The sequence below is a fragment of the Panthera onca genome, chromosome F2 (assembly GCF_046562875.1).
Source record: "Panthera onca isolate mPanOnc1 chromosome F2, mPanOnc1 haplotype 2, whole genome shotgun sequence".
NCBI lineage: Eukaryota > Metazoa > Chordata > Mammalia > Carnivora > Felidae > Panthera > Panthera onca.
In genome coordinates this window covers 23,156,111-23,228,199 of record NC_138356.1, presented here as the reverse complement: position 1 = coordinate 23,228,199, position 72,089 = coordinate 23,156,111, and the positions used below count along the sequence as shown (strand labels likewise).

Sequence of the window (72,089 nt, the reverse complement as noted above, 5' to 3'; positions counted from 1 at the left end):
CCTCAACAAGATATTAGCCAACCGGATCCAACAATACATTAAAAAAATTATTCACCACGACCAAGTGGGATTTATGCCTTGGATGTCGGGCTGGTTCAATAGCCACAAAACAATGAACCTGATTCATCACATCAATAAAAGAAAGGACAAGAACCATATGATCCTCTCAATAGATGCAGAGAAAGCATTTGACAAAATACAACATCCATTTTTGATAAAAACCCTCAAGAAAGTAGGGATAGAAGGATCATACCTTGGGATCATAAAAGCCATATACAAAAGACCTAATGCTAATATCATCCTCAATGTGGAAAAACTGAGAGCTTTGCCCCTAAGGTCAGGAACAAGATGGGATGTCCACTCTTGCCACTGTTATTCAACATAGTATTGGAAGTCTTAGCCTCTGCAATCAGACAACACCAAGAAATAAAAGACATCCAAATTGGCCAGGAGGAGGTCAAACTTTCACTCTTCGCAGATGACAAAATATTCTGTGTGGAAAACCCTAAAGATTCTACCAAAAAACTGCTAGAATTGATTCATGAATTCAACAAAGTGGCAGGATATAAAATCAATACACAGAAATCGGTTGCATTTCTGTACACCAATGATGCGACAGAAAGAGAAATCAAGGAATTGATCCCATTTACAATTGCACAAAAAAACCATAAAATACCTAGGAATAAATCTAACCAAAGAGGTGAAAAATCTATACACTGAAAACTATAGAAAGCTTATGAAAGAAATTGAGGAAGACACAAAAAAAATGGAAAAAGATTCCATGCACCTGGATAGGAAGAAAAATATTGTTAAAATAGCAATACTACCCAAAGCAATCTACATATTCAATGCAATCGCTATCAAAGTAACACCAGCATTCTTCACAGAGCTAGAACAAACAATCCTAAAATTTGTATGTAACCAGAAAAGACCCCGAATAGCCAAAACAATCTTGAAAAAGAAAACCAAAGCAAGAGTCATCACAATCCCAGACTTCAAGCTATACTACAAAGCTGTAATCATCAAGACAGTATGGTACAGGCAAAAAAACAGACACTCAGATCAATGGAACAGAATAGAGAACCCAGAAATGGACCCACCAACATATGGCCAACTAATCTTTGACAAAGCAGGAAAGAACATCCAATGGAATAAAGACAGTCTCTTCAGCAAGTGGTGCCAGAAAAACTAGACAGCGACATGCAGAAGAATTAACCTGGACCACATTCTTACACCATACACAAAAATAAGCTCAAAATGGATGAAAGACCTCAATGAAAGACAGGAAGCCATCAAAATCCTCGAAGAGAAAGCAAGGAAAAACCTCTTTGATCTTGGCCACATCAACTTTTTACTCAACATGTCTCTGGAGGCAAGGAAAACAAAAGCAAAAATGGAACTACTGGAACCTCATCAAAATAAAAAGCTTCTGCACAGAGAAGGAAACAATCAGCAAAAGTAAAAGGCAACCTACAGAATGGGAGAAGATATTTGCAAATGACATATCAGATAAAGAGTTAGTATCCAAAATCCATAAAGAACTTATCAACCCAATACCCAAAAAACAAATAATCCAGTGAAGAAATGGGCAAAAGACATGAATAGACACTTCTCCAAGGAGGACATCTAGATGGCCAACCAACATATGAAAAAATGCTCAACATCACTCATCATCAGGGAAATACAAATCACAACCACAATGAGATACCACCTCACACCTTTCAGAATGGCTAACATTAACAACTCAGACAACCACAGATGTTGGTGAGGATGTGGAGAAAGAGGATCTCTTTGCGTTGTTGGTGGCAATGCAAGCTAGTGCAGCCACTCTGGAAAACAGTATGGAGGTTCTTCAAAAAACTAAAAATAGAACTACCCTATGACCCAGCATGCACTGCTAGGCATTTATCCATGGGATACAGGTGTGCTGCTTTGAAGGGACACATGCACCCCCATGTTTATAGCAGCACTACCAACAACAGCCAAAGTATGCAAAGAGCCCAAATGTCCATCGATGGATGACTGGATAAAGAAGATGTGGTATATATATACAATGGAGTATTACTCAGCAATCAAAAAGAGTGAAATCTTGCCATTTGCAACTACATGGATGGAACTGGAGGGTATTATGCTAAGCAAAATTAGTCAGAGAAAGACAAAAATCATATGACTTCACTCATATGAGGACTTTAAGAGACAAAACAGATGAACATAAGAGAAGGGCAATAAAAATAATATAAAAACAGGGAGGGGGACAAAACAGAAGAGACTCATAAATTTGGAGAACAAAGTGAGGGTTACTGGAGGGGTTGTAGGAGGGGGGATGGGCTACATGGGTAAGGCGCATTAAGGAATCTACTCCTGAAATCATTGTTTCACTATATGCTAACTTATTTGGATATAAATTTTAAGAAATAAAAAATAAAAGTAAAAAAAAGAGTGTTTTGAAGTTGTCTATAAACTATATAGGAACAACTTACTCTGTCCCACTGGTCACTTGGGACATTAGAAGAGAAGAAACAACACCTTTTCAGTGTCAAAGGTCTAAGGCAATCGTGAGGGTTGCTGTTGCTATGAATGCATGATTTGTAAAGCGGAGCCCTCATTTGTGTGTGTGAGTGAGTGCGGGTGTGTAGATAATGTATCTGTGGTGATGATGATGTGTGCTGTGTCTTGAGCTGTGTTTCTTTTTTTTTAATTAAAAATTTTTTTTATTTTATTCTATATTTTTAATTTACATCCAAGTTAGCATATAGTGCAACAATGACTTCAGGAGTAGATTCCTTAGTGCCCCTTACCCATTTAGCCCATCCCCCCTCCCACAACCCCTCCAGTAACCCTCTGTTTGTGCTCCATATTTGAGTCTCTTATATTTTGTCCCCTTCCCTGTTTTTATATTATTTTTGCTTCCCTTCCCTTCTGTTCATCTGTTCTATGTCTTAAAGTCATCATATGAGTGAAGTCTTCTGATATCTGTCTTTCTCTGACTGACTAATTTCGCTTAGCATAATACCCTCCAGTTCCATCCATGTAGTTGCAAATGGCAAGATTTCATTATTTTTGATTGCCGAGTGATACTCCATTGTATGTATTTACCACATCTTCTTTATCCATTCATCCATCAATGGACGTTTGGTTAAACTGTGTTTCTTACTGTAGGGTTGGCTCTTGGCACTCTTGTGTCTCCAGTCACATGGCAACAGGCTGTGGTAAAATGGGCAACAGCAGGAGACCTCCTTCCAAATGCTACCTGCATTTTTATATTAGTGTTTTTCTTTACATTAACTCTTTTTTAATTATATAAATTTATTTTAAAAGGAATTGTATACCTTACCATACAAGGAAAGCTATCTTACTTGGCATAAATAGAGAGGAAATAAAATGAAAACAAAATTATGCAATTAAATTCTAGGTAATAACTGCTGCTTGCCAAAAACTGAGCCTGAAGTTTGCTCTCTATTTTATATATGTATGTATGTATGTATGTATGTATATAAGTAAGTGAGATCCACACCCGATGTGACACTTGAACTCAGAACCCTGAGATCAAGTGTAGGATGCTCTACTGACTGAGCCAGCCAGGCTCTATTTATTAAATAAATAGAACATAATAAATGTTCTCTATTTATTAAAGAGGGAGATTAGTAAGTGTTAGAAAATGTTAAAGATATATTAGTTCCAAACTGATACTTTCTCTTTGACATAATCATGACGGTTAAAAGAAATGTGAGGGGCACCTGGCTGGCTCAGTTAGTTGAGCATGTGACTCTTGACTTTGGTTCAGGTCATGATCCCAGGGTCATGGGATTGAGCCCCATGTTGGGCTTTGCACTGAGCATGGAACCTTCTTTGGATTCTCTCTCTCTCTCTCTCTCTCTCTCTCTCTACCCCCCCCCCCCACTCTGCTGCTCACCCCAACTCAAGCAAGCACTCTCTCTCTCTAAAATAAAATTTTAAAAAAAGAAAGAAACCTGAAAGACTAACTCTTTTGTAGGAAAGCTTTTTATTTTTAAATAAGTTCAAACTTATGTAAAAGGTATAAGAATAGTACAAAAGAACTCCAGTAGATCTTTTATCTGGATTTACCAGTTTTGAACATTGGCCACATTTGCTTTATCATTCTCTCTCTTTCTGTATATATACAAAATATACATTCTGTATATATTAAAGTTCTTTCCTTAACCACTGAGTAGGCTGCAAACACCACACCCTTAATACCCCAGTATGTATTTCCTAAGAATAAGGATAGTCTCATTTATAACCATTGTGTAATGATCATAGTCAGGAAATTTAACATCACTGAAATACTTCTTTCTAACTGTAGGCTACGCTTCAATTTTGTCAGTTGACTCAATAATGTCATTTATAGGTTGTTGTTGTTTTTTTTTTTTCTCCTAGTACAGGAATCAGTGCCGATCATGTGCTGCATTTAGTGGTCATGTCTCTTTGGTCTTTTTTAATCTGCAACTGTTCCTCACCTTTATTTGTATTTCATGACATTGACATTTGGGAAGGACACAGGCTGGTTATAGACTGTTGTCCCCGTTGTCTCATGTTTCCTCTTGATTAGATTCAGGAAAGAATGGCATACTTCTGATTCAGTGTTATGCAATGCCATGTCCAGTTTCCTATGAAATCTTTTGTGTAACAATGAGAGCCACCCACACTAACACTGAGAGAGATTATCTCTGTGGTTCCATTTAGTACCTTTTAGTTTATATTTCTAAAGAAACCCAGACACTGGTGTTAACCTAATCACACTATCTGTAATAAGCCACATGATCCACAGTATTTCATGCTGTTACTGGCACTACCAGATAGTGTATAGATAACTTAGAATTTAAAGAGAAGTTCTTGGGGCAGCTGGGTGGTTCAGTTGGTTAAGCGTCCGGCTTTGGCTCAGGTCATGATCTCATAGCTTGTGGGTTCTAGTCCCGCCATCAGGCTCTGTGATGACAGCTCAGAGCCTGGAGCCCACTTTGGATTCTGTGTCTCCCTCTCTCTCTCACCCTCCCCCACTCACACTCTGTCTGTCTATCTGTCTGTCTCTCTCTCTCTCAAAAAGAAATAAACGTTTAAAAATTAAATAAATAAATGGCAGCTCTTCTGGGGAGCCTGGGTGGCTCAGTTGGTTAAGTGTCCAACTCTTGGTTTTGGCTCAGGTCATGATCTTGTGGTTTTGTGAGTTCAAGCCCTGAGTCAGGCTCTGTGCTGGCAACATGAAGCCAACTTGAAATTCTCTTTCTCTTTTTCTCTCTGCCCCTCTCCAACTTATGCTGTCTCTGTCTCTCTCAAAATAAATAAACTTTTTTTTTTTTTTTAAAGAGAGAAGCTCTTCCTTTATACCTTTCTCTGACAGGGGTTGATAATGTCTTTCATTTGAGAGTCAGGCATGGACAGGAACAGAAGGTAAAGAGAAAGAAGGACTCATGAATTATATGTAGAGTGAGTGATTATAGCAGTAATTCCTGCTCAGTGTGACCTCCATTGTGAACACAAGTGGAAAAGAAATAATGGGAGAGATATGGTCCCTTGTGAGGGCTATTTGGGTCAAAGAAGAAGTCTTCACAAGCAGTTGTAGAAGCAGGTAGCAGATGGTAGCCAACAAGTATGACTCAAGTCTACTGTCCCTTCTGCTATGGGAAGTACCTCTGTAGTGTTGTTGTTGTTGTTGTTTTAAAGTTTATAGACAGAAAACCAACTTGAACTAGAAGACGTAAAAAGAAAAATTTATTGGATCACTTATAGGCTTTAGGAATGGCGGGAACCAGTGGCTGAAATGACATCAATCATCAGAGTATCTCAATTCAGCTTAATTCTACGTTAGCTTCTTACCCCATTTGGATAGAAAAAATGGCCCCAAATAACTTACATGTTACAATCTCAGAAGGAGAGACCCACTTTCCCAGCACATGTATTAGTCCTCCAAAGTGGACTCGAAATGACTTTGTGTGAGTCAACAGTCCACCACTGGGCCCATCATTGTGTTTTGAATGATGGGATACTCTGATTGGCTGCGCTGTTCTCATACCTCCCATTTGTGGGGCAATTAAAGCATGTGGTAAACAATACTACCAAGGGCAGAAGAGGTACGTCCCCCCAGGGAAATACCTTATCCAAGGAAAAAACAGACAGATACTCAGTACGAGGTTATGATGCAGTATAGAGGATGATTTACGGAGCTCTCTGATGTTGTATGAGGAAGAATTACTGCAGTATGGTGGTTAAGAGCTCAGGCTTCGGGTCTGAATCTTTACTGTACTATTCATCAGTTCCACGGCCATAGGCAAGTTCTCTCTGAGCCCTAGTCTCTTCATCTGTAAGATGAAAAACACTCCACTTTAGAAATACTCCAATCTGTAAGATGGGTAAAATTACCATATTATCAGGGGTCTTACACGCAAACAAGAATTCATTTGGCCTAGTTTAAGCAGAGAGAGGTTTATTAGAGATAGTGGATGGCTCAGAGGACCCCCAGAGGATTTAGAGGAATGGTCTCTGGGGTCTCAGGAATAACTTCCAGAACTATGCCGCCTCCCCGGCTTGATCAAAGCCTTGCTGCCTCCGTCTACCATTCTAGTTGCGGCGGTGTGGAAACTGCCACCACTGTCTACCCCAGAAGCAGCCTGCCTCCCCTGGCCACCGGGCTGGCAAAACAGAAACGTCCCTGCCACACCCGTTTCTCTGCACGGCTCGCTGCTGAATCACACTCTCGGGCGTGTGTCTGATCACTAGACCCATGTTTCCATGCCTTCTGGCACGCAACCTGTGCAGGTAAACAGGGATCCTCTCTCAGAAGGGGTCCGTGCTTGGCTTAATGGTCTGCTTTGAAATTCTTAATGACTTGACCTTTGAACTTGTGTTTTTTATGTGAAGTCTGGCGAGACGATGGAGTACGTGCCCTCGACAGCAGCGCGCGCACATGCGCTCAGGCCCACAGGTGTGAGGATGCCCGGTGCCTATGTCCTCACCTCTGAGAGTCCAGGGAACCATGAAGTTCCTCAGTGGTGGCTGGGCCGGGGCCTGGGCCCCGCTGGCTGGTGACGGCAGCGGGGAAGGAAGCAGCGGCTGTGGTGGTGGCGGCTGCTCCCTGGAGAGAGAAGGAGCTCTGCGGAGGGTAGAGCAGGGACCGTAATGGGAAACCAGGTTGTCTGCACATCCTTGCCACCTCCATGCAAACATGCACACAGTGAATCTAATCTAACTTCTGTCCTCGAGCCTGAGAGCCAGGATTGGAACTGCTGGTACTTAGTGAGTTATTGCAAAGTAAATGCAGAAACGCAGACATTGCAATAAATGTATTAGGGAATCGTTAGAATCTCTGGTTTTGACAACTGTACAATACTGCAAAATAAATATCCACAGAGTTAGAAAGAGATGTTTGAATTTAATATTGTCACATTTGGTGGGAAAGAACACAATTTTATATGAAGCTTTGGATGAACCAGTTATCAACAAGGAAGATAGTTTTATGGTTAGTTTCTTTTTTTTATTAAAAAAAATTTTTTTTTAACGTTTATTGTTAGGAGACAGAGCGTGAGCAGGGGAGGGGCAGAGAGAGAGAGAGAGAAAGAGACACAGAATCCGAAGCAGGCTCCAGGCTCTGAGCTGTCAGCACAGAGCCCGACGCGGGGCTCAAACTCACGAACTCATGAGAACATGACCTGAGTCGAAGTTGGATGCTTAACTGACTGAGCCAGGTGCCTTTGTGGTTAATTTGTCTTTGCCATTGAAGATACAGTGATGGAATGGGTAAACGGGTTTTTTTGAATTATGTACAAATTATGAGAACACTTTCAGCTTCCTGTATGACCTCAACAAGTTACAGGAAGTGCCAGAGGAAACATCAAATTGTCATTGTATAAATTTACATTTAAAATTAAATTCAGACCTACACAAAACTGATTTGTATGAGGAGTTAAATCTTTTCAGAAAAGTTATTCTGTAAGAATTATCAACTCTAGATGTACTAAAATTTGTATTTCAAAGCAACTGATGAAAAATGATCCCAATGTTGTCAGAGCCTATAAAGCATTCTTAACAACTCAGAAATAGTTGCAATAGTGGCATCAGAAATCAAAATCAAAATCAAAAATTATGAAAAATTATTTGTGATCTTACATTTGTTAAGGACCGATTGACATCACTTTTGATTATATTGATTTTGATTATATTCATTGAAAATCATGTTGCTAAAAGCATAAATTTTGAGGATCTCATAAGTTAATTTTCAGAAAAACAAGTTAGAAAAGATCAGTCAAGATAGTACATTAATAAAGTATTGTTCCCTATTATCTGATATAAAATCATGACTTTTTTTTGCAATTTAAAAATTTACATTGTTACTAATATATCACTATTACCCCATAGTACATTTTGTAACAGAAACAATGTTTTTTTTAATTGGATTATATTGCAGTACCTTTAACTGTACCTTTCCCTTCTCCTTTTTGAATAAGGGACCCCACTTTTTCAATTGTCACTTGGCCCCACAAATTATATATCTGGCCTTGGTTACATGCTTGTACTTTGGGTATGAGTAAATCTAAGCAATGCAGTTCATGGGGATTCTACCTTGAAAGGAGGGTAGGTTTCATAAAGCAAGAAGTCAGCTGGTCAGGAATGACAGGATATCGGCACCCCACCCACCTCACTGGCTGCCAACCCACTAAGCATATTTATTTTGTCTTCGGGTAGTCCCAGCAAAGTTGGAAAGAATTGGATTCCCTACATTAATCCTGCCCTTCTAAGGAAAGATCAGCAAATTCCAAAGGCCGAGGTGAAGCTCTCCCCTACCTCTGTGAGGGGTGGTTTTCCTAACTACCCGTGACCTGCTGGAACTAACTCCGCTTTCTCAAAGCCTCTGGGTTTCTGCCTGCCCCCCCAGAAGATATTTTCGTTCTTTGGTGCTTTCCAAACGCTGTATAAGGCGCAGAATGGATACACTGCAAATATTTACCTTTCTCAAAAGTATTGATTTAAAAAGATTAGTCATTTAGTCTCCTGCCATTTTTATTTTCACCGAATGACTGTGAGTGATTCTAAAATTCTCCTTCGCAAATATCCTGGAAGGAGAGGAAGGAGAACAAATTGTTCTGAGTTGAGGAATAAATGTGACCCTGTGAGTCGGGAAGCTCTCCTGCAGGACTTGGCAAAGATGCAAGCACTGTCAGTGTTTGGGTCTTGCTCTTTTTATGCCCCCGAGGACAGGAACAGGTGTGTGTGTGTGAATGGCCACTTTCCTCAAATAAATCTCCTCGTATCTCGTCCCTGCCCAAAGACAGACCACCAAACTACCCGGGCAAGAGTTACAAAAAGAATAGACCACCAAGCTGACTCGGCAAGCTACAAAAAGAAGAGTCACCAGTCTCGTAGCCATGGAAATAGACCACTGAAACGCAATTTGTTAGTGTTTCAGAGATGGCTGACACCAATTCCTTCAGTTTAGAGGTGAGAACCCTGTGCCCAAGGGGCTGCCTTGTGGGCTGGAGGTAGAGTTGGGGTCTCCCGAGTCCTCATGTAGAGCTCTTCAGCTCCTCTCCACAGACAAGGCCAAAGACACGGGTGTTCAGGGGCAGCCATCAAGTGGGCGTAGAATGCCTATTAATCCTGTATGTGGTGACTTCTCAGTGTAGAGCTTTCACAGAGGGGAACACAATGAAGAAAAGGTCAAGATCAGAATATGGCTGTTTAGATTTGCAGGTGGAATGTCAGGGTGAGATGGAATGAGACGGAACAGGGATGGGATCAGAAATTTGGTTCAGGTCTACGGCCACACCACCCTGAACACGCCTGATCTTGTCTGATCTTCGAAGCTAAGCAAGGTCGGGCCTGGTTAGTACTTGGATAGGAGAAATTTGGTTTAGGCTGGGATCGGAGAGGTAAGAAAGGGAGTGTGTATGCCATTTCTGTGTAAGAGGAGAAGAAAAAGGATGTCTGACTTAAGGATCCCAAGAAATCTATGTGTCTGTGTGAGTGTATGTTGTATATCATTTGAGAGTGACAGTTGTGGGACCATCTCCCAGCTCTATCACTTACTAGTTGTGTACTAGGCAAATTAGGTCATGTCCTCTCTCTAGGTGTCAGATTCCACATTTTTAAAGTAAGGAGAATTTTAGTAGTTACTTCAATTGGGAATTGCGAACATTAAATTAGATTGTCTATGCAAACCACTTGGAACAGTGCCTGGCTGTGGGTAAGTGACCCGTAAGTGTGTGCTTTTGTCACACCAGACAACATCTATGACCCATACCTTTTAGGCAGTTGATTTTCTGGGATGCTGCCCCCCCACCCCCACCCATATGCTTCTCACCTGCTGTACGTAAAGCTAACACCTTCCATCCAGACTGCATGCCAACACTTTTGTGCCTGGAAAGGGACAAGTTCACCTAACAGGACCACTCCTCTGTGGGGCGGAGCCTGGCCCTCTAATCCCCACCTCACAGGGGTTGACATGGTCAGGTGTCTACCAACCACAGCTTCTATCCCCATCCCTAAATAAAAACATAGTCTCCTTCTCTCAATAAGAACTTTTGTGTCTTGAATTATCTTATGAAATAAGTGAGAACTTAGAACTTACTCCTTGTAGTAGATTTTTCATTAAACAAACAAACAAACAAACAAACAAACCCTTTTGCATAACTAGAACAAGATCACCACACTGACTAAAGATTTTTATTCATCACTTTTATTCATTATAAAAGAAAAAGCAAACTTGCTCCTGTTCCTTCTTTCAAATCACTTTATGGGCCACTTTCTGGGGATTTCCTGGCCTTTGTGTCTTGGCAACTATAGCTATTGGAATGTTTTTACTAAATCAGGCTGTTCTGAGCTGACTGGGTACCCAGAGTCCTGCCCTTCTGAAGCTCTGGAGGGAGGTGGAATATCAGCAGGTCAGGAGATCTGGGGCTCCTGGAGAGGATAGGATAAACTCTATCCCAAGCAGGTCTGAAATAATCAGCAAAGCAAGAAACCCAGAGGGGACAAATGCCCATGTCAGAAAGTGAAAGAGGACTCTGTGGTGGCTGGAGAAGCTCTACACTCTCTGCAGGGGCTGAGGCAGCGAGAGGCCACTGTCTGGCTGTAGGTCATGGTGAACTGCTGCTCTCACAGCCACCTACCTGGACTGAGGCAATGGGGGCTGTCTAGTGAGGACCCTATACTCAAGCAGCCCCCAGACGGTCCATGTCTCTGGTCCTACAGGACTTGTGCCTCCCACTGACCATTGTTCACAGGAGGGTGACATCACTGGGGTGGACTGTGTGTCCTTGGTGGTCTCTGGGCTCAGGGCAAGTTTTTGGTAGGTCTAGAAATGTTCATGGGTAGGGTAATCATGGGAGTGGGGTAATTGTGGTGGCCAGGGCCTGCCTTTATGGTGTGATATGGCTTCCTTTGAAGGCTGACCAGGTCCCAGGCTAAGGAAACTTGACTATTGATTTGTGACATTCTGGATTGATAATTTAGGAATATTGTTGACTGTCTTCTCAGCAGTTTTCTCCCTCACTCACTGACACAGTCATTCTAACACCTGTTGCACATCTACCATGAACCAGACCTGTGCCGAGTGACAGAGGGATGGAGAGGAGGAGACAGAGCCTCTGTCTTCAAGCGGTTGGGTCTATAGGTGAGAAATCTCAAGTAGTTCAGGAAATGTGACAGTTAATTTTATGTGTCAACTTAGCTAGGCCACAGTAGCTAGGTATTTGGGCAAACATTATTCCCAATGTTTCTGTGAAGGTCTTTTTTAGATGAGATTAAGATTTAAGTCAGCAGACTTTGAGTAAAACAAGTTAGCCTCCATTATATGAGTGGATCTCATTCAGTTGGTTGAAGGCCTTAGTAGAAAAAAGGCTGACCTCTCAATAAGACAGAATTCAGCTAGAAGACTATCTTTGGACTCAAACTCAAACATCAACTCTCCTCTGGGTCTCCAGCCTGCTGCTTACCCTAAAGAATTTGGACTTGCCAGTTTCCATAATCATCACATGAACCAATTCCTTAAAATAAATCAATGTCTCTCTCTTGATAGATAGATATTATATATATATGTGTGTATATATATATATATGTACATATATATATGTGTGTATATATATATGTACATATATATATGTGTGTATATATATATGTACATATATATATATGTGTGTGTGTATATATATATGTACATATATATGTACATATATATATACACACACACATATATATATATGTATATATATATATATATATATATATATATACACATATATGTATATATATTCATTCTACTGTTTCTGTTTCTCTGGACAACCCTAATGAATACAGGAATCCAGTCTCCGTTTCTTGATGACTTTTGTAGTTTACTCAACAATCTTTATTTATATTTATTTTTCTGATGGTAAAATGCACACTGTGAAAAACATAAACAATACAAACAAATAGCGCCAAGATGGCCACTGTGAGCATCTTGCTGAAAGCCTTTCTTTTTCCTCTGCATATATTGGCATGTATACCCAACAAAATTGGAATCATGGGTTTTTATCCTGTCCTTTTGTTAAAAAAAATAATAACATTAATTGTAAGCATTTAAAAAATGCCATTAAAATACCTGGAAAGATGTTTAGCGCCTGCCCACTAGTCTGTTTTTGTTGGAAATTTAGGTTGCTTCCTATTTTCTGTTATTATAAATAGTTCTGCTAGGCGAGTTTTTGTACATAAATTTATGTCCACCTCTCTGATTATTTCCTTAGGGAAGATTCCAGGAAGGGGAATTACTGAGAACTCTGGCCTCATAAATGAGGGAATTATGAAAAATGGAAGGGGAAAATGCAATAAATTAAATGAATTGGGTTGCTCTACTCATTTTAGCTGAGAAAATAAGAAACACCTGACCCCCTCCGGGGCTGAACTCATGGTCATCCGCGTTACTTAGGGAAACCAGGAGGCACGGTAGAAAGAGCACTGGATTAGGATTCAGAGCTTGAGTTTGGGGCCCACTTCACTTCTCTTTAGAGCCAGGAGCTCCTGCACAACATGTTCTGACGTGTTCTGCTCCCGGTTCTTCCTGGGAAGTAGAGACACAGCAACTGCCCTGCCTACTTTGCAAGAGATCATGAAGAGCCAGAGGTGGAAAGTGTGTAAATCGCTCCTTCACACACCTGGCCTTTCCTCTTCCTTGAAGAGCTAGGTGGGACACTGCTTCTCCTGTGAAGTCTTTCCAAGGATAAGTCAGAAGCTTCGACTCAAACACTTGCTCCAAGATCTTTGCTCGCATATATGGCGTTGCATTGTAATGGTTTGTTCACACTTCTCTTTCTCCAGCGGTCCCCAAGTCTGAGTCTTATTCCTCCTTTCTCTTCACCAGTGCTTAGTATCGTGCGAGGCCTGCAGGAGATGTCCAATAATGTTGACCAAAGAAACTGGCAAGTACGGAATGAATATGACATCGTCCACAAGCATTTACTAAACACCAAAGGTATGTCTCTGAACTCAAGGCACTCATGTTACAGTAGAATAAATATAAACACATTTAAGGTAGACTTTGCCAAGTGCCCGGTTAGTTGTGTAGATGAAAAGCGCTGCAAGAGCTTGGAGCAGAGCCGGGAACCACTGCTCAGGGCTGTAGAGGTCAGAGAAGCCTTCTCAGACCAGACCAGGGCCTCTGACGAGGGGAGAATAAAAGATGTCATCTCAGAAAGGGGAACTGTGTCCTCGAGGTGGTCCGGTGTCAATCTGTAGTCCGGTACGCAGTAGGCACTCCATGCAAAGTCACCAAGTGAGTGAATGAAGAAGACAGTGCAGCCCCACACATTCTGAGAACAAAGGCTATTTATTTTGTCAGTACAAAAATATCATGTGGTCCAATAAGTATGAATGGATTGTCTAATCACCTCATCAATTTCCAAATACAGCTATAGATGCTGTTGTGCTAGATTCCCTTCATGCCTTGCACAAAATTACAGGCTCATGTACTTACATGTGCTCATCCACCTTGCTCCACACGCCGCCCTGGTTCTTCATGAGACCCGTGTCTGAGGATGGAGTGCTGCTCTGTCAGACCAGTTTCCATGAGCAAGCGACATGCAACTCCATGGTGATCTTCTGCTTCATTCACTGTACTTTCTGAAAGATTAAAAAAAAATTTTTTTTAATGTTTGTTTATTTTTGAGAGACAGAGAGAGACAGAGAACGAGCAGGGGAGGAACAGAGAGAGAGGGAGACACAGAATCTGAAGCAGGCTCCAGGCTCTGAGCTGTCAGCACAGAGCCTGACGTGGGCCTCGAACCCACAAACCGTGAGATCATGACATGAGCTGAAGTCAGTTGCTTAACCAACTGAGCCACTCAGGCGCCCCTCAGACAGATTTCTTCTTAAAAGCCACCCTGCTTTGTTCTGGCTGACAGGACCCAAACTTTCCTCTGTGCAAGTCATATTGCTTGCCGAAGTCCAAGAGTTGATCACCAAATCATCAGTGAATTGCCAAATAATCATGTGGGATCCTATGTTTTGCCTCTCAGCATCTTACTTTAGGAAAGAGATTAAAACTCGTCTTTGGAAATGACAGGTCACAGAGAGACATTTTTCAGTTAATGCTGGTTCAGCTGTGAATAACAGATTCCCACCCACCCCACCCCACCCCCCCAAAAAGTGAAACAAGATAGTAGTTTAATTCCTTCTTGCCCATAAGAAGTTTGGAGCCAGGTAGTCCAGGCTTTGTTTGTTGACTCCATTGTCACCAGCTGCACAGAACCCTTCTTGTGTTACCCTCGCCTTCCCTAGGGCGTGGCCTGCTCCCTCACACCAGAGATGGTGGCTGCACTATCAGACATCTCAGCCACGTTCCAGATAGCTGGGGGAAGAAGGGAAGAGAGAAGATGCAACTCCTCCCTATTACAGAACTTATAGGACTTTCTGGAAACCTCACACGACACTCCTGCTTACCTCTCATTGGCCAGAACTGTGATGGCCACACCAAACTGTAAGGGAACATGAGACCAGTTGTCCTGTAGCTGGGGATCAGTGTGCCCCACTAAAAACCTGGGCTCAGTTCGTTTGAAAGAGGAGAAGAAGATGCATGTTTCAAGGGCAGAAAAAATGCAGTCTGTTTTCTGAATCCTAGGTTCCAATATTTCAGAGATGCTAAATCAGAAGTTCATAGGCCTGAATAGAGCACTGATGTGTCTAGTACCCTACCATCTACGTCTATATATCTATATATCTACAGACATATATGGTATATATGTGTGTGTATATATATATGCTATATATTTATATACTTATAAATATATATTTATACATAAAAATAGGATCCTCATATTTGAATTGACATCTTTTGTTTTGCAAATTCCACAATGTATAAGTGTCATAGTTATATTTTTCACATTCGATTATTTTAACTTTATTTACTGTGAGATACACATGTAGGGAAAATGCTTGCAGCATAAATGTAACTTGCTTTTAACTAGAGCTTTCAAGTGCTTCTACATCATCATTTCACTTGATCTTCTCAACAGCTCTGTGAGGAAGGAAGGAGAGCCTTCAGTATCATCACTCACATTCCATAAGTGAGGAGATATGGTAGATGTCTTTCCCCGGGTTCAAAGCCGATGGTGGGTCCAGAACTTGAACTCACGTCTTTTGCCCTCAGAGCCCATGGTGTTTCACCCACTGCTGCCTCTCTCAGAGACTACAGAAATCTTGCAAAATTTGGCAGAGACAGAAAGAGGTGAGTGTAACTTTCTGGAAAATTATTGGCACGCAAAAACAACCAGAAAGGAATATTTAAACAAAATAACCTGAGCGCAAGGGTGTAAATGCAGCGTGAATTACAACTTGAAATAAACAGTGTCTAGGGAGAGGAATGTGCAAAACTGGCTCTCAAAGATTTAAGATTTTACTATAAATGAAATAAAGAAGGGGGAAGGACACATCTTTGGCAACTCTTTCTCCTTGTCACTATTTTTGGTTCCCTGTCTAAAGAAAGTTTTGAAGATTTCCTTGTAAGGACAAGAGAAAAAAAAATTATGCCGTGACCTCATGACCTTAGAAGAAGCAACCATGAGTGAATATTCTTCTTCTCCAGCAGTTGGAAAGAATTGGTAGCAAACTGTAAAATCTTCCCACCCACACATGGCATAAACTGATGAATTCAGTTCAACAATCTCAAAAAGTAGTCTCTGGGAATCATTAACTTCTACATTTCAGATATGGAATGTCCCCCGGGGACTTGAATAAAGGGTGCACCCTAGGAAAGAGGCAGCCTTTCTTCCTTAAGTAGGCATTGGATCTGAGCCCTTATGAAAGATGTTTGGTGATATATATTTGGTTCTCATAAACTCTTTCATTTATGGAATTTCTTCTGGATGGTGGAAAGAAGCAATAAAGTGAATGTCTTGCTCCCGTGTATTTGGAGATTAGTTATAATCGTGTGAACAACTTGCTGAGCAATAAGGAATAAAGAGTTATTCTTCCCTCACAAAGGAATGTTGAGCCTGCCCAGCTCATTTATTTATTGAACACACACTGAAATAAGATTTGTGAGTTAGATACTAACTCATTTAATACTTCCAACCACCTTCTAAAGGAGGGATTATTTTACTAGTGAGGAAACTGAGGCACACAAATTTTAATTAACTGGCCCAAGGTCAAAGAGCTTGTAAGAGGACCCAGCACTCATGTCCTGGACCACCAGGCAGCTCTCATCTTCCTATGAATGAACCTTCTCATTCTTCCAGGAAGAATGTCTATGTAACAACAGGGTAACTTGGGAGCCCAGGTTATAATAAGAGACGTTTATTAGATTTGGTGCCTTGTGTCGTACATGACTGAAAAGAAAACTCCATTTCTCTCACTACTGCTACTGCTCTTACCACTACAACTACTCCTACTCCTACGTCTAACATGAATATGTGGGGGTTTTCCCCTATGGCCATAGGGCAAACAGGAGGGATGCACGGAGCTTTCATGACCTCTCTGGATGCCTCCCTCTCCTGGCACTTCCGTGTACTCACCAACTCAGAAGCTCCCTGAACCCCTTCAGTTAGGGTTTCTTATTTATGGAAGCTTCATTAGGTAGGCACGATTGATTAGATCATTGACCATTAGTGGTTAACTCCAACTCTGGCCCCCCCCTTCCCCTCCCTGGAGTTGGAATGGGGCCGGGGGGCCGGGGGGGGGGGGGGCACTGAAAGTTCCACCTCTCTAATTAGAAGGTTGCTTCCCCTGGAAACCAGCCCCTATCGTTAGGGACTTTCTAAAAGTCACTTCATTAATATAAACTCAAGTGGGTTGAAAGGGGCTTGAAATGAATAAGAAAAGACAATCTTTTTATCTTATTGAACCAGCGCTGTTTCAGGAACTGGGGACAGAAACCAAATCTTATAACAAAAGGTGCTCCTTTCACCTTTATTGCTCTGGGACCGTTTTTAGGAGCCAGGAATGAAGCCCAAAATATACATTTCTTATTATATCACAGTATCACATGGCAGAGTACTCCGTGCCCTATGGAAGGAAAGAAGGAAGGGAGGGAGGGAGGGAGGGAAAAGGAGAGGGCAGGAGGGTGGCCTGGACAATTTGCAAAGGGATGGTGCTGTGAAGGATGAAGCTATATCTGATCATCAGTTTCCTCATCTCTTTTATGGGATTATCACAGCTAACTTGCCTTAATTATGGCTTATTTATAAATATACATCAAATCAGCTTAATGTATGTCAAAGCACTTTAAAAACAAATTGATATGTACATGAAGTACTTTTGTTATTATTATGATCAAGCCAATCACTTGTTTTTGTTTCCCATTTTTCTTTACTCCACCCTTCATTTGACTTTGTGATGAAAAAAAAAAAAAAAGAAGACTCAAGAAACTAAAATTCTCATGTTCTCCAGAAGTCATTAGAGCTAGCTACTAATCTTTTTCCCTTTGGCTGAACATTCCGAATATTACACCACTTCCCCAAATGCAAAACATTCATTATTATAATGACACCTTCATAAAGGAAACGTTTTCTGAATGGCATTCATCCAAAATCTTAAAGTACACTAATCTCCAATGCTTGAGGATGTTTTATTGGCGTGCAAACATTCAGGCTTTCTGTTTGTCACGAAAACACAGATGATACAGCTTATGATTATCTGTTATCTACAGCAGTAGATACTCCTACTCCTTTCACAAGTTTCCTTACACAAAGCTTCAGTTTTTAGGCCCCTTTCATATTAGTCAGTTCTCAACCACAGAGCAAGGGCTCATCCCCTTGGAGGTGTCTACTGTCTCCTTGTTTCCTCTTCTTGGGAGAGTTTCAGGTGCAGGCATTAGGGCCACATCAGAGGAGGGCTAGGACTGGAGGAAGGACTGTCTGGATCTATGAAAGAATACAGGTTTTCTATGGAGTCTATGTTCAAAGTCAAAATATCACTTTGGGGTTTACCTCTTTTTGTTTGTTTCACGCACATTTCTGTTCCTTTCCCTCAGCGTGGACAATTGAGATTTAATATTTTAAATTCCTCCTCATCCATTCATTCCTCAGTCTATTCTAACCAGAATTCCACCCCCACCACTTCACTAAAGCCTTTCTCAGCTGCCTAAGCCAACGGACAAGTTTCAGGTCCTAAGGGTACAGAGACAAATAACCAGCCGCTGACCTTGAAGACATCTTGTCCACCTCTTGGAAGAGACACAGGTAAACAAACAGTATGTGACACAGTAAAGGCTTTGGCGGGTGTTTTGGGGAGTTCACAGGGCATCTACTGACTCCATCTGCCATGTCTGAGATTGGTGGGCAAGTTCTCTTTACACTTCTTCTTTTGGTTTCTAGAATAATACATCTCGGTTTTCCTTTCTCTGGTCATTCCCTCTCAATCTCTTTTCATGGCTCCATTTCCTCTATTCATCCCTAAATGATTGTTATTCCTCAAGGGTCTGGACCAAGGCTTTTGTTCTTATTCCTTAGGCTTTCCTAGGGCAATCTTATCCATATTTCTGACTTCACGTGTCACAGTAAGTTAGTGGCATCCACATTCCCATTTCCAATTGTACCTCCCTCCTTGGCTCCAAATTTATTTGCCTGTCACTCACCTGGGTATCCTACAGACATCTCAAACCCAAAACGTCCACATCTAAGCACATCATCAAGAACCTTCTTTCTTCTCTTCCTGCTTCCTATTTCAGTGGGTGGTACCACCCACCACCCAGCCCATCAGATTAGAAACCCGGATGTCATCCTTCGCTCGTGCATCTCCCTCACACACTCAGTCGCCAAATCCCACCAATTCTGCCTCCTCACTGCCACCATCGTGGCTCACCTTTGGTTGACCTTCCGTATTGTGGCTAGAGGCATCTTCCAAAACACAAATTTGTTTGTATTACTCCACTGTTTAAATAATTTCGAGGGTTTCTCACTGCTAGCATTGCAGAAAAGGCTCTTAATCACTTGTTCCTGCCCACCGCCCTGAGAAGCCTCAGCAACCTTAGCCACGCTTGCTCCATTCAGTTACAGATTACTCTCCCACCTTTTCCTCCTCACGCATGAATACTCAGCTCAGGCAGTATGCATTTGGGAGTGTCTTCTTGTGCTAGGGTACTGGTGACTGCTTATTTCCAAGGCTGGCCGGCAGATGCCCTTCCTCTCTCAGCAGATGTGCCTGTCTTCCAGTTGGCTCAAAATCTGGCAACTGCCAAAGGCCATGGTCAGGGCTAGGGTTTCGGAGTCAGACAGACTAGGGGTTCAGATCCTGGATGTGCCATTTATTAGCTATAACCTTTCCTCCTGGTAAAATGGGAATAGCAGTGCTCATTAGGTGACTGAGGAGATTCATTGAGAGAATAAATGCAAAGTATGTAGCATAGATCAAGTGTCCAGTAAATGGCAGCTAATAGTATTACTATTCCTACTCCTAAATCTAAGAAATATATCCGACATCTTAAAAATCTCCTAATTTCAGGAGAGGATGATGAAGCGAGGCCCTTTCCTTCTACTGAGGAGCTGAGATGTTAGAAATACAGCTGGGCTTTGTTTATTTTTCCTAAGACCACTTCCAACTGAATAGCCTATCATTCACACAACTGTGGCTGTTCATGTGATGGCCATAAACACACACAGCAAGAAACCCGCCCCCAGCCTGCACCTGCTGGTGTCTCAGGTGGTCACCGCAGCACAGATGAGCCATGCCGTGCATCTACTAAACCTTCTGCAGAATCAGAGTCCTGCCTCACAAAGGTTTCTGAGATCAGCACTTAGGTGTCTCCTTTTACCTGTGCCCGGAAAAACTGGGCTGTCACCTGGCCATGCGTCTTGGAGAAGGGATTTCATTTTGGACCCAATGATGCAATTAGTGAATGTGGACCTGCTTTTGGGATCTCCTACCCGCCCTCCGCCCTGTAACATGTCTCTTGAATACCCTGTTATTAGTAGCCGAGTCATAAAATGGAAAACAACCTTAATCTCTTCCTTTAACAGGAAAGGGGAAAATATTACTGAAATGGAAAAAGGATCAAGGAATAGCGTCAAATTGTTCCCAATGTTTGGGAATTCGGATTGTGGTAAAGGAGAGGATATTTGTATTAGTTTTTACATTTAAAAAGTTAAAACATAAATGAAGACTGTGAGATTTTGAAAGAAATTTCTATCTAGTGTTAAATGAATTAAACTAGGGTGCCATTTGACTGAGGTGACTCTGGATGCTGAGGCGACTGGTTCATGTAAGCAAACCAGAATCTAAGCCTGTAAATGCCTCAAGGTTAGAAAATCAAAATGCTAAGGACAACCAGTCACAAACAGTCCATCAGGCTTTAAACTGTGGCCAGGCAGATAATTGCCTTTCCTTGCTTCTGAAGGTTCTCTATAGGTCTTTCCCATGGCTCCTGCCCACCCAGCGCTCCTAACCACTTCTGGACCTTGATTTGAGTCAACAAATGATCAAATAAACTTAAAAATTTCAATATGCCTCTGTTTTATCTTTTAATACCAGAGACAATATAGGACCGGACCTCCAGCAGTGTTTAGAAAACCGGAGCCATGATAATAGTGTGTGGTTGAATAAGGGATAATATATTTTCAAAGATACTAGACTTATTGTGTTTGGGTTTGAAATGGCCTCAGAACTTTCTCATTTTTATTATGTATTACAACATTGGCATAGAGAAAAACTAGACCCAGGGGCCCCTGAATGATTTTCTTTAAAGATTTTCACACATTTTATATAATGATGGATCAGATTAACAGTTAATTTACTAACAGACCAAACCAACAAAGAAAATAAAAACAAAAGTAGTTACCAGAGGGGATGGCAGCTAGGGGATGAAGGGGCTCAATTCTCTGGTGATGGATGGTAACTAGATTTATGGTTGTGTATACACTTTACAGTGTATACAAACATCGAATTATGTTGTACACCTGAAACTTATATAATGTTATATATCAATTTTACCTCAACAACAACAAAAGGCAGAGAAAGAGAGAGAGAGAGACCAGTTACATTTTAAGTGAACAATTTCCGGTCCCTAAAACAAATGTATGTATAGATTAAATAAACAATTCACTGTTCTACATGCTTTGTGATTAAAGTTTACATTCTAGAAAATTTATATTTAACTTTTAAGACCATCCCGGAAAGAAAAGCCCCTGAAGAACTTGCGAATATCTCAGGAAGCTTCATATTTTTAAGGAAACATAACAATAGTCATGGTCCATATATTTCAAATATAAATAAGCCATTTTTCTCTCCTGATTTCTTTGTTCTTTGTACTATGGAGATTACTAGAATGGAAATGTTCTTCAACTCATCTCTGTATTAATGACTAGTATTTGGTATAACAGAATTTTGACCCCGAGGTACCAAATTGACTCTCACCTATAATTTCTTTCAATTTTAACCAAGACAGAATCAAAGTGGTTATGTCTCTATTTCTTATCACCTTATTTAACCACATTATTTTATTTGAAAGTTACATTTTTCCATAATAAAAATGATTCTTCCTCCCTCTATTTCTTACTTCCTTTTTCCATCCATTCATTAATCTCCCTTCCCTCCCTTCCTCCTTTCCTTTACCAAGTATTATTTGAGCACCTACTTTGTCATATAACAGATTAGGTATTAGAGATGAAAAGATAATTCAAACATAGTCTGTCACAGAAGAGGCAAGTACAGTGGGAGGAAACAGATATGTAAACAGAAAATCATAAAACAGGGTTAGTGCATGACTGAGACATATACAGGGAGCACTGATGAAGGGCACATCTCCAGAAAACATGGAGGTTACAAATCAACCAGGGACTGCCTCCTGGCAAAGGGAAGTCCTACCTGAGAAGGTGAAGGTGGCTGTGCTCAAGGCTTTCCAGTCAGTGAGTCTAGGTTAAATAAAGGAAGGGAAATCTGAAATAGTAGACCAAGGTCAGGGCACAAAAGCAGCTCAGTTGCGTCTGGAGTATAGTGTGAAGCAGGGAAGAGCAAAAGATGTCAGGGACTTTGCCTGGTGCCAGATCATGGGGAAATCTCCGTGCCATATTGAGGATTCTCAATAAGCCTTTGTTGAATAAAGAAAACAATCTTTATGCCCCAAGAGCAGTTTTATTTACATATTGTATATTAATTCATTTTAATGTATGTTTACTGAGTGTCTAGTCCTAATTTGGGCTAAACTCTCAAGAAATTAAAAAAATTCTCATGGCTACATCAAATTCACTCATGCATTTCTATAGCTTTTCATAAATAGGTCAAAAGTAAGGTGGACCTACAAATGAGGCCCCCACAGATTTTTGAATTTTGTGTATTTGGCTTATGTCCTCTGTCAGAGGATGCTATGTTCTGGAGTAGACTAATGACTATTTAGAGAACAATGTAGGGCTAACCTTTATGTGATGGCTTCCCCTCAATCCTTGTATGATTGGATTCAATATTAATACATTTCCTTTATATATATCTACGGTTTATAAAGCATGTTTGCATTTGTTAAATTATCTAGACTTCTATGAGATAACTATGATTATCCCCATTTTACAGATCCAACATTCATTCAACAAATCTTTACCGAAATAAGGCACATACTGTTCTAGCTACTAGATTAAAAATCAAGCACAGATCAAGTTCTCTACTCTCACAGGACTTACATTCTTGCAGGGGCAGACAGCCCGAAAACAGAGACCTAAACCGAAGATAATGGTAATGGCTCATGAAGACAGAGATGGTGGTATGGTCCAGAGGGACTAGTGTTGGGGAAAGGAGAGGCTTCTCTGGGCAGTGACACTTGAGCTGCACCTAGATGAGGATCAGAAGTCAGTCCTGGGAAGGTCCTAGGGAATAGTGTTCCAGACAGAGGGAGCAGCAAGTTGAAAGACTCTAGGGTGAAAATAAACTTTGTATGTTTAAGGGATGCTAAAAAGGCCAGTGTGGCTGGAACCTCATGGAAATAAATGAGATGAGATTGGAAATGTAGACAGGGACCAGATCAAGTAGGGCCTCTTGCGCCACAACAAGGCAGAGTTGGATGTTATTACAGAGGGGAAGCACTGAGGGCTTTGAACAAGCAAGCAATGGCTGGGTGACATTTATGTATGCAATTCTCACACTCCTGCATGGTCCAGCTTCTTTGAGCAAAGGCATTTATACCCAATGTTTGTATAAAGAGACATTCCAGGATAGTAAAGCTTAGAGATGTTTCTCTCTCTCTCTCTGGAGACATCACAGTAATAATGATAAAGCCCATTTCTTTCCCTCCCCAGGGATTTGCTTAAATTCCAAGAGGATGGGAAGCTTACCAGAGGCCCTATATGAGATCAGGTTTTCCTAATTTCAGAGTTTATCTGCTCGGGTACACCCCACTGCATGTGCAGGTGACATCTGGTTCTCATCACATTGGGGACCAAAGCAAGATATTGCTCTAGCTGTTGCTTTTGCTATAATAGATGCTCTTTGTCTCTGACCCAGAGTTATCATGTCTCCTGCAAACCTGTGGCAGACTAACTTGTTAGCTTTCAAGTAGGTTAAAATCTCAGACCCCCTAGTTTCTGACTTATCAGTGACCCAATTCAATTTGCTTCTGAAAAAGATTTCATAATAAGGAAGCTGTGGGTTAGAGTGAGTTGTGACCTCTTGCCCAAGGTGAGGGGGACAAGGCTGTCACTGGGATTTCCAACTCCAGAAGGCTTTTAAGGCCTTTTTTAGTGCTTCTCAGAAGAAACCATCCTGGCCACTCTGAGTGTCCCTTCTGAACTCCCCAAGTGTATTACAATATATTCCTGCTCCTAGATTACTCACACTAGTCTTCTGAAGGAGGTATATATACTCAAAAAGTGATACAAGAAACAGTAATTTTACTTTTTTTTTTTTTTTTTTTTGAGACAGAGAGTGACAGTGTGAGCTGGGGAGAGGGGCAGAGAGAGAGAGAGAGAGAGAGAGAGAGAGAGAGAGAGAGAGAATTAAGCAGCCTTCATGCCCAGCTCAGAGCAGGATGCTGAGCTCAATCCTACAAGCCTGGGATCATGACCTAAGCCAAAATCAAGAGTCAGACACATTCAACTGACTGAGCCACCCAGGTGCCCCAGTAAACAGTCATTTTGAAACAAGTTATGAAAAACAAGCTAACTAGACTTGTTATAGGATTCCTTTGAAAAAGAAGTTTGAGGCTTGATGAATTCCCATTTGAATTGAGTTTATATATTTAAAAAACCTCCATATAAAAGAGGCCTTCACATAGTGTGAAAGCAGCTTCCGAGGATGCAGTGCGATATCCCCCACCCTTCTCTATGGGATTGTTCCAGTCTGTCAGAGACTGGATGCTTCCAGCCCACGCATTGCGAGCCCTCCGCAGCCGCCTCCCAAGGGGCACAGGGCCCGGTTGGTGTGGGAGGCTGTGTTCGTTTCATGTCACCTGGAGAAAGCAGTCACAAAGGGAAGACTCTGGAGGCTGTTTTCTGCTTATTTGTTTTGACTATGTGTGTTGAAAACAAAGCAAGTGACACCCTTGGTTGAACTTTTTATTTCCAGTTCCTACTGAACGTCCGCTCTCCAGTAAAGAATATTGATTAGATCCAAAATCAAATCAAAACAAAACAAACATCCATAGTAAGGTGCAGAATCTTGTACTTTCCTTTGCAAAGTCCTTTCCCCACTGACGTCTCCTGTCATCCCAGGGCTCACAGTGAGTACTTCCACTTTGGAATCGTATTTTCGAAGGCATTTGTCACTTCAGAATGTGCTCGGCATTAAGCTGCCATTGGCTGCAGTATTGTGCCCTATTTCAGCAATGGGGGAGCTCTTAAGAATTGATCGTTTGGATTGATCACAATAGTCTCTGGGTGGACATTAGGACTATGGTTTTCAGCCTTTTGTATTGAACACCTTACCGATCGCTGGGTGAAAAACCCTGGTTCCTTTCTTTGTAGAAGCAAAAGTAGTACTTTTTCCAAAAGAACATTTCCACATTGACATACATTCTGTCGGTGGCTTAGAACTTGTATGAAAGTATTGCTTCCTACCCAATGACTTCATAGAACCAGTTTACAGCACCATCAGCTCCCAGAGTGCTCCCCCTCACCCCACAGCCTCTATCATCTTGTCATTTTCACTACAAATTGTGATGTTTAATCACAAAGCTTCATGTGGTTTTACACTGATGTTTCAGAAAGCTTTTTTTTATCTCCAAGGAGAATGTGTTAAGTGTGGATCTTTTCTTCTACGCCTTCATCTCCTGTGATTTTCACACTGTTCTGAGTAGATGATTAACATTCAAAAAATACTTGATTGGATTGTGTAGTCCTTTTCTTCTGGTTTAATTCATGTATATAGAGACCAACAGTATACTGTTTTATTTACAACAACCCTTCATCATATGCTTGAGGATGAAGGTTGCTCTACTTTTCTTTTCTTTTCTTTCTTTCTTTTTTTTTTTTTTTTTTGGATCAAATAGCCCCAATTCTTTGCATAATTCCTGATGGTTCTCATCTTGCATCTGTTATGACTGGTGCTGCATTCTTGGAGATATGTTCCCTGAAACTCCTGTGAAAAAGTCTTCTGTAGTTAATTTGAGAAATGACATTCATTTGTTTACTATGGCTACCCAAGTCCTTTAACACCTCAAGTGTATTATGATTCTTCTAAAGGTGGGTGTAGTGTGCCATTCATTTGAGTCTTTATTTTATTTTTATTTACATTAAGAGGCTCCTGGGTGGCTCAGTTGGTTGAGAATCCAACTTCAGCCCGGGTTATGATCTCGCAGTTTGTGTGTTGTTCAAGCCCCATATCAGGCTCTGTGCTGACAGCTTAGAGCCTGGAGCCTCCTTCGGATTCTGTGTCTCCCTTTCTCTCTGCCCCATCCCCGCTCACACTCTGTCTCTGTCTCTCTCAAAAATAAATAAACATTAAAAAAAAAAAAAAAAAGAATTTTTAGGCAATGTCAATCAATGCTTTACATGAAAATGCCCTCCAGCTTCTCAAATCCCACCTCCCGATTTTGTGATGTGTATTATTTTTGTTTTGTTAAACAGAATTCATAACATTTATGTTCCATTTTGCAATCCCAAATACCCCAAGTATTAGTCTTAATTTATACTTACATGGAACAGCCTTCAGCAATGGTGCTTTTGTTACAGATTCTCCATCTCTGTGTTATTTTGATTTTTCGTGAGATACCTGAATTCCGCCAAACGAATTTTTTTTAGAGAAAAAAAATCATAAAAATCATATTAACTGAGTTATTTCATGCTGAGATTGTCTCTTACATTTATTCTCTCTTAAACATATTTTTACTGAGATATAATTGACATGTAACATTATATTAGTTTCAGGTGTACAACATGATGATTTGATATATGTACATGCCACAAAATGATGACCATAGTAAGTCTAGTTAATATCCCTCGCCACACATAGGTACAACATTTTTTCTTGTGATGAGAACTTTTTTGAAAACTTTATTTATTTATTTTGAGGGAGAGGGAAAGAGAGCACAAGTGGGGGATGTGTAAGGAGAAGAAGAAACGGAATCCCAAGCAGGCTCCGCGCCATGGGTACAGGGCCCAGTGTGGGGCTTGAACTCACAAACTGTGAGATCATGACCTGAGCCGAGATCAAGAGTCTGACGTTTAACCGACTGCACCGCCCAGGTGCCCCATGATAACAACTTTGAAGGTTTAAGTAAATTAGAATATTTATTTTAAAATATATATTATTAAAATATTTACTTAAAATGTATTTATTTTCTCTTTAAAAATATTCTTATATATGTAATCCAAAAACTATGTGGCCACAGCAAAAATTCAAAAGTTACAAAGTAACATTAAATAAAATTTGTTATTCTATGTCTATTGGTTAACATCTTTTTTTTTTTTTTTTCAGTTAACTTTACATCCTGGAGATTATTTACTGATAGATCAATGTTCTGATAGGACATAGAGAGCTGCTTTATTCTTGGAAGCCTACATAGTTTACCATTGTATGGAAGGGACATAAATTTATTTCTTGCATTTGTTTCTGAATATAATCGCCTAGATATAATACTCTTGAATTACATTTTGCCTCAGAATTTCATACACTGTTCCATTATCTTTCACCATTAGATATTGTTTTAGAGAAACTTGAGATACTAATTTTTGCCCTTGTAGATAGTTTTATTTTTCTTCATGGATGCCTAGAGGGTTTTTTGTTTTTGTTTTTGTTTTTGTTTTAACTCTTGAGTTTTAATAATTTAACCAGAGTGTTTTTCATTTTGGTTGCTTGGTATGAGTTTTTCCTGGCATATAGTGTGAACTTTTCATTTACAGACTCACTTTATCCTCCAATTCAGGAAAACTTTCCTGTATACTATCTCAGAATACTTTTTCTGATCCATTTATCAGGCTGGTTAGTTCAGGAATGCCATTTATTCTTATGGTGGAGCATCTATGTCTTTTATAGTTATCATATTCTGATTGCTTCCATCTCTTTGTATTTTTCTTTGAGTTCTTTGAATGTTTACATCTTAATATCTTCTCGGCCAGCAATGAAAGTTATAGTCATATCTACCTATGATGAATATTTCTTAAACTGCTATTGTATCCTAAGCATTGTGCTAAATGTCCCACTGTCGTGCCAGCTGTATGCTTGTAAACACGTTTTTAACCTCTCCACGTCAAAGTCTAAGTCCAAAGAACGCTGACTAGTCTGACACCTTGTCTCAGTCCATTGAGACCCTTGTTGAAACTCTACCCACAGGACTGTAAGATAAGAAATTTGTATTATTTTAAGCCACTAAACTTTTGGTGCTTTGTTATGGCAGTAATAGAAAATGAATACAAATTTTGGTACCCTCAGTGGGGGTGCTGCTGTAGCAACTACGTAAAAATGTGGAAGTGTCTTTGGAATTGGGCAATGGGTAGAGGCTGGAGAATTTTGAAGAACATGACAGAAAAGTCCAAATGGCCTTGCACAGACTGTCGGTAGAAATTTAGATGCTGCTAATGGCTCTGCTAGTGACGATTTAGGGGCATGGTAAAGAAAGCATAGATAAGGAATAAAGAATGTGTGATGGGAAACTAGAGGAAAGGGAATCCATGCTATATGGGGGAAGAAAGCTTAGTGGAATTGTGTCTTGCACTTACATGGAAAGCAAAACTAGCGAGTGATGATACTGGGCAGTGGGTGAGATTTCCAAGGAAGGTGTTGAAGGTGTGGCTTGGTTTCTCGGCTTTGAGTAAAATGTAAAAGAGACAAGATAAATTGAAAGAAGAAGAGTTAAACCAAAAGAAACCAGGATCTGACTATTTGGAAAATTCTCAGCTTACCCAGATTGCTAAAGATGCTTAGACAGAGACTCAGTGTCTGGAAAGCATGCCATCAAGGAAAAGCTGAGAGGATGGCTGGGCAATATTTTAATAATGCCCTATAAGGTCTAAACATTCAGAAAATTGGGTCACAAAAAAGTCTTATCGTAGATGAAAAGTGGGCCTCGTAGATCCCATCAGCCAACTCAACAGAAGCCAAAAATGAACATGAGGTTATCTGAAAAATATTTTGGGGAGGATCCCCTTGTCTAGTGGAGTGAATCACCATGACTCACATGGAAGACCCACAAAGTTCCTGGGAATCTTACACTGGCAGAAACACCTCCAGCTTGGACTGAAAGGGTCAGAGAGAGTATGAAATGAGAGAAGCCTATAGGCCCTCCAAAATTCAGGAAATAGGCGGAATCAGCTACTCAGGCTGCAAACACATACAGGCTTACCCAAAGAGCAGAGGAATGAGCCACAGAGGATTATTCCCAGGTCCTGAAACCAAGTGGAGTTTGCCCAACTGGCTTTTGAAATTGCTTGAGATCAGTGATTCCCTTTTCTCCTTTTTTTTTTGAGTAAAACTGTCTATAACTATTATCCTATGCCTCCCCTACCGTTGTATGTTTAGTTTCACAGGTCTGCAAGTACAGAGGAATTGTGCCCCAGGATGGATAACACCCAGAGGCTCACCCGTATCTTAATTGGATGATTTAGATAACGAGACTGGGAACTTTTGAGCTGATGAGATTTAAGTGAGATTTTGGACTTTGAGTTAATGTTGTCGTGCACTGAGGCTCTGGGGACCTGGGTGGGGTGAGTGCATTCTGCATGTGGGGCAGACATGGAACCCTGGGGGCTGGAGGACGGACTGCAGTGGGGAGAATCACCCGCCCCTACATACATTGTCCACACCTTGGACATCCCTGGAACCCGTGAATATGTCATGCGGTGTGGCAACAGGCCTGGATGCAACCTAGGTGGTTAAATAGCTGACTTCGAGATGAGATGAGAAATTATTTGGGTAGGCTTAATATAACCACGAGTCTTTCAAAGTGGAAGACGGGTTAGAGAACATGAGAATGAAAAGGACAGGACTCACATTCCTGGCTTTAGAAATGGAGGGAAGGACCCCAAGCCAAGGGATGCAGGTAGCCTGTAGACACAGGGACAGGCAAGGGAACAATCCTCCCTCAGGACCTCCGGAGAAGAATGAGCCCTCACAACCCTTTAATTTCAGCCTGAAACGGGAGCCAGACTTCTGACCTGTAGAACTTCAAGATAAGACATTAGTGTTGCTTTGAGCCTCTGAGTTTGTGGTAATTTGTTACGAGCAGTGGGAAAAGGATACATTCAGTAGCATCAGGACCCCTGGAAGGCTTACTAAAACACAGATTCTTGGGGCACCTGGGTAGCTCAGTCAGTTAAGCAACCACCTTTTGATTTCAGGTCAGGTCATGATCTCACGGTTGTGTGAGTTTGAGCTCCGCATCGGGCTCTGTGTGCTGACCATACACAGAACCTGCTTGGGATTCTCTCTCTCTCTCTCTCTCTCTCTCTCCCTCTCTTTCTCTCTTTGCCCCGCCCCTGTTTACGCTCCCTGTCTCTCTCAAAATAAATAAGCTTAAAAATATAAAATACAGATTCTTGGGCCTCGTCCCCTAGTTTCTGACTCAGTAGGTCTTGAGTGGGGCCTGAGAATCTGCATTTCCATCCAGTTCCCAGGAGATGCTGGTGCAGCTGGATGGAAACCATACTTAGAACCCCTGCTTTCTTTCATCGGAGCCCTCAACTGCACCCGGCCATTCAGCTTCTAAAGTGGCCCATTTGATTTATTTGACCATCCTTTGTATCCTTTGGGTTGAGAAACCCAGAAGTGAAACGAAGGCTTGAAAAAGCGTTGGTGTCATGAAGCAATTATCACTCTGAGCATGCGCACAGCAGTTTGTAAAAAGTCACTTGTATGCCCTGCGGCATGTGTTTGGGGACAGGCCCAGATCGGAGAGATCAGTAGTGGCGCATTCAAGAGTGTAATTAGAGATAACAACATCTGTCTGTGTTATGCTTTTCATGGTACAGAGCTGGATCCAGGGGCCCCATCACTCAGCATGGCAGTAATCCTTGGCATGGAGCTAAATGGAACAGTGACTTCAGAATGACAACATTGATCTTGATTTTAAACCGAGCTCAGGAATTACTATATTCTCATGTTTCACTGCATGTCTGGTATTGCACAAATTCTTCAGGGTTTCTTGCCATAAGTGGGCCTTTTTAAACTCAAAAATAGTGCTATATGCTGAATGGAGCCTCTGACCCACTGCCAGGCACAGCAACGGGTGATTGAACAGATTTCTTATTGTCCTTGGGCATCCCCAGCCTCCCCGTGAGAGCAGTAGCTCAGGAAGAATAGACAATTGTGCTCTGTATTAATTTTCAAAGCACATTTACATCTTTCATCTTATCCTGTCACAAATAATATGACAAAGCCAAGAAGAGAATCCAGGTTTCCTGAACCCTAGCCCCCTGTTCTGTCCTCCTCATGCTGCTGCAAGACTTTTATCTCAGTCTCTACATCAATGCCCAGAATGCTCGCCCATCTGCAGCGGACACATAGCCAGAGAGAGAGAGAGAGAGAGAGAGAGACCAACAGAGAGAGGAAGCAAGAAGGGACAAAAGGAGTAAAGGAGGGAAGGGAATAAAAAAAAAAAAAAATGGGAAGGTTAAGGAAAAGAAGAAAAAAGAGACAAAGAAGAAAGGGAAGAGACCCTGAAAGCCCTAAAGCACAGTTGGGAGCCATAACCTTCCATGCCAGTGCACAAGAATAATAGTCTTGTTCCCTTGGGACAGAAACATCATCCCAAGCCCGAGAGAGGTATAGGGTGTCCCAGAGTGGTTGGCATTATAGATAGCAGTTGTCATCTCCTTCCCATCCCCTTGTGAGAGTAGCTTGGCTCAGAGTCACTCCCCTCCACCCTCTTGTCCCCTGGCTGACAGGATCTGAGACGGGCATGTCTGCAGGTGAGGTGGCGCTGCCCACCGGCCATGTTCAAGGGTATAGTGGGGCCAGGGTGGGCTAGAAAATGACATGGACATGCAGGCCATCTCTTGGCTCTCAGGAGTCCCACAGAGTCCCCAGAGTTATTCTCAGTCACACCGGATGGAGCCGCAAGAGAACAGAAACTGGGAAAACAACCCTGCCCATTCTGACTTGACTACTACAGGATTTAGATCCTCAGACCTTTCCACGGGAAATGTGGGTCAATGTAACACTACTTGAGTGGTGAAATGATATTTTTCAGAACATAAATGGAGACAGAAGACCAACTATGTATGTGTGCTGTAACAGGCGTCTCTATGGCCAGGTTGGGGGTGGGGCAGGAGGGAATGGCTAAGTAGAATGCCTGTCGGGTATCCCGGGATGCACTGTGTTTTGACTTTTAGCATCATCTCACTTTGTTCAAGGATCTCTTCTTCCTCATCTGTACTCTTCCTATTCTCTCTACCCACAACGTTCCCTCTGGAGGTCATCCAGCCCCCCGCCCAATAGCTGGTGCATTGCAGGTACTTAAGAAGCAGGGGGATGCTCTGCTCCTGGGAGAGGCCAGAGCACAGAGTGCTTGACACTTTATTTGGTGGAACCTGAGAGTCACGGATAAGATGCATGGCTAGACTCCATGACTTTACGATGCTTCAAAACCATAAAATCCTAGAATTCTTATGTACTTAGAAAACCTCAAAAATGTGAATTTCTGCATCTGAAAGGACATTTCGTAAAGATTTATGGTAAATTTGTTTATCAGAGGTTTATAAATGGTACTATTAGTTGTCTTTAATATAGTTCCAAGATTTTTATTTTATTTACTGACATCCTATTTCAATAACACAATTGGAAACCGTAATCTGTAACGACTCTTCTACTGTTGTATGTTACTGCAAAAAATGATAGGGCATGTTTTTAGAATTCCAAAAGAAAGTTAACTACTACAAATGGAGTGAATACCAGTAAGACATAAATTGCCTCTGCCCAATGTATGTAGTAAAAAGGATCAACACTTGGGTCTTTCAAGACTTTCCATGATATCATCTATCAATTTATAAGCTCTGGGGGAGCATATATAGCTTAATGAATGGCTTCCCATGTTGACAATGTTTGGTTGTAAGCTAAAGGAAAAAAAAAAAAAAAACAACCCAGGAGGTTCTACAGGTGAAGAAAAAAGAAAGATATAAAAGGGAAATATAATGAAAACTTGAAAAATATTTGACTTCTAACAACTATCACTGCTTTGTGGAAAACATATTACCAAATATTCAGTGTCATCAATCTTTTCAAAATTTGCCAGGTTCTGTGCTCTGGAGGAGGAGAACTAGGAGCGGATAACAGTGTAGCACACTGCAGAAACTTAATTCACACTAAAGCAAAAAGTACCCAGGCTTGTCTAGGAATTTCTATATTGATCATACTTCCTGGGGGCTGGAGGCTGGAAACTGAGCGGAAATATTACATGTGTTTTGGAAGGGAAGTTAAAAGAAACAGCATTCACCTAAGAAGTTACACAAACTCAAGCTTTATCCAGTTTTTGCAGAGGTAACCTTCTTTGATACTTAATAGCACTTTGTATCAACTCACCCAAGATTTGTTGATCACTAATGGGGAGGGGTATCTTTACAAAGGAGGGATAAAGTTGTCATCAACTGAACCCACTGACCAATTTTCATCTCACTAGAAGTGAGAGAAGAAGACATTATGCCCCCAACATCATGCATTATGAATACATTGCATCATTATCAAATATCTTATCAAAAAGTTTGAACCCAAATTTAATCAAGACTCTAGATCTAATTTAGCAGTTTATAGGATACACAAAGGACAGAAGAGCTGGTTAAACAACATCATAAAGAAGCCAGGAGAGAAATCCAGAATGTAGAAACTTCTACAATGTACCTGAGCCATCTTTTCAACATGTCAATGGCATGGGGGAAAATGAGCATGTGTGTATTAACAGGGAAGAGGCTGTTGAGGATTGTAAGAGTCTAGGGAAATAGAGCAAACAATGCAACATGTGGACGTAATTTGGAGCCTGATGAAAACAACCAACTGTAAACAAACATTGGGGGAATGATTGGGGAAAATTAGAATATTAGATGCTATTAAGGAATTATCATTACATTTTCTCAAGTGTGGTATTAGCATTAGAAAAGTATGCTGAACTATTTAGGGAAAAAATAGCCTTTAAGAGGCGCCTTGGTGGCTCAGTTGGTTAAGTGTCTGACTTCGGCTCAGGTCATGATCTCATGGTTCGTGTGTTCGAGCCCTGCATTGATTCCATGCTGACAGCTCCGAGCCTGGAGCCTGCTTCAGATTCTGTGTCTCCCTCTCTGTCTGCCCCTCCCCCGCTGGTGCTCTGTCTCTTTCTCTTAAAAATAAATAAACATTAAAAAATTAAAAAAAAAAAACCTTTAAAATATTTCAACAGATTTTTGTACAAACATAGTATCAATTAATTCCCTTCATGATTAAGTCAGTTTGAACTGAGTTTTCTGCTAAGTATACGCGAGGAACGCCTGGGCGGCTCAGTCAGTTAAGCGGCAGACTTTGGCTCTGGTCATGATCTCTTGGTTTTCGAGTTTGAGCCCCGCATTGCACTCTCAGCTGTCAGTGCAGAGCCCAGTTTGGATCTTTTGTCCCCCTCTCTCTCAGCACCTCCCCCACTTCCTCTCCCACTTGCTCTCTCTCTCTGTCATAAATAAACATTAAAAAGTTATTTTAAAAAAATCAGTATGCATGAATGTTTGTGATAGCTACCTAGTAAACAGGGAGAAACAGACAATTCAATAGAGAGAAGGGAGAATTTCTGGAATGATGTCCCTGAATAAGCAAGTTGTGATCTTGTTCAGGGCTGGCAACACAGGGCGGCTCATGGACCCATGCCAGCTGAGTGTGTTACTGATCCTTGACAAGACGGTACAGAAGTTGAGAGTACACATTTTGAAACTTTACAACAATTTGACAGAGTAATTTTATGCCCATTACTCTAATAATTTTTAAATTTGGCTTATAAAAAAAAAGAGATTGGTTTTCCATTACTTATAGTGGACAGATTCAAAACTGACATGGTATTTGTTATTTTACCATCACACTTTCCAGGGTCTCTTGACTTGGGTCCTTGAAATGTGCCTCAGGACGTCTATAAACCCAAATGGCCTTGCACACAAATACCCACACAGACACATCCGTACACATCGTGCGTGTGTGGCACACGTCTGTCAATAGCTTTCATCAGATTCTCGTGTAGGTCCCAGACCCAGAAAACGTTGATGAGCTTTTCCCCAGAGTTGCCTTTCAGTAATCCTCCCCACTCTGCGCTGGGTTGCCTTGTAGACACTACTTTCCTCCAGATTTCCAGATTTTTATCTTTTCAAATGCTAATTCCTAGCTCTATGTATTAGTGTGGCCCCATCACCTACAGTCATTAAAGTTCAAATGCCTTCGAAAAAAAAAAAAAGGGGGTGGGGGGGTTCTGGGTGGTTCAGTCAGTTGAGCATCTGGCTCTTGATTTTGGCTTAGGTCATGACCTCACGGCTCCTGAATTCCAGCCCCGAGTTGGACTCCACACTAACAGTGGGCCTAACACACTAACAGAGCCTGCCTGGAATTCTCTCTCTCTCTCCCTCTGCCCCTTCTCCACTAGTGTGTACATGTTCTCTTGCTCACTCTCTCTCTCTCTCTCTCAAAATAAACAAACTTTAAAGAAAAAAAAAGTCAAAATGTCTTTGACTGTTCTCCTCATCACTCTGCCAAAAGGGAGCTCTTAAAAATACTACAAAGACACCAAACTTTCCTCATGATGGACAACCTCCCTGACACCCAGGTAGGGTATGGGGCAGGGCTCCAGGGAGCTTTCTAGAGCCTCAGGCACCAAGCATTCAGTACTTGCCCATCTCACTTCTACCAGGTGGGCAGGCTCCATTCGAACAATTCTTTTTGGCTTACTCACCACACGATTAACTGTTTAAACAAATTCCAGAAAGCACATCAATTATTACTAATGAATTCCAAATCAAATCATCCAGAACTACAAAGGGCCACCAGATGTTTCAAGCAAGGAGAAAAGAGGCGGTGGGAGGCGTGGGGAGAGGGAGGACTCTTTCCCACCGCTCTATTAACTTAGATCTGAAAGCTGTAATTTATCAGGCACCTGACATAAAGAGGCATCACACACATTTAAAAATATTTCTTGGGGATTGTTCTAACATTAATTTCACGTGGAATATTACTTTATACTGACATCAGCCCTACCAAAACCTTTCAGACCTCTTTTACGTATATATCTCATTTTATCCATAGAGTACCTGATTGAGGGAGCAAAGGCTGTGGCTATTTCTCATTTTTTCCAGATGAGTAAATTAAGGTAAAGTGAACCACACAGGTTTCTTCTTCTTTTTAATAGTAGGGCTATGTTTAGAAACCAGATGTTCTGTGATCATGGCTGAATATTGCCATTTCCAAATAGCCAATGAGCTAATAGACATAAAAACTTTCTAAGGAATAGTCACAAGCGCTCATATGAAATGTGCACAATAGGCTTTAAGGTATGTATCTGAATGAGATTCACCAAGGCAAGGAAACCAGCCTGCAGTGGTGAGCCTGAGGGTCAATGTGAGAAAGTGGGGACGGGCATGGGCAACTGAAGGTCCCCAGTGGCTGGGGCCTCTAGTAGGGGGACAAGGAGCAGGGGATTTGTAGGCACCAGGATGCCACCAGCAAAGACACAAGATGGTTTTCTATAATGTATCTAGGGGCAGCTCATCAGCGGTCAAGTACACAGGGCTCCTTCTCTGAATAACCTGACTTCCCCTGGAAGCTGGTTCCACTATCAAGCCAACTGGAGATTCTCACTGGACTTGTGTCTAGAATAAATCTCCTCCAGGGGTGCCTGTGTGGCTCAGTTGGTTAAGCGTCCGACTTTGGCTCAGGTCATGATCTAACAGTTCGTGAATTCGAGCCCCGTGTCAGGCTCTGTGCTGACAGCTCAGAGCCTGGAGCCTGCTTCAGATTCTGTGTCCCCCTCTCTCTCTGCTTCTCCCCTGCTCATGCTCTGTCTCTGTCTCAAAAATAAATTAAAAAACATTAAAAACAAAAACAAAAACCTCCTCCAAATGGCTGTGGAATTGGCATTATGTAAAATATGGATGATGTATGAGGGGGCTCATAGACTTGGGAGTGAGAAGTAGAGAATCATGGAGGAGAGCCCAGGAAGGAACTTGAAAACACGTGGTTCAACTTGTTCACCTCTCAGGTGAGGGACTGGGCAGAGAGGACACATGGTTCACAAGGGCACGTGCTTTCTCTTTAGATATGGAAGTGATCACATGTTTGTGAATTGTTTTCTTCTGCTTGTTCTCATTTTTATGCTCATTTAAAATATTTATATATCTTCAGCGGACTCTAAATATTTGAAATTTGTGGTCTCGGAAGTTTGGAATGAGTAAGAATTAAGTGTTGGTTTTTGTCTCTCCTGCTACATATTTCTTCAAATAATCAAATTTTCTTTAAAGGTAGATTTCTGATTTTCTTATACTAGCACGTTACAATTCTCAAAAAGGGCCCAAAGTTTCAGGTAGAGACAAGTCTTACTGGCTACACTTTTGTTCCTGCTGTGTAAGGACTGCAGAATCAAGCTGAATTTTTGTTGGTGAGTGCATTTTGTGCTGCATTCCATCTCTACAATCCGTTTGATTTATAAACTAAAAATAAGACATACTTTAGAGAAAGACGTGGGCTTGATCAGAGTGAAAGTAGTGGAATAAACAATCTCTTGCAATCACTAACATTCCAAAATCATTTTCCAGAGTGATCATCAAGCCAAGAACTACAAAAACCATTTTCTGTAATTGGCACTGTACAAATCAATGCAAAAAAAAAAAAAAAAAAAAAAAAAGAAAAGAAAAAAAAGAAAAGAAAAGCCCTACTTTCTGACTCAAGGACACATTTGTTGGTTTCCTAACTCCAAGATCTAATCATATACTTCTTTTAGAAAAAAATGAGGTGATAGGAGAGTTAGAACCACACCTTGCTTCTTTCTCTACTTTCTCTCCTCTTCTTTATTGGATTTTAAATTAACTTTTATTTAAAAATTCTAGTTCACAAGGATGCACATTAAAACTTTTGTTTTTTTTTTAACATTTCAGTTATTGTTTTGAAATTTAAGAAGTGCTGAATGAAAGCACCAAGACCCGGCCTCCTGGATCATTAACCTTGTGTTTGGTGCCTACTTTCCAATTGAAAAGCCATTCGATAAGCATTTATTGAGTGTCAGCCATGTGTGAGGAGCTGTATTGCAAAGATAAGAAAGGGACAGTCTCTGCCTCTCAAGAGGGTCCCACTCTTAGGGAGGAGACAGGTAAATGGACAAGATAGCCCCACAGTGTGACAAGAACCAAGATGAAGAAATAATTGTCATCACAGCTAACATTTATGATAGGCTTGCTGAGGGCATGGCATTGGGCTAATAATTAATAATGTACCTGGGCCGAGATAGCACAACAAGGGGCAGAAGTAATTAAGATAGAACACTTATGTATGAAAAGAATTGTAGGCTGTCCACTGTCCAAGAAAGAAAGAAAGAAAGAAAGGGAGGGAGGGAGGGAGGAAGGAAGGTAGGAATAATGAAGAAAGGAAGGAAGGAAAGGGAAGGGAAGGGAGGGGAAGGAAGGGAAGGGAAGGCAGGAAGGGAAGGGAAGGGAAGGGAAGGGAAGGCGAGGAAGGATGGAAGGAAGGACAGAAGGAAGGAAGGGAGGGAGGGAGGAGAGAAGGGAAGGATGGAAAGGGAAGGGAAGGAAGGGAAGGAAGGAAGGAAGGAAGGAAGGAAGGAAAGGGAAGGGAGGGAAGGAAGGCAGGCAGGAAGAAAAAAGGTGATACACACACATGTGTGTGTGTGTGTGTGTGTGTGTGTGTGTATCAGATGAAATGTAGGGGTACAGGAGAGGGGCAAAGTCAGACTAACTGAAAGCCACCTTATTTTCATTACTTCCCCAAACCCTAAAACAACAGATATTTCTGAGCCTTGTTAGGCTTCAGCCTCACCCAGGCAATCAAAGAAGAGTCTGCAATGGACCAAAATGTCATTGGTTAAAGCAAATAGCTTGAGAGTTTAATGACCCTTTTTTCTCCACTGCAAAATTTTCCAAATCAAAATGACTCTGGCATCACAGGGGATGTTGAAAGAGTCTCACCGAAAAAACATGACTTTCGGATCTATAGAACTGGCTTCCAAATCCTAAGTGCTGTGTGATCCTGCCTAAGTTTTCTGACGGAGTCTCAGCGTCTCCCTCTGTGGAACTGAACTGAGAGCACCTGACCTGCAGGGCTGCTATAGGGATTAATGAGAGATTAATAAAGGATGGTACCCAGCACATGACACTCAAAATTGGTAGCTGTTATTATTGTCACTATTCAGTCACTCGCTAGTCTCCAGATGACAGTCCAAATCTTGACACCCAGGACACAGACTCGCATTCCAGAATTCACTGTGTGTGTGTCTCCTGGGCATGAAGCATAAGAGAAGGAAAATGATGGGTGAGTCTATGCCAGAGCTTCTCAACCTTGGTACTACTGGCATTTTGTACTGGATAATTCTTTGTGGTGGGGCTGTCCTGAGTCTCGTAGGGTGGTCAGGAGCATCCCTGTCATCTACCCACTAGATGCGAGGACCACCACCTCCCCAACACAATCTTGATGACCAACAGTGTTTGCAGACATTGCCAAATTGCCCCCGGTAGAGAACCACCACTTTACACATTGGTCTTTAGTCTTCTTGTTGCCAACCACATAAATCATGGAGATGGACATGACTCTCAGCCTGTGTAGGTCAATGTTGCATTAAAGATTTCCAACATCTGCTGAAGCAAAACAAAAACCTGCTTGGAAGGACAGACCTTGCCAATGTGGCTTTTACTCACACTCTTAGCAACTCAATGCTTTTGGTTTTTTGAGACCAAAATCCTGCTTCTGGAATAATCTCCCTCTCCAGGCTTTCTGACCCAGCCACAAGTCAGCCCCTCTCTCTGCATTTGTGCAGTGACATTGTGACGTTCTTATCCCACTCACCTCGCCGGGCCCCTTTTCACATTTTTCCCAAGCAGACACACTCTTGACCTCTCTCTTGTTCCTCAGGATGTCTCTGTTCCCCACCCCTAACCCCAGCTGAAAGAGCCTCCCACATCCTTCCTGCCTGGTCACCCTGTCTTTTCCTTACAGATCCTTTTCCAAACCCTACTCCACAGGGACATCTTTCTTAACTCTGTCTAGCAATCTCTCTTCCTCCAGCCACTTTCCCATGACCACATCCACTCAACCATCCATGAAACAGATTCTGAAAAGAGCATCACTTGATAACATGCCTAGTGGAGTAACAGGCAATTTCATTAACGACTAGGAAACATTCACTGTTGTCTGCGCCTTTTCTGAACTGCATTTGCATAAAGGCCGTGGCCAATGTCATAGTCGTCTCTGGTATTTATCTTGACCAAACATCAGCTTATTCTCGGTCTACTGATATTTCAAAAATTAATACCTATACATTAGATGATTGGCTATTTGCAAAATCCATTTACTATCAGACGTGAAACACACAATCAGATCCATGCCCTTGGGCAGTTTGCTCTCAACTCATTCTTTGCCAGTTTTGCTCTCCACTTTGTTTCAAGTTGCTTTTGTTTTCCAAACTCCTCCCTTCTGTTCTGGCATTTAGCTCTCCGGTTTATAACAGTTTCTTATAGACTTCAGTTCTTGCTGTAAAGTTATAGGTCATTTTTAATGAGGGAAAAAGACTTAAAAGAAAGGAATAGGAAGTAAATAAAGGGAGGGAAGTGGGTGGAGACATGAAGGCTGTGGGGAAATGAGGTGTAGCTCATGTTCATGACTCACTTATATTAAAACATATTAACATTTTTAGGTTTATTAATGCATTTCATTGAGGCAACAATATCTTCAAAGAGTACTTAGCATATTTTCAAGAAGAAATATGTGCAGTGACATATTCATTAAGCATAGGATGTTATGCTTAATGAATCCAGTTACAAACAAATAAAAACAACAACAACAGAAAAAAAAGAAAAAAAACATAAGACAGAGAAAAGACCAACCTTACTCAGTGTAATTAGCCTGGCTTTTTTCTTCTGTGTTAAAACACAGAACATGCCACTGAGCTTTTTTTTTTTTTAGTTCCTTGATGAGCAAATTTTGGTATGAAACACCAGTTTGCATTAAGGGGCATGTGATGATGCATCTGTGAGTCTTCCAGCTTGTTCACTTGTGTTCCTGATGACAAGAGAGTGACCAGTCCATGGGTTCTCTTTATTGAGCCCTCAGTCTTACCGAGGACTTTACTTACTCCCAAAGCTGCGTTCCTATTCTGCCTGTCCTCCCTCATCGATCCCACTCATTAGTGGATATTCATACAGTGTTTTGCTGAAAGTTGTCCATTTTACCCCATGGGTGCTTATTTTTTGTCAACATCCTTTTTTTTTTTTTTTTAATTTAATTTAATTTTATTTTTTAATGTTTTATTTATTTTTGAGACAGAGAGAGACAGAGCATGAACGGGGGAGGGGCAGAGAGAGAGGGAGACACAGAATCAGAAGCAGGCTCCAGGCTCTGAGCCATCAGCCCAGAGCCCAACGCGGGGCTCGAACTCACGGACCGCGAGATCGTGACCTGAGCTGAAGTTGGCCGCTTAACCGACTGAGCCACCCAGGCGCCCCAATATCCTTTTTTTTTTTAATGTTTTATTTATTTTTGAGAGAGAGAGAAACAGAGTACTAGCGGGGGAGGGGCAGAGACAGAGAGAGAGAGAGAGAGAGGGAGAGAGAGAGAGAGAGAGAGAGAGAGAATCTGAAGCAGGCTTCAGGCTCCGAACTGTCAGCAGAGAGCCTGACGTGGGAGCTCAACTCACAAACTTGAGATCATGACCTGAGCTGAAGTTGGACGCTTAACCGACTGAGCCACCCAGGTGCCCATGTCAATATCTTTTCTATTTTCATAGATAAAATGTTAAGACTCTCATGGTTGTCTCTCTCTTGAGAAAGTTTAGCTCTGCACATGGTAGTTCATCTTCCTGTTATGATAGTTTTGTAGAACTCTGGAGTATAAACCAACCTGAAAACCACTTTTTAGGGACCATTAAGGGGCAAAAATTTAAGTTGAGAACTACTTCAATCTAATCTTTTACCTCTACTAATGTCTATCTGAATTGGGTTTAAATTCTGGTTCCTCCACTTTGTAGCCATAGGATTTGGAGCAAGTTATCCACTGCCTTTGTGTCTTGTTTTTTTCTTCTACGATATGTATTTCATGGGGCTATGATGATTAGACTAATTAATACATGTAAAATCACTTAGAGGCACCTGGGTGGCTCAGTCAGTTGAGCATCTGACTCTTGATTTTGGCTCAGGTCATGATCTCATGGTTTGTGGGTTCAAGCTCCATGTAGGACTCCATGCTGGTGGTGTGGAGCTCGCTTGGGATTCTCTCTCTCACCTCTCTCTGCCCCTCCCCTGCTTGCACGTGCATGTACGCTCTGTCTCAAAATAAATAAATAAACTTAAAAAAAAATAAAAGCACTTAAGACAATATCTAGCACATAGTAGGGACTCAGCAAATGTTAGTGCAGTTATTATCTGGGATTGTGATCACAGAAGAGCATCTCTTGGAACAGTGTCAGGGTAAAGATATAATGAGTCAGGATTTTGTTATTTCCCCAAAAAGTTAGAAAATACCAATTATGAATGGTTTTGTGAAGCCATAAACATTACTCTTTAAAGTGAATTACTCACAAGCAACCCAATTAAAATATGGGCAAAGAACTTAAACAGACATTTTTCCGAGGAGGGTATACAAATGGCCAATACGCACATAAAAAGATGTTCAAAATCATTGGTCATTAGGGAAATGTAAATCATAACTACAATGAAAACCACTTCACATTCACTAGATTGGCTATGAGAAAGAAAGAAAGAAAGAAAGAAGGAAGGAAGGAAGGAAAGAAAGAAAGAAAGAAAGAAAGAAAGAAAGAAAGAAAAAGGAAGGAAGGAAGGAAGGAAGGAAGGAAGAAAATAGGTATTCTTGAGGATGTGGAGAAATTGAGTCATGGTGATATGTAAAATGTTGCATTCTCTGTGGAAAACACGTTAACAGTTCCTCGAAAAGTTAAACAGAATTACCATATGACCTAATAATTCTAATCCTAGAAATATACCCAAAAGAATTAAAAATAGGTATTGAAACAGATACAAGTACACCCATGTTCAAAGCAGTGTTACTCACACTAGCCAGAAGATAGAAACAACCCAAATGTCTATCAACGGATGGATAAACAAAATATGGTATATCCACACAATGGAATATTATTCAGTCCTAAAAAGGAATGAACTACTGATACATACTACAATCTGGATGAAACTTGAAAACATTATGCTAAGTGAAAGAAGCCAGATGCAAAAAGTCACACACTATATGATTCCATTTATATGAAATAACCAGAGTAGGTAAATCCATAGAGACAGAACACAGACTGGTGGTTGCCAGGGGCTGGGGGGCAGAGAGAATTCAGAGTAACTACTTAGTAAGTAGGGGATCTCCTTTGGGGGTTATGAAAATGTTTTGGAACTAGGTAAAGGCACTGGTTGCACAATACTGAGAATGTACTAAATACCACTGTTGTCTAAGTTTTATTACCCTACTGCAGCCTCAAACACTCTGGTGGTAACTAAATGTTCCTTTTCGTCACTATCTGTCCAGCTCAATGAAACCAAATTGCACTGAGTCTGGCTTTGATGGCTGAACTGCTCATATTAAAATGGTTAATTTTATGTTACATCAATTAACAATTAAAAAAAAGCTGAAGTGAATTACTCACGTTCCAGTGAGGGTGATTTTTCAGGGCACTGAATACTTTATTGAAATGGAAGGTAGATTTTCTTTTCTACTATATTTCTATAAGCCTGAGAAAATTTCGCAGAACTACTTTCTTTGCAAGAGAAAAAGGCAAAACAAACTGGTAATAAACTCTGGACTTTGTATTGCTTTTCAAAGTAAAACTGCATTCTCCCTGCCATGGTAGAGCAATACCGTGATCGTGTGGTCCCTCTTGCTCGGTCACAGCATGGATGGTCTGAGCTAGCAATGTACCTGCCCCGGTGGGTGGGTGTGCCCTACTACCTAGTAATGCACAGGTCCTGAACCTTGCTTGGTAGAAGAGGGAAAGCTAGCCAGATAGTTAGGTTACTGACTTTTTTTTTTTTTTTTTTTTTTTTTGATGAGAGAAAAATGATTGGCTCTCTTGTTGTAATCTTGTAACATGCTCTTAAATTCCATGTCATAATAGCATCGCGAGTGCTTTAATCTAGAAGGGTAACTAGTTTTGGGGGCCGGGGGGACGATTTGAAGCACCAAGGCTGGGCAGTAATAAACAGATGGTGTTCATGAACGTGGGACTTCCACTCATTTTCCATGCATTTCATTAAGCCCAGTGGTAAAGCCTGCACTACTGGAACGGAACGGGTTTCGGAACGATTGTTCAGCTAATCCAAATGCCTCTTTTGACTGCCAACATAGAACTTAGGAAAGCTCAGTGAGATCTGTGGTTTTAACCATATAAAGCCTTCCACTGTCCATGGGCCACATGATATTTTCTGCTACGTCCCATCTCTAATTCATGTGTCACTTCAGTTTAGCTGCCTCTGTCCACATTGTTACTCCATGGGGCTTCCAATTTCCTATCTCCTATCTCTGGTGGCCGTCCAGCTTTTATTACTCCACTAAAGCCCAAATACTCCAGTGGTGACTAAATGTTCTTTTCTTCATTATTTGTGCAGCTCAGTGAAACCAAATTGCATGGAGTCTGGCTTTGGTGCCAGTTGGCTGGCTTCTCTCCAGGTGTTAATTATTGAAGAACTTGTCTTACTATTTGATATTAATTATTTTGTGTGGGCTTCAGTGGAAAAAAGAGTCCAGAAATGGAATGTGACATTAGAAACGGATCCAAACCCTGAATATCCTGCCCACCAGACCAGCATGTACTGAGCCTTTTAACCCTGGGAGGAATGAGGCAATACTCACCGGTGCCCTGTAGAAACTTAAAACATTGGTACACCTAAAGAAAAATGGGAGCAGCCAAAAGAGGAAGATCACGGGTGTAAAGGACACAGGAAGGTAAAGGCAATAAAAAGGCAATGGCTCTTGGAACATTACCTCTTAACGATCCTTAGTATTAACGTGAACCATAAATGGTTACTTTTTATGCATTTGCTACTAGGAGGCATAATGGTTAAGACCATGGACTTGGGAATCAGAACAGTGTGCGTTTTGATTCAGGCTCTACCAGTTAGTTGTAGAAAGGCAGGCAGTCTAGCCTGATACATTCCTAGTTTCTTCATCTATAAAATGAGGATAAAATTGGCCACAGAATGTCTTTATTATGAGGAACGTTTCAGTTAATGTATGCCAGTTTCCCTCCACAGAATAAGTAAGCAAAAGCAGTAACTGATACCTGTTACCATAATTATTCTAGTAGCTACTGTTTCTATAGTGCTTTACCTCTTCTCCTTCTCTTTTTGGATAACTTTACGGAAAAGGAGCCTTGCTGAGGTACCCAAGATGACCTCCTTACTTAATTTTGAGCTTTTAATATGGTGCTAACCAAGTATGCTTAAAACAAATGTCCATTTTTTTTGTTTGGTTTGTACTAGACTCAGGCTGAGCTCTGAGATGCTTGGCTGGTAAAGAGAAAAAGGATTGAACTGACTCTTGGGGAGTCAGCACTGTGGAGCCAAGAGACCACCCAGGAGATTGTGCAGCAGGCAGATGCCAGGGAAGGTGCCAGGGGGCAAAAACAAGAGCTGATAAGACAGATAAGTGGGAGACATGGTGGAGCCTGAAAGATGGCCTGCACAGTGGTCCCCAAGCTGGAGCCCTAATGGAAAACTCAGTTTCCCACCTCTGTGTTTCTTCCCTGTGTGTCTCCTTTACTACTTTGGTCATAAAGTGTGTAGAGTTTGCCCCCATAATGAGCAAGTCTCTGGGACACCAGCAGTGTGTCCTTTGATTTAACTCAATTCTAACACTCTACCTGGAGATAGCATCAGATTCCACAGCGTAAGGTCTTGGTCCAACAAGGCTGCCCCCCTCCACACCCACACTTCAGATGCCAGGTGCAGGCTCAAGCTGTCACCTGTGCTTCCGACCAACCAACTATAGATTGGAGGCTCCTATAACCTCCTCCTTGGGATCAACTAATTTGCTAGAGCAGGTCTCAGAAGTCAGGGAAACAGTTTACTTATGTATACTGTTTATTACCCAAAAATGTGATAAAGGATACCAATGGAAGAGATATACAGAGGTATGTGGGAAGGGGCAGAGAGCTTCAATGTCCTGTCCAAGCGTGCCTCTCTCCCAGAACCTCCACTTGATCACCAACAAAGAAGTTCACCAAACTCCATACTTTGGGGATTTTATGGAGACTTCATCATGTAGGCATGATCAGTCATTAACTCCATTTTCGGCCCTTCTCCCTTAAGACAATGGGCGTGGGGCTAAAAATTCCACACTTCTAATCATGGCTTGGCCCTTCCTGTGACTAGCCCTCATTCAGAAGACATCCTAAAGTCCACCCAGAGTCACCACATTAGGTGATACTCCTATCACCCAGGAAAATTCAAGAGTTTCAGAAGTTCTGTGCCAGGAATATATATTTTTCATTAGCTCACAAACACTTTACCCTGGAGTACACAAAAACTTTCCCATAGACATGCATCTCATAGACAGCTTTAGGAAAAACATGTTCCTAAACATCAACGTCTATAAACAATAGTCCCCCTTTATCCATGGAGGGATCCATTCCAAGACCCACAGTGGATAACCGAAACAAGTTAGTACCAAACCTTAATATATACTATGCTTTTTCCCATACACACACATTTACGATTAAGTTTAATTTATAAATTAGGCACAGTAGGAGATTAGCAACACTAATAATAAAAGGGAATAACTGTAACATATGCTACAATAAAAGTTATGTGAATGTTGTCTCTCTTTCTCAAAATGTCTCATTGTGCTGTACTCGCCCTACCCCTTGTGATAACGTGAGATGATAAAATGCCTGTGTGATGAGGTGAAGTGAGGTGGATGATGTAGGCATCGTGATGTAGTGTTAGGCTACTATTGACCTTCTGACCATACGTCAGAGGGAGGATCGTCTGCTTCTGGACAGCGGTTGACCATGGTAACTGAAACCGCAGAAAGCAAACTGCAGAGGAGGGGGGACTACTACGTGCACTTCTTAATATGTCTTTGCCCAGTGGGGACCCTGGCAGCAGGAAGATGCTCATTTTCCACCTCTCTTTTCATAATTGTCCCTCTTCCATTGTACAGAAAAAAGAGATTCGTCTCTAATCTGACTACTCTGCACTGTCCTGGGTCCGACAAACCTCTGGGGTGCCTAACAAAGGGACAACTTGACAGATTGTCTTTGTGTTAGTGTGGAGAAGGTGAGTGGTTCTAAGGATCAGGTAACACATTTTTCAACTCAGGTGTTTTCCACAGGTTTACTTTCAATGAAACTGAAGGATGACATTTTTGAGCTGTAAGCTACTCATTAAAAGTGATCTTTAATGACAGAACGCTCTAGTGGAGTTCAAAGTGTTGAGGGACTTTGTTGTAACGAAATATCTTCCATTTCATACACGTATTTACCTGAACAATTTCCTCAGTGCTCATATAAAATAAGGAATAAAATTTATACTAACCCTATCTCATTATAGGAATAAGTATATTTATTCATGGCTGTATGAATGAGTTTTTAAAAAAATCCCAGCTAACTCATTAAGAGCTATATTTCAGGACCATTCTCGCACCCCTAACCCCCTTCCCTCAGGATACCCCAGGGACTCCCACTACTGAGATACCTTCTCAAAGGTTCTGTGATGTAAGAGAAGCATTTATTCTACTGCCCCCCTTTCTTGGGAATGTGCACACTGGCTGCTGGGCTGGCTGAATTTACAGGCAACCCACTGTGGTTCTCTTCAGCCCTTTCACAGTTCAACTGAATAAAGGAAAAGTCCTGATTTTTCCAATGAGAATGTGGCATAAGTGGTTTATTGAACCCTCAGAACTTGGTTAATTACAAATACAAACTAGTTCAATCTTTTTATCCAATTGTTGCCTTTAAGCATACTCTGTCAATAATACTCTGTCCTACAACTTTTGGGTCACTTTGGGCTTTTAAAAAGTCAGATCTAGTTGAGTCTAAAATGAAGTCTCATATCCAAATTAGTGATTGACCTGTATTATTCTGTTGACAGTTCCTCTCTCCCACTAAATAGTTCATTAAGACAAACACTTTTCACTACTTGGCCCATCCTCAGATGAGGCCACAGGTGCTTAATGCAGTGGTTTTCAAAATATTTGTTTATGCCCCCACATCCACAAAAAATGCTGTAAACTTTGTAACTCTCATGCTTTAAAAAAAAACGACATCAGAAATTTTTTTATCAGGGTGGCACAGTTGGTTAAGCGTTGGACTCTTGATTTCAGCTCAAGTCACGTTCTCACGGTTGGGAGATCAAGACCTACGTGGGGCTCTGTGCTGACAGTGCGGAGCCCGCTTGGGATTCTCTTTCTCGCCCTCTCTCTCTGCCCCTCCCCCACTCATGCTCTCTCTGTCTCTCTTAAAATAAACAAACTTAAAAAAATTTTTTTATCATCGATATGATTTGATGCAAATAATGCCATTTCCATTGGAGTATAAATATTGGTACTTAATACTATCATATTACCCTTCTGAATATATTCACTGAACTACAAACACCATAGTTATTTTTCGACCACTGTCATCCATTTGCAATACATGGAAACACTTCTTTCGTGGTGGGAAATTTGCGATGTTCCTCTGCCTCCTTGAACTTATATTTCCACCCCACCTCTCCCATTGAATTTCACCCTCTCATCTTGTTACACTTGGAAGTTTTATTAACCACTCTATCATAATTTTCTACGATAAAAATATGCATATGAGTTTAAATGTTTCGATTTCCTATGTCTCTAAGACTTAAAGGTTAAAAATGTATTGTGGAGTGAGTTATCAAATATTGTTAGGATTCACTTGCTTGAAATGGCATACACATAGCAAAATATTTAATAAATATTAGACATAAAACATACAATTTGACTGGAAATGTGCTTCAGAGAGCTTCCGACTTCTTCCCCAGCATGTGGCGCCTGTAGACAGCAAAGTAAATTCCAGGAAAGGAGCTTCTTCTGTTATGCCCAGAATTCGTGATCCCCAAAGACCACCAGGGAGCCAAGTCCGATGCAAAAGCAAAGAGCCTTTATTCGAGCTAGCTGAGCTCAATCGTCTACCTACACCGTGGCAGCAGTGAGATACCGGAGAGAGAGCGGGTTTCAAGAGCACAAAGATTTTTTAGGGATCATGGCCTTAGCCGATTGGCTGGGGAAGGGTCGTGGCCTCAGCCGATTGGCTGGGGAAGGATAGAACAATGGCTGCCAAGGTGTGGTCCCAGATCAGCAATTATCAGCATCACCTGGAACTTGTTAAAAATGCAAATGTTGGGCCTGGTGGTCACAGACCCACTGAATCAGAAACTCTTGGGGTGGGGCTCAGCAATCTGTGTTTGAACAAGTCTTCCAGGAGATTCTGATGCACCTGACGTTTAAGAACCACTCTGTCTGAGGAGGGTCTCTAACATGTTTGGCCTCAGTGTATACAGAACGTTTCTCACTGGTCACCTATTAACCATTGGCTGTCAGCCTTGCTGTGCTATATAAATACCTAGCACCAAACACCATCCCCAGAGACTCTGATGAATTGGTTTGGGGAGGGGTAAAATGCTCCCAGGTCATTCTAAGCCTGGACAGGGTTGAGGGCTCCTGCCTCTGGCCCCTACCTGAGAGAAGCCCTCCCTCTTCTACTCACACTTTCCACGCCTCTCACACTCCCCTTCCTCCCACCTTAGATTTCGGAAGAATGCATCGATCGGTAGCCTGCTTTCTTAGAAAACATGAGTTACTCAAAGGGAGGAGGCGTGGTCTGAGGTTTGAGCGGGAACTTCTTTCTGCAGCCAGGCCATGTTGGGGACATAGTCACTAGTCGGCCTGCCTAGGTCTGCTCTTTGACTTCCTCTTTGGGAATGGAGCTGAGCGACGGTGGGTTTGGAAGAAGCCCAGGCTGGGGCCAGAACAGCTGTGCCTCAGTCCTGTGCCGGAGACTACCTTCTTCGGTGTGTCACTTCCCTCTTTGAGTCTCCACTTCCTGCCTTTGTACCCTGGAGATAATATAATTGACGCCCTGTTTCCTGGGCAGAGTTTCACCTAAGATCATGTAAAAATGCCTTGCATGCATCAAAACCAAGATATAGGCGTTAATTACTGTTATGAGTAAAGGAGGGAAATGCTCTCTGACCATTTGGCCGTTGACCTCGGAAACCCAGAATTTAAATAGCTGTTTGATAACTAGAATGCTGATTTAACCAGACCTGTCTGGTATCACTTTAGGCTTATTGGTATCTGAGATATTAAAATAAATGTATTTTTCTGAAGAAAAAGGAGGGTCCTTGAGGGATCCTTAAAGTCCTCTTAAAAACAAAATGAAATGGATTCTTCATTCTTCATTCTTCAAGCCTAAATGGTTCAATGTTCATCACATGAGAAGTTAGCTCTCGGCCCCTAGCTAAGACCTGCGCCCCAGAAGAAAGGCAAACCACCCCCTGGACAGCCAGGAATGAATTTGTGAGTCACAGAATCATGCCCTGTGTGCATATAGCCGGGCAGCTTTTGGTTTTGAGGACTTTTCATCCTAGGCCTTTGGAAAAAGAGAGAGAGAGAGACCTACAGAGTAAACCGACACAAGGAAATAAGCAAGTGAGGGAAGAAGGGATCAGAAAACTACAAGAATGCAGCGTGTTTGAAGTCTCCCCATCTTGATTCCATCAGTTAAATCCCCTGGAGGACACACAAAGTGAGGGGGCGTGTTTGTCGTCCGGCCCTGGGCGGGTCTGGGGGGAGGTGGAGGTGAGGTGGGGCTTGCCCTCCGCTGACAGATCCTAGTCTCCGCTGCACTTTGAAGTTGACCTGAACGATCCTTTCATCAAGTTCTCAGTATCACTGTGGCTATAATTTAAACTTGAAACAGGAACAAAGTGTTTTTACTATTGAGTAAATCCTCCGTCAGAAGAGCGGATTCTCCCTGTGCAGATGGCGTCTCTCTGCTTCTCTTCCTGGTGGTGCGTTTAGCCTCCACCCTTCACACACAAAGGTTGGAAAACCGTCACTCCATAGAGCAAGTCAACAAAATATACACCAGGACTGACCATGGCGTCTAAACAGTGAGAGTGCCATTCTAAAGTTTTCCCTCCCTCCCCTCCTTTCTTGCTTGCTCCTTTTCCTTTTCCCTTTGAAAACTAAGTTTTCATTCTTTTGTTGTCTTGTCTATCATTGCAATCACTTGGGGCTTTATAAAACATCGAGAGTCTTGGTGTCCCATTCCAGGTGACACAATCAGAATCTCTGGAGAGAGAACAATAAGCCAGCACATCTCTATCTAGGCAGACTCTGTCATAGCTGCTAACTGGTTGCCCTGTGGTCGGGGGTCCATCCAGGGACCCTGAGCTGTGGCCAAGGCAGGTGGGCTTCAGGAGGCACGTGGGGTGACTTCAGAGTTGTGATCTGGGCAAACTCCATAAGATATATCTGTTACAGTGCTCCTTCCTATCCGTCCTCTTCTTACCACTGGGGAATTTTATTTTACTTTTTTATTTTTTTTATTTTTTTTAACGTTTATTTATTTTTGAGACAGAGACAGAGCATGAACGGGGGAGGGTCAGAGAGAGAGGGAGACACAGAATCTGAAACAGGCTCCAGGCTCTGAGAGGTCAGCACAGAGCCCGACGCGGGGCTCGAACTCACGGACCGCGAGATCGTGACCTGAGCCGAAGTCGGACACTTAACCAACTGAGCCACCCAGGCGCCCCAGCCACTGGGGAATTTTAAAAATATATCCTAATCAGGTCATGCTTACTCCAGCTTATAATCCTTTAGTTAATGCCCTATCTTTTTAGATAAGGGTCAAAATCCTTAATGTGGCTTACATGGAGAGGTAGGGAACAGATTTTTTTTTTTTAAAATGGGAAAAACTAATAGCAGAACTGTGTACTTGGGGACCCGTGTTCTGGTTTGGATTCTGCATAATCTTATCAGTCCTGTGACTTCTTCGGCCTCAATTACCTTACTGTAAAAGTATATGGTTGGATAAGATGATCTCTAACTCAGCTTTAACATTCAGAGATCTCTTGGGTCTGTATCACTATTTGGGGGACAAGAAGTCGTTCCAGGGTAGGGGATAGGATTTGGTGGGAGCAATTTGGGTCATGAATATGTTCACCTCATATTAATTGATGAGAAGTAAAAGTGAGAAATCGGTGGTAATAAGGATCCTATGTTCAAGATCTTGACCAAATCTTGGTGTTGTAGACAACAAACAAAGCAAACATGCTCCTTCTGGCTTATGATGACACAATCAAATGGTTCTAATGAAAATTGGGATTCTGAGACTGTCCTTTCAAAGGAATAATTCTAAAGCCTGCTTATATAAGCATGTCCAGGTTTTAGCTCAGTGAGTACGTGGTAAGTGCTGAAATAATTGAGTCGCAAACAAACTGAGAGAATTGGTACAAGTGGAAATGATGTGAAACTAACTACCAAGAGAAAATTAAAAGTTTCTGTGGATGACTGGTCACATTGCAGCTTTTAATAGTCATCTCCAGACTAGATGAAATAGCGTGTCAACAATTCATTGGTTGGATGATTATAATGACTCTTGTAAATTGATGAAGAGGCTTGAATTGCAATTTTTAAAGCAAGTTCAGAAATACTTCATTCACTTCCACTGGGCAATGTGTGTGTCCCTAAGGTCAAAGATGAGATCCATCACTTTGACATACTTGGGGCTTTAACTGATTCAAACTAATCCATGGTGGTAGATGGAGGCCAGTTTGGGGATGGAAGACAGCTCAAAGACTCTTTCATCTGCTATCCGACTTGCATCCCCCATCTACTCTCCAGTTTGCCCCCAGTGTGCCAGAATGCCCTTCTCTTGTGCATGCCAGACTTTCTCTATCATCATTCAATCATTTTACCTTCACCAAGAATGATGTCCTTTATTGGGTAGATAGGGGCTGATGACTTCCGATTCTTAATGCTTAATTAACCTTTCCATCTTCTGTGCTGCCATATTATAAATACCACTATCATAAGACTTAGAGTATTAGTTGTGTCTGTCTGCCCCTATGGATTCTATATTTCTTTATAGCAGACATCATCACTCTCTTATGTTCTTCTCTCCTACATCTATCACAATGCCCAGCATATAACTGTTACTCATAAATGCTTAGAGAACAAGAATTATAGTGATGGTGGGCAGGGTGGTTGTGGGGAGTGTTCGTTACCATCTCATAAGGACTTTTATTCTGAATTATTTTATAACAGTTAAAATACTACATATTGACAATGACAATATAGCAGGATGTAATACAATTTGAATATTAGTGAGTAAAACAGAAAAATGCTGTGTTGGAAATATTTACTTTAAATGACAGTGTTTAAGGAAGAGAAAACAAACTGGTTTAAATAGAGGGGAGTGAGGAAGTGTTCTCTAAAGAAAGAACTTGAGTGTTTCTAGGAGTCCCTCACACCTCTCAGTTCAGGTAACGTTTCAGAGCACATGGCCTTCTTTTTTCTAGCGTTGCCCATTCTTTTTTTTTTTTTTTTAAGTTTATTTATTTATTTTGAGAGAGAGAGAGAATGAATGGGGGGGAGGGGGAATAAAGGATCTGAAGCAGACTCTGTGCAGACAGCCTGACAGGAGCTCAAACTCAAAACCATGAGATCATGACCAGAGCCAAAGTCGGACACTTAACTGACTGAGCTACCCAGGCACCCTTAGACTTGCCCATTCTTATGTGTTCCCATTTATATAGGATAATTTATCAGCTGACAAGGAAGGGAGGAGGAGGAGTAGAAGAGGATGAGGTAAAAGATCACCTGGGGGTATTGGAGCAAGTTAGAAGGAAGGAGCAGGGGTTGTTATGGGTTGAATTGTGTCTCCCCAGATTAATCTATTAAAGTCCTGAGAAGCTCAGGTGTGCCCTTATTTAGAAATAATGTCATGGATGTAATTAGTTATGTTAAGATGAGGACTTTAGTGTGGCCCGTGGTGTCTCTTTATTTTAAAAAGGGGAAATTTGGACGCGGAGACACGCATACAGGAAGAACACCATGTGGACATGAAGACGGCCATGTACAGGCAAGTAGACAGTACTGGGACAAATCCTTCCCTCACGGCCCTCAGAAGCAATGGACCTGCTGACAACTTGATTTCAGACTTATGGCCTTCAGAACTGTGAGACAACAAATTTCTGTGGTTTAAGCCAGTTTGTGGTGCTTTGTTACAGCCGTCCTAGCAAATTAATCTAGGAATGGAAGAGGATGTGTGTGTGCATGTGAAGGAATAGTTTCCTAAAATGGAATGAACTGAGCTGTGAACTGTGAACTACAAAAATATGGGACGGGACAGCTGATCAAAGACTGTTCCGAGGGGGCGCCTGGGTGGCGCAGTCGGTTAAGCGTCCGACTTCAGCCAGGTCACGATCTCACGGTCCATGAGTTCGAGCCCCGCGTCAGGCTCTGGGCTGATGGCTCGGAGCCTGGAGCCTGTTTCTGATTCTGTGTCTCCCTCTCTCTCTGCCCCTCCCCCGTTCATGCTATGTCTCTCTCTGTCCCAAAAATGAATAAAAAACGTTGAAAAAAAAAATTAAAAAAAAAAAAAAAAAAAGACTGTTCCGAGGAAGGCGAGGACATTGAATCGGTTCCCGGTGCCAGCCAGCAGATGGCGTTGTTGATCGGAACAGCTTTCCGGTGGGGGAGAAAGCCCGTGGGTCTTTCCAATTTCTCAGCTGTTGGCAAGTGGAGTGGCCAGAAGTGGTTATTGCTGGACATGCAGACCACAGCTAAGCTGTGTCCAGCATCCTCTGTGATTCTTGGAAAACTGCAAACAGGGACTTGTGGGAAATATTTCTGGTGGTTATAACCAGATGGGTGAGCAGTGTGGTATGTGCATGGAATTTTAACTTTTGCTGCCTCTGAATAAAGGGCAAACTTCTAGGGGTTTGTGGCTGCGGCTGTGCTGTTGTTCTCTTTGCATAGCGTTTTGCACAAAGTCAGAACGTAGTTGTTCTTTGTGACAACAATTTTATCCTTTCAATAGAAGCTTACTAAAAAGATCATTTTTTTCTTAAAAATTACATTTTTAAGTCAATAGTATGTACGAGGCCTATATTTGCATCTACTTAAGTCTTTCAAGTATGCTCCTATTTTCTTCTTAGAATATTATTAACTACCATTTTAATATAAAAATTTCAATATCTATATTAAAAAAGAATCCCAACAGTGACCAAGAAATAATCATAAGTGTTTACAAAGCACTTTTGCACGAAGTCATCACCACAGGCTTTACGGCCTGTTTTACAGCTGAGAAGAATTGAGACTCCTAGAACTTAAGCCCAAGTAGAGAGTAGCAGAAGAAAAACCAAACCTCATACTTTCAACCCCCGATTCAATATGCTCTGTCATTGCTTAAATATTTAAGAATTTAAGCAACTGTTGAAAATGTAAGTCAAAACCACAATGAGATATCCCCACACCTGTCAGAATGACTACTTATCAAAAAGACAAGAAATGGTAAGTTTTGGCGAGATTGTGGAGAAAAGAGAATCCTGTGCACTGCTAGTGGGAATGTAAATTGGTGTAGCCACTCTGGAAAACAGTATGGAGGCTCCTCAGAAATAAAAATACCATATGATTCACCAATTAATTCTACCTCTCAGTGTTTATCTGAAGGAAATGGAAACGCTAACTGGAAAAGATATCTGTACCCCGATGTTCATTGCAGCAACCAGAAGTGCCCATCAGTGGATGAATGGATAAAGCAGTTGTGATATGTATGTATGTATACATAGGCATGCATACATATATACAATGGAACATGATTCACCCATAAAAAAAAGGAAGAAATCCTGCCATTTGTAACATCAGGGAAGGACCTTGAGGGCATTACGCTAAATGCGACAAGTGAGACAGAGAAAGGCAAATATTATGATCTTACTCATATGTGGAATCTAAAAACAAAAACTGAACTCACAGGTACAAAGAACAGATTGGTGGTTACCAGAGGTAGAGGGTGGAGGGAGAGCAAAATGGGTGAAGGTGGGTCAAAGGTACAAACTTCCAGTTAGAAAGTAAATAAGTCATGGAGATATAACATACATCATGGTGACTATAGGTAATAATACTATGTTGTATATTTGCTAAGACAGTAGATCTCAAGAGTTTGTAACTAAAAAAAAGAATGAAAGGAACTGTTAATAGAAAATTACACCACACGGTTTAATGTCCCCAGTTTTTAATGATCGAACTATGTGCTATTTGTCAAGATATTTATCATAAATAGCCCATGAAATTTTAATAGAAGTCCACTTGTTAATTATAGAATTAGCTGTGAGTAGGAAAAAAAATGTAGGCTGTTGAAATTGCACAGAACGGGTTTGGATCTCTCTAGTTTGGGCAAGTTATTTAACGTCATCAAACTATAATTTCCTTAACTGTCAAAAATAAACAGTAATACTTGACCTCGTAAGCTTTCAAAAAATAAGATGCATTAAGTCTCTAATGTAGTTCCTGGAATCCAATAGTGCTTTATAAATGGTAGCTCCATAATTCCCCATAAATAAGAGAGTATCTGGAGGTCTCGCGTGCAGAGAACATGTTTTCGCTCAAGCAAATGACTAGGATCGAGGTCAAAGTCATAATACGCAGCCACGGAGAGACTTGACACCCACACGGGGCTGCCGGGCAGTCAGCGAACGTGCTCACTTCCCACTTCTTAGAACTAAATGGGGTAGCAACATTCCTCTGCCTTGAAGGGGCACATTTCTCTCTGGCTTGTCACATGTCAGGCACTTCTCAGGGCTTTGTGCCTTGCACTGACTAAGTGGGAGTTTTGAATGTAGGAAGCAAGAACAATTTGCTATAAAGGTCCCTGCCGTGGATGGGAGGAGGTTATTTTACCGTAAAAGGAGCAAGTTACATGACTTCTTTAATGTCATCCAGATGATTTTCCCCTTTCCATTTTTTCAGCTTTGCTTACAATTCCACAGTATTTCTTAGCAGCACAGGCTTAACTTGGCACCATCCATAGCTTCACCCGTCATAAACAATGATTGCAGGGCAGAAGCTTTCTGGCTGTGCCTTTTTAATTTCAGAACTGCATTTTATATGAACCCCTTACATATGGATGAATGCTATGTAGTTTACAAAGTGTTTAATGGACATTAGTTCACAGAATTTTCGAGTAGATGTATTGGCTAGGGGTCGGCCAGACATTTTCTGGAAAGGCCCAGGTAGTGAATATTTTTGTTTTACAGGCCCTGTAGTTTCTATACGCTGCAACTACTCAGCTCTTTCCTTGTAGCATGAAAGTAGCCATAGACAATATGTAAGCAAGTGGGCATGGCTGTATTCCAATAAAACTTTATTTATGGACACTGAAATTTGAGATTCGTTTCATTTTCACACAACACAAAATAATTTTTGGAATTTTTTCCTTAGCCCACAGGCCGTATGAAAATAGTCAGAATTTGTCTATCCCTGAACTAAAAGATTATAGTCACAGAATCAGTGTTAGAGCTGCTGGAGACCTTATAGACCTTCTCTAGGTGCTTCCTTTTATAGCTAGGATTCTGAAGCACAGAGAAATGAAATACATTCCTCAAAGTCATATGGCTAGTGAGTTACAAAGACAAAACTATAATCTCTATCTCCTGATTCCCAAATCAGATTAAAAAAATTTTTTGGATGTTTGTTTTTATTTTTGAGAGAGAGAGAGAGAGACAGAGCACGAGCTGGGGAGGGGCAGAGAGAGAGAGAGAGAGAGAGAGAGCATCTGAAGCAGACTCCAGGCTCTGAGCTGTCAGCAAGGAGCCCTATGCAGGGCTCAAACCCACAAACCACGAGATCGTGACCTGAGCCCAAGTTGGACACTTAACTGACTGAGCCACCAGGCACCCCACCAAAGCAGATTTTTTTAAAAAAACATGTCATTCTTCAATAATTGCCATGACTTGCACACATCCATGCAAGCCTCTATAATGAACTTGTAATTAATCTGTGGACATAAATGTCTGTCTCCACATTAGCCCTTCTGACCTCAACTGGGAGAGACTTGGATTCTGCAAAATGACTTCCTCAGCTGTTGCTTGCAACCTGCTCTTAGGGTCAAGGATAGCAAGTGAGACCTCTCTCATGACTTAAACTGCTACTTAAGTTAAATGTTAAAAATTTTGAGCTAAAAGGGTCCTTAGAGATTTTCTTGGCTCACACCATAAAATTATATGGGGGAAATTAAGATCCAGAGAGCCTAAATGAACTACCCACAACCACTCACTTCTGGATCTAGAAACCAGGTCTTTGGACTCCCAGTACAGAGCTGTTTGCATTGTACCATATTGCCTGACACAATAGTTTATGTAAAGGTATGTTACTACTTGTAATTAAAGTGTACCTTTTGTTTTAAAGTCCAGAGAACAAATACAATAATTACCATTAATTGCCCACTCTTTGTTATGTACCAAGAACTTACCAGGCATTCATACACTGCAGAATTTAATTCTTTCCTTATTTATCTCCACTTTATAGATCAGGAAGCCTAGGCTTGAAGAGTTTACAATAATTAATTCATGTTACATAGCTAATATGTGATAGAGCCACAGTTCAAATCTACTTTTCTCTTTAAAATCTGAGCTCTTCACTTTCCACGGCACGTCTGTTGGGTGCTTTTGTTTTAAAGCCACAGAAATCACAACCCAAACTGGCACAAATAAGAAGGATGGGGGACAGGGGACTGAAAAGAGGAAGTAAGACTTCAAGCATCATTCAGTCCAAACCCTGTGATTCCTGGCTCTGCCTTCCCTGGCTTGTTGGCTAAGATCTCAAGCTGGCTTCACATAGGCCATCCTGTGTCCTCATCCACATCCAGTAAGGGCAAAAGGTGAAACCAAATCGTGTATGGAACAATGTGTATCCCAATGCTGGAGCTCTGATTGGGCAATTCCTGGACTGGTCCACAGGCTGAGGGTGGAATTAACCCTCAGAGCTCATCCCTGGAGCTAGGAGGGAAGGGGTGCTCCCTCCATGAAAGAAAATCTGAGGGCTTCAGAAAAAGAAGAGGGGAAGAATGGTTTTTTTAAAAAATTTTTAATGGTTATTTTTGAGAGAGAGAGAGAGAGAGCAGAGGAGGGGCAGAGAGAGAGGGAGACACAGAATCGGAAGCAGGCTCCAGGCTCTGAGCTGTCAGCACAGAGCCCGATGCAGGGCTCGAACTCACGAATTGCAAGATCATGACCTGAGATGAAGTTGGACACTTAACTGACTGAGCCACCCAAGCGGCCGAAGAATCAATGTTTTTTGAGCAACCAATGAATTTCTCTACTACTTCTGTATTTTTTTTCTCCACCATTCCACGTTTACTTAATTGATATTGTCAAAAATGCAAAACTGGCAGCATAAACCTTGGCAGTTGTGTTCTTGACCACTCACTAGAAGGTGATAAGGGGAGAACTGCTACAGCACATTGAGTACACCAATCTTAAACAAGCTTCTTTGGATACTTACCTGCATTTTTGGCATTGTTAAATGAATATATATGAGCCTATCCCCAAAAGTATTCAAGCTTTTCCTAGTGGCTAAATCTGCACTTTCCAGGAAGAAAGTAAAGGAACTAATGGTGACCCAGTGCTACTCTTTATAACTAGGAATTGTATAACTACTCAGTCTTTGTGTCTAAGAATTCATCATAAATCAGTCTCCAACTTGTCTGGCCAGTTCCAATGTCAGTGTCTCCAACATCCCCCCGTCTGCCTCCATTCAGGACCACTCTTGTCACAACAAACTGCAATAACTTTACAGGTCTAGTGTCTCCATTAGACTTTAGTCTCCTTAGGAAAGGGCCATTTTTTACCCATTTTTGGTTTTCAGCCTGGAGAAGCATCTGTCCCACAGATAGTAAATGCCTGTATCCCAGAGAGCAGTGAGCCAGCACTGTATCCCAGTGCTCAGAGCCAGCACTGAGGAGAGAGCTGGGCTTGTGCCCATGGAATACTGGGGTAGCCGTGTAGCTCCTGGGAACCTCCCCTTCAACAAAATGAGAAAATTAACAACATTCGCCTCACAGGATGAACCAAAAAGTGGGCTATAAAATGTAAAGTGAGGAAAGTGCTATCTCTTTAAATTTTTCATTAATTCTAAGCTGCACATTTTCCCCTGTTTTAACATCTCCAAAACTGAGATCCATTCTTGCAATGGACTGAACATGTATGGTCCCCTCAAATCCATATGCAGAACCCTATTGCCCAAGGTGTTGGTATGAGGACATAGGATCCTTAGAAGGTGCTTAGGCCGTGAGGGTTGAGCCTTCACGAATGAGATCAGTGGTCTTATAAAAAAGACCCCACAAAGCCCCCGTCCCCCTTCTGCCATGTGAAGTTCCAGTTCTAAGGTACTGTCTAGGAACCAGAAAGCAGGCCTTCACCAGACACCAAAGCTGCAAGCCCTTCCATCTCGGGCTTCTCAGCCTCCAAAACTGTGAGAAATAAATTTCTGTTGTTTATAAGCCACCCAGTCCATGCCATTTTGTTACAGCAGCCAAGCAGACTGAGATAATCCTGCAATCCATGCATAAATATGCACCATACCTTAATCAATGGTAGTTTTTTTTCCTTATGTTTAACGTACCATATTCTAGTGCTGCATGAGATAATGGCGACTCTTACAATCAAAGCTGTCTGATGGTCAACAAAACGTGACTCTGCCTCTGACAAATGCCCCCAAACCAGCCTCAGAACCCACCGTTCTGTTTGTCAACCTCAGGAGGGTCCCTCCACATCCTTCACAGCATTCTGGATGCCTTTAATAACTCTCTAACCATCTCACATTTTCTTTTCTTTAAGATCGTGCTGGTTTCTTTTTCTTTTCTTTTTCTTTTTTTGAGAGAGAGAGAGAGAGAGAGAGAGAGAGAATGAGAGAGAGAGACAGAGCATGAGCAGGGGAGAGAGAGAGAATCCCAAGCAGGCTCCAGGCTCGGCATGGAGCCCAATGTGGGGTTCGAACCCACAAACCTGGGATCACGACCTGAGCTGAAATCAAGGCACTCAACTGACTGAGCCACCCAGGCACTATCTTATAGTTTATTTGTATCCAAATGCTTTGGGAAATTATTTGTATTTTCATTTCCACATATTATACTAGTTACAGTATTTAGCATAGCACTTAATCTGACTTGTCTTTATTTTCCATTACCATCCCACCACCAGCAGCAAGATTTAAGTAATGGGAAGAACTCTGTAATGTTTTGGAAAGAATAATTTTAGTTCTAGTCCCCTTTGTCACTAATTAGCTACATGTCTAATCTCTGTCATCTGCTGAATGGGGGTGCCAATATTTTCCTCACAGTTATGCAAGGTTGAGTGAGATCATATATGTGGATGTCCTTTAAAATTACTGCATTCTGGAATCTGATGAACAGAAAGACCTCTGTTCCCCTCTGTAATTTTACTAATCTTGGACAGCTTCCAAAGACAACATTTCAGAAGAAAGGATGACTTTTAAGGTGCATTTGATTACTTCCTATATTCACCCACATGATCACTGGGATGATTCCTGCTCTCCAAACATCTACCAGACATGGGAAACAAAGTGACAGATTGTTACATTTGACTGCACCCAGTCTCCAATAAGTATGTGGACTCAAATGCTCTAAATGTCAGTGTCCCCAGCTTTGTCCCTTCCTGTAGGAACTGTTTCCTTTGCTTGTGCCTGTTAGGGGAGTCTTATCTTGATGTTTGCAAGACAGTGCAAGCTTTAACTTGAGACTGTGAATTTTTTTTCGATGTTATTTACCAGAGGCAAGCTCCCTTTTATATTTGACATTAAAGTAGTAATCATTTATTTGTGGTTTTCTTCTTCTTCTTTTTAACCTTGTGCTTGCCTCTATTTTGCACACTATTAAAACTGAGTTTATCTTTTACTTGGTTGTAGGAGTGGAAGGGGACATTAGGACGCTAGTAGATATTAGTGCCTACTGTGTGCTCATTACACACATCGCCTCATTTCTGTAGACATCTCACAGTAATCTGAAAAGGCATAGCACTCTGTGTTTGAGATGAGAGCACTGAGGCGATCGGTCAGAAATCATAGAATCAAACTGGACCGAAACCTCCTGAGCACAGACCCCTGACCTTCCTGGCTCTGGTTTTTGGTTTTGGTTTTGTCTAGGTATAAGGAAAAGGGCAGTGGGGGAAAAAAAGGTATTTGAGCAGACATTTGACATTGTATGTTTAATCCTTGTAAACCAGAGATGATGTTCTTCCACTCTCTGTGTCACTTCATTTCATGTTTTATTCCTGAAAATGAACTTAGTGGATCATTTTCCTTTCCTTTGTTTCTGGAACAATTCCAGATTCTTGTGGCATTACAGAATAAGCCTCCAGCTAAAGGCATTCCATAAACGAGACAGCCTTAGGGAAGAAGAGGGGATAACTTACACGAATGTGTTCGTACAAAGCTGCTAATAAAACCTACAACACAGGTAAAAGTCAAAGGGTGTAATTTGCTGACAAAGATTTTTAGTACCAACCACCAAGAACTTAAAAAATAAAACATTTTAAAACTGTGTATTATTTGGTTAAATTGCAAAGCTGAGACTTAACTAAAGAGTAAAACAAAAATGAATTTGCAACTTGAGATTTATTTGTATAAATAATGACAAAGAAAGAATTTCTTTTTGACTTTAGGGTCCCGTAGAGTTCATAACATACACTTCTTATAATGTATGAGATGGTTTTTCACTTCACAACTTTTTATTTTGCATTGTCTTACTACTGTTACAGTAAAGGATTTTTTAAAAAACTTTTGTCACTTGTTTCTCTAAAGAGTAGAGGAAATTCCTCTATAAGAAATCTCTATATGAAAAAGGAAGAAAATCAGTCTCTGAAATTCATTAGAAATCTTGGGTTCATAGACACAGAAAACTCTGTATTCCTGGTTTCTTATCAAAACCATTATAGTTTAAGTGATTTGAGAACATAAAATCAAATGAAAATTCCATGATAATTTTTGGTTAACAAAAAGAGTGAGGTGAAGAAAATGCAATAAATTTGGAGAGAAAGGGGAAGGAAATGTATGAGAAGTTAGACAAGCGCTTTACTAAAGCAGGCGTTATTGCTAGGATATCATTAACAGGGTTTCTTCGGGGGGGAAATCGGCTTTGACAGAAAGCGGAGCACAGTTTATTTACTTTTTAATCCTTTCCTTAACATTCATCAGTTGCCTCTTGAGTGAAGCAAACTGGCATATCCTTGGGGCAGGAAAGTCTCATCTGACATATAGCAGAAAGAAAGGATGCTTTCTTTGGTTTTATCTCGTCGTTTCTAAGGGGCCGCTGTGGTCCTCAGGGACTGGTGTGGGGGTGGCGGGGGCGGGGCGGGGGGGACTACAGTCTGAGTTTTCCTGGGCGAAGTCAGGGTGCCTCGCTCACACTGTGCCGCTGAGACCCGTTTGCTGCGCATCAAGCGCTATTCGTCTCCAGGCTTGTTGCTGAAAATGCCCACGCATGAACGTGACCCCAGGTGTTAGGAAGCAGAGTCTGGAGGCTGGGAATGCGGCCGCCCTGGCCGAGCTGCTGGCGGTTCCGACGCTCCCTGGGTCGCCGGGATCCCCAAGCACCTGCCGCTCCGCTCTCTCCCGGGGCGCTCCCGCGGGCTAGGGGCGCGGGCTCGCGGCGGGCGGGGCGCCGATTGCGGGGCGCCCCGGGGCGAGGCGCCCTCCCCACCTGCGAGGGGGCAGCCGCGGCACCCGCCCGCGCCCGGACCGGCGCGCCGCCAGGGCTGGGGAGGGGCGGCGCCGAGGGCGGGGGCCCGGCGCGGGGCAGGGCCGGGCCGGGCTGCGCGTCGCGGGCCGCTGGGGCTGCTCCGGGCCGCCGCTCTCCGAGGAGCACACCGCTCGCTCCGAAGGTCTGCGGCGCGGCAGGCGCCGCCCGGAGCTCTGGCCATGAGGACCCTGTGGATGGCGCTGTGCGCGCTGGCGCGGCTGTGGCCGGGGACCCTGGCAGGCTGCGCCGAGGCGGGGCGCTGCTGCCCCGGCCGGGACGCCGCCTGCTTCGTGCGTGGCTGGAGGTTGGACAGGGTTTACGGGACGTGCTTCTGCGACCAAGCCTGCCGCCTCACGGGGGACTGCTGCTTCGACTACGCCAGGGCGTGCCCAGGTGGGTGGCGGCGCCGAGGGTGGGGCGTCGGCCCTTCACCAGCAGCCGAAGGGCACAGGGTCCCACAGCAAGGACCGCGGCCCCAGAGCCAGGACACCCCCCCCCCCCCCCCAGCCCTTTCCATCCTGGCGTGTCCAGACCGTCTAGCCTGGCCTATCCGTGACCCCTCCACCCAGGTACATCTAGCTCCCTCCATCCTAGGGTCCTCCAGCTCCTTGTGTCCAGGCACAGATTCTCCAGTCCCTTCCGTTCAGCTACACCTGCGTCCAGGGATCCCGCAGTGCTCTCCGTATGGACGTAACCACTCCAAAGCAACTCTCCCCACCGGAACCTGGATGGAAGGGCCTGGAGCCATCTGTTCCCCTGGAAGCTTGTTGGGGCTCAGGAACCCCAGTCTGGTGGGGCCACCTCCTACCTGGGAAGATGGCATGCCAGGTTCCAACGGTATGCCCCTGGGCCAGGCTCCACCATTTTCATCCTGTTAACCCTCAGGGATCTGAAGTGACTTGTGACAAGTGATAAGGGAAGGGGTGTGTAATTCTCCCGCTCAGAGCCAAGGGCTTGCTCTGGTAGAGTACTTGTGCAGAGCAAGTTCTTGGAGGACCACAGTTGTCCTCACCTCTAGACTCCAGCAAGTAGCACAGCCCCTTTCTCATAAGAGGAGTTTGATCTGCTCCTTGCGTTCAATTTTCTCTATCTAGCATGATAAAGGGTTTTCTCTGGGGGTTCCTATTATATTTTAATCCTGCTGGTTTTCCTTGAGGGTCCGCCTTTTTCATCTTTAAATTTCCCTCAGTAGCACAGCCCCTGGTTAAGGGCTCAATAGATGTTGATTTAATTAAATTAAAAATGAAATGGGGAGTATGGTTCTTTTTTTTTTTTTTTTTTTTTTCAACGTTTATTTATTTTTGGGACAGAGAGAGACAGAGCATGAACGGGGGAGGGACAGAGAGAGAGGGAGACACAGAATCGGAAACAGGCTCCAGGCTCTGAGCCATCAGCCCAGAGCCTGACGCGGGGCTCGAACTCACGGACCGTGAGATCGTGACCTGGCTGAAGTCGGGCGCTTAACCGACTGCGCCACCCAGGCGCCCCTGGGGAGTATGGTTCTAAAGAATAAGGTTTACCTGAGAGAAGCCAGCTCTAGAAATAAAAGTAGCCTTGCTTCCTGTTAATGTCATCACCCAAAATGCCTCGTGTACGTTAGGGTTTGACCTCAAGGACTTCCACATTGTGACTTCCTCCGCATCTTCTTGGGAGAGTAACCCGCGGGCCTGCGTCATTCCTCGGGGAACCGGGGGAGGGCGCTGTCTGCCTCCACCTTGCTGGAAGAGGCCACTGGCCCATGGCAAGATATCACCCAGACCTGGTACTGAAGGAACACGATTGAAAAACATTAAGATTTCCCTGACCCTGCTTGAAAGCTAATGATTTACTTGTGAATATGGCTTCTCTTTTTGATAAGCTTCTTTCCCTTTTCTGCTCCAAGGCCACAGTATTTTGCTACTGAAGTAAGGTAAAGAGTCAGTTATTTAGGAAATGTAGTGCCCAGGGTCCCCAGCCCTACCCCGCCCCTGCAGAGCATCCTACTAAAACTCCCATTTGCCTCAGTTACCTAGGTCCCTCAAGCAAAGCCTCTGTCACTATGGCAGAATCACTTTCTCACAAGTGATTCACTTACGTTTTAAATACAGAATTCCTGAAGACCAGATAATGTGCCCTAGTCTGTGGTAAGCACAGGGATACAAAGAAGATGAAGACACAGTCTCTGCTCCCTACAAGTTCACGGTCAAGCAGGGAAATACACCTGCGAACCACCTGCTACGTGCTTAGTGCCAAAATAAGGGATCCAGGAGGCAAGAAAGGAAAAACTCAGAAGACCTTCCAGAGGAAGTAATGTGCCAGCATAGTCCTGGAGAATGAGCAAGAAGTCTCTAGAAGGGGAAGAGGAATTCTAGCAGGAAAGTATCACATGGTCATTCAGCAGTTACCTGTGGGTGTCTGCCTTTTGTGCCGGGAACTAGGCGGGGCCCTGAGGCTGCCCTGGCCAGCAGGACAGTGAATGCAGCTAGATATGGAGAGATTCAGGCACAGAAGAGGCATGGGGAAGGACAGACCAGAGTCATGAGAAGAACTTCCCAGTGAAGCCTTACAGTGCTATGAGGAGTTGTCTGTACGTGGTCACAAATCCCTTACTTTTGGTCAAGGAGGTAGAAATATTAAAACAAAGAGTCTGTCATTTGGGAGTGGGGATATATTGGGTACGTAGGAGCAGAGAAGAGATGACCTTATCACCTTGGCAAGGGCTCAGAAAGAAATCACAGCAACTTGGTGCCTGGGCAAGAGCTGTGAACAGTGGGCATGGGGAACTGAAACCAGACAAAGAAAGGGGCCCAAAAGAATCTTAAAAAGCATATTCAGCCTTATGCCCTTCCCTAGGGAGTTAGCGGAGAACCTCGCAGGCCTGAGCAGAAGCAGACACAGGACCTAAAAGGCTCCTAGTTGGTAAATTCTCTGTGCCTGAAGTTTCTTGGGAGAAGAGGAAGAAAATAGAGACAGTTGGAAGCGGGCCACTTGGAAGACGGAGCCTGCTCTCCCTGCAGAGCTGAGGGTGAGAGGGGCACCACGGAGCTAAGATGCTCAGTGCCTCAGCCCCACGCCAGCGTCATAACTGTGCTGACTCTGGGGGCCTGTGGGAGCGGCTTACAGATGAGGGAGCTGGGGCCTTCCCAGGGCTCCCCCATTGCTAAGTGGACGTGAATGGGCAGCACGGTGACATCTGAACCCACTGTGCCTGATTTCAGGCTGCCACCTGCCACATCTGTGGCTCATGGCTGTTATTTACTCCTAAATACATCACGGTGTAGCAGCTCAGGGCCTGCCAGTCACTCCACATACATAGAACCATTAAGACCCTTAGAATCTCTTCTCCTTACCCCATGTGATGTTACCTAATGATGCTGTCTGAAACCTTTTTGACTGAAATTACATTATATGTGAACCAAAAATGAGCCATGTCTGTAGAACTAAGAATGCCTTACTTCTCTTCTTTCTGATGTTTTTCTTCTTTGTAAACACTTTTTTTTTTTTTTTTTTTTTTGGTGTGGCTAAGAGATGAAATCCTGGAATTTCTCTTTCTAAATAGGAAGTTATTATTTTTTTTTACTTTGTAAAAATAAAAATAAGTTTTTGGGCCTATGGATTTGCTGAACTGCCAGAAATTTCTGAGATGAATGATCTCAGAAAAATCTCGTTATGGTGACGGCATAGGTTTCAACACCAATTCTATATCTCCATTACTGATCCTCCCCCCCAACAAAAGAATAGAAAAATTCTCCATTGGCTGTGCGAGACCAGGGGTGGGAAAGGTAGAGGAGGGACAAATCTATACCCTGCTCTGGAAGAACTTCTTAGATATCAGGCTCACCACACTTGGGGTCCTAGAGTCTGCATTCTAAGATCACAGAAACAGTAGGCTGTAGATTTTTGAGGAGCGAGTTCAGGAAAGAGTCATAATTAACCCAAGTGGAGCAGGAAAAAAATTGAGTAGCCTGTGTGAGGCAGTCTCTTCTCCTAGACTTATGGGGAATCTAGGAAACTAACGGGCCCATATCTGCTGACTTCATAACTGGAAAGAGAAGGGGCAATGTCCTTGAAACTATGGGCTCCAAAGCTTACCCAAGGAAAGGATGTCACAGTCTACGGTGATTTAGAAAGTTGAGGCTTTCCTGGAACCATAGCGGCCCAAGAGACAGCGTGTGGCTTCCCCTGCCTTTGTCTCTGCAGGAAAAATGAGCAGAGCCTGGCGCCAGCATTCAACATGACTTGACTTTGCAGGCTTGGGCTGCAGCCCTGGGTGTTCAGTGCAGGAGGGTGAAATTGTCAGCTCTTCTCCAGCATTTACGCTGTGCCAGGCACCTTATAGCTGTACTCTTACTTAGGTCTCACGACCCACCACCATGGTAAGCAGAGCCCTGGGAGGTTGGGCAATTTGTCCTAAGGCATATGGCTAATAAGTGATGGAGTGAGATTTGAACCCAGGAACTCTGAGTCTGGAGCCCACATGTTTAAACATGATATCTGGACCCTCAGAGAAATGAGGCTTTATGAGAAGCTGTGTACTTTGCAGGGTAGGCCCCAGATAAATACTGGTGGAGTGAGTGAGCCCTCTCTCTCCTTTGACTCACTCCTCATGGGCAAACAATGTGTCCTGCCCCTCTTTACAGTCCCCTGACAGCTCTCATGGTTGTCAGAACAACCTGAGCCATCATTCCACTGAGGGGACGTTATCTACCCCAGCCACCTGTCCTTTCAAAAATAACATTTTCCTTCCTTCACTGAAAAATATGCTTGCTGCAGAAAATTTGGAAAATACAGAGATGCACAAAAGAAGAAAACAACTCCCCTGGAAACTTACTACCCAGTAAAAGCATAATTATCTTTCTGATTTCTATACCTTTTTTTCTGCGTTTATATGGTATATAAAATTCTATTTTTCTTTTTTTTTAATTTTTCTAAGTTTATTTATTTTGAGAGACAGAGAGAGCAGAGGAGGGTCAGAAAGAGAGGGAGAGAGAGAATCCCCAGCAGGCTCCATGCTGTCCGTGCACAGCTTGATGCGGGGCTCAAATTCACAAACTGTGAGATCATGACCTGAGCTGAAACCAAGAGTCAGACACTTAACCAACTGAGCCACCCAGGTGCCCCTAAAATTCTGTTTTTCTAATGAGGCAGTCCTTTTTATTGTCTTGCTAGCATTTCGTGAACTTGACAGGTTAATGTCTCAAAAGAAAGAAAAAACCCACTGGTGGCCAGGTAATGGTTTATGCAAGATGAAAAAAAATACTTGATCATTTTGTTGGAGCTTTCCAGGGCGGGTGGGGTAGGGAGCAAATGGGAACATGGGCAATGTAGTCTCATTTGACCCTCAGAGATTTGACAAGATTTCTCAGAAAAAGGTATATATATAAGAGAGAGAGAAAGGCCTATGACATTTAAAATTGTGTCACTATGAGATGTGTGTGTGTGTGGTAAAGGGGATGCTGTAATTTTCTCCCACACAATGTCAGGAAACAAATGCTATGTGGTAATGGTACTGCTGTGGGTAAATTACAAAAATATTTCAGGGGTGCCTGGGTCGCTCAGTTGTTTAAGCGTCTGACTTCAGCTCGGGTCTGACTTCAGCTCTGACTTCGATCTCACAGTTTGTGAGTTCGAGCCCTGCGCCGGGCTCTAGGCTGACAAGCTCAGAGCCTGGAAACTGCTTCAGATTCTGTGTCTCCCTCTCTCTCTGTTCCTCCCCCACTCACACTCTATCTCTCTTTCTCAGAAATAAACAAACATTTAAAAAATTTTTTTTTAAAAAGAATATTTCGCAGGAATGGCTAGGACTATTTGAACTTAACAACATGAGGAAGAAAGCACTTGTTCGTGGGTGGCCTTGAACTTTTAGGTGGCAAAGAGCCAAGCAGGCAGGGCCAGATCTGTGATTAACCAAGGAGACACTGCATGAAAATAAGAGCAAGGTTTTATATTAAGAAGAAATAACCCAAACTATATTTATGAAATGAAGGACTCTGGCTGTCAGCTCAGTGTGTGTGTGTGTGTGTGTGTGTGTGTGTGTGTGTGTGTTCATGTGCGCTTGTGTAGCATAACAAGAGAAACATTAGAAATATGTTTTTTTTAGTTACCTTTTGGTGCCTAAGACAGAATAGCGTGTCTAGTTCTGGGTGCCCCCACTCACCAAGGCTGTGAATGGGTCTGGAGAAGGCCCAGGGGTCATTCTGAGAGGGCAGAGTGTCTATAGAAAGATGGGTCCGACAGCTGGAGTCATCAACCTGAAAAGTCCATGCTAGAGGGACGGCGAACCACTGAAATGTTAAATCCGTGAGCCGCACGGATAAGATAAACATAGATATTTTTTCCCCATATTCTGAAATTCTTGAGTGAGGGAAATTTGGATCAAATTAAAGGAAATACCACTCCCTGCCACTGATAATAAAATGAAAGAAGCTTGTTATTTTCAAGATGTGGTACTGACAGGAGATATAAATGGATTTGAAAGGATTTGAAGGACTAGCGGCTGCCAGGAGAAGCCAAGAGCTACGTAACCTGAAGGCACAGAAAACCAAGCTCCTTCCAGCAACACCCTTTGGGGGCACCTTTGCCAGCGGAGCTCAGACAACTCTTGCCCAGGTTAAGAATTCCCATATTTTTGGGGCGCCTGGGTGGCTCAGTCGGTTGAGCGTCCGACTTCGGCTCAGGTCGTGATCTCACAGTTGGTGAGTTTGAGCCCCGCGTCGGGCTCTGTTGCTGACAGCTCGGAGCCTGGAGCCTGCTTTGGATTCTGTGTCTCCTCTCTCTGCCCCCTGCCCTGCTCATACTCTGTCTCTGTCTCTCAAAAAGTGAATAAACATTTAAAAAAAAAAAAAGAATTCCCATATTTTTGGCTATGGGAATTTCTGGTTTTGCTCCTGTCCTTCCACCAGCTTTCCTTCCCACTCTGGAGCCTGAGTCAGTTCTTTGGCTTCTAACTAATGATATGAACAAACCAGAATCGGTTTCAACATAGAAAATTGTTTAGGAAGGAGGACAAATTTGTCCAATGCCATTTCATCCATCTGTCTGTCCGTCTGTCCATCCATCTATTCAACAAATATTTATTGAGCAGCTACCAAGTACCAAGCACGAGGCATGAAACGAAAAGCTCAATGACAATAAATACAATAAATAAACATGTACGCTATATAATTATGAATCATTGAAATATTATAAAGCAGGGAACACTGAGCTCTGAGAGGAAGTATTTTGTGGTGTGGCAAGTGGAAGGCTGGGGGTGGCACTGGGAGAGTGCTTAGATAAACTGGCCAGAGAAGGACTCCCTGAAAAAGAAATAATTCATCTGGGGGCACCTGGGTGGCTCAGTTGGTTAACAGTCCAACTTTGGCTCAGTCACGATCTCACGGTTCATGAGTTCCAGCCCCATGTTGGGCTCTGTGTTGACAGCTCAGAGCCTGGAGCCTGCTTTGGATTCTGTGTCTCCCCCTCTCTCTCTGCCCCTCCCCCATTTGTGCTCGCTCTCTCTCTCTCTCTCTCTCTCTCAAAAATAAACATTAAAAAAAAAAAAAGGAAACAATTCATCTGGGACCTAGGGAATGGACCGACCCCAGCCATGCCCAATGTGGGAAGAACAATCCCCGCAGAGGGAACACATAACAAGCTTCCAGAGTGTGACAGAGTTTGGTGCAAGGAGGCCAGCGTGGCTGGAGCTTGGAGTGGAGGTGGGGTGGGGGTGGGGGGCAACTCCGGGTGAGTGGGGGAGGGGCACAGGCTGGGTCATACAGCACCTTGTAGGCCACAGCAAAGAGTTTGGTTTTATTACAAATTCAAAAGCAAACCATTAAGAGAGTTTAAAAAGCCGTTTACTATTATTATTATTATTATTATTATTATTATATTTTTAAAGATTAGTGGTATCTTTGGTAAGGTAATTGTACTTGGAAATGACTGGATACTCCTGTTAGGACATGTGAAATGTGCTCAATTCTTTTTTGTGCAGATTCCTTACTGAAATATATAACTCCCTTCACTGTTCTTGGCCATTCTCCCTGTGGCTGTGGTAGGAACAGCTGATAACCAGAAAGCTCTCGAGGAGGGGGGACTAGCCGGTACCTCAGAAAGGATTTGATAATCCTTGAGTCTGGATCTATCCATTATCCCACTCTGTAGGGAGCTGGGAGTCAGGGGTGCCCACTGGGCCTAAAGCAGCGGGTCTATGTCTCTGTTCTCTTCGGTGTCTCCTTCTCTGTCTCTGTTCTTATTACACTCCTTGGGACCACCTCCCAAATAAGTTACTTGCATTCAAATCCATGTCTCAGAGTCTGCTTCTGACAAACTCCACCGGGATATTAAGTTGAGTTGAAACAAAGGAAGAAAGAAA

The 72,089-nt window shown here is 42.4% G+C and overlaps 1 protein-coding gene and 1 long non-coding RNA gene across 2 annotated transcripts in view; one reads left to right on the top strand and one right to left on the bottom strand.

Moving 5' to 3' along the window:
• Positions 1-13,966: 13,966 nt before the first annotated feature.
• On the bottom strand, positions 13,967-49,120 carry LOC132664181 (uncharacterized). The gene is made up of 3 exons (XR_013553376.1): positions 48,931-49,120; positions 26,526-26,601; positions 13,967-14,103 (listed from the first exon to the last, which is right to left on the bottom strand). It is a non-coding gene; the product is annotated as an uncharacterized LOC132664181 (long non-coding RNA).
• Positions 49,121-63,810: 14,690 nt separating this feature from the next.
• The window catches only part of SBSPON (somatomedin B and thrombospondin type 1 domain containing), a 26,560-nt gene continuing 18,281 nt past the window's right edge, over positions 63,811-72,089 (top strand). Inside the window, exon 1 of the mRNA XM_060610735.3 lies at positions 63,811-64,150. Within this exon, the coding sequence (XP_060466718.1) occupies positions 63,937-64,150 (214 nt within the window). The 5' untranslated portion in view covers positions 63,811-63,936. The remainder of the gene's footprint in view (positions 64,151-72,089) is intronic.